The 72,089-nt window shown below is 42.4% G+C and overlaps 1 protein-coding gene across 5 annotated transcripts; it reads left to right on the top strand.

Annotated features, from left to right (window-relative positions):
* Positions 1-717: 717 nt before the first annotated feature.
* GPAM (glycerol-3-phosphate acyltransferase, mitochondrial) lies at positions 718-52,119 on the top strand. 5 transcript variants are annotated; one of them, XM_037804817.1, is made up of 21 exons: positions 718-908; positions 21,121-21,251; positions 22,434-22,556; positions 24,417-24,490; positions 26,679-26,792; positions 28,545-28,691; positions 29,035-29,131; positions 29,757-29,893; positions 32,819-32,918; positions 33,252-33,464; positions 35,035-35,148; positions 36,242-36,327; positions 37,021-37,136; positions 39,819-39,889; positions 40,680-40,944; positions 41,512-41,654; positions 43,916-43,993; positions 44,603-44,743; positions 46,102-46,291; positions 47,486-47,544; positions 48,256-52,119. In XM_037804817.1, exons 2-21 carry the CDS (start codon positions 21,150-21,152, stop codon positions 48,370-48,372), a joined length of 2,487 nt encoding a protein of 828 aa, XP_037660745.1. In that variant the 5' UTR covers positions 718-908; positions 21,121-21,149; the 3' UTR covers positions 48,373-52,119. The 5 variants fall into 5 exon arrangements, with proteins under 5 accessions (XP_037660745.1, XP_037660744.1, XP_037660748.1 ...); XM_037804816.1 differs by lacking the exon at positions 718-908 and adding an exon at positions 19,183-19,310; XM_037804820.1 differs by lacking the exon at positions 718-908 and adding an exon at positions 19,183-19,310 and having other exon boundaries at positions 44,606-44,743.
* Positions 52,120-72,089: the final 19,970 nt, after the last annotated feature.

Below are 72,089 nucleotides of genomic sequence, written 5' to 3' on the forward strand. Positions count from 1 at the left end.
GCCTGCTTAGCTCCCAGAACCCACCAATCTACAATACATCTTGTGACCTAACAGAGCCTGGCTGGCTTTGGAAGGGGAGGGCAGCTGGAAGGATGAAGGAATAAAGAAACTAAAAATCACCACTAATTTAGGATCAATAAGAAATTGAGTGTAAAACATCTCCAACATGTGAAAGCAGGTCACTAGGATTTACCCAACCTCTTCAGGGCCACGGTCTTTGAGTTGTGCAGCTGATGAGAAATTTGCTCACTCCTTACCCCTCTACTCAGCTCAGCCCCACTCAAGTCTCCCTACTTCTAGCTGCCGTAGCAGCGAGAACTCTTGGCAATTTAGCAGCAGTCAGGCTGGGGGCCTGGCGTTCCCCACGACCACTCAGATACCCAGCTGTGGCTCTGGGCAGGTGCCTCGACTGAGAACCAGGCTACTGTGCTTGGAGCTTCACTCCCCGGTCATAAAATCCCCACCAGGCAAAGCCAAGAAGACACCGCCGGCAGCATCATTAAATTATAACAAGCCCTGAAACTCACTCCAGAAGCCTGGGTCTGTTTGTCCTTGTGGGTGGTGGGAAGGCAGCGTGCCATTGGCTGGTGCTGCTCAGCCTAGCGGGCCTTATCTCTTTCTGGTTATTATTTGATTAAAGAGCCTTCCTCCTCCTCTGGTGTTTCAAAATTTGTCCTAGTTTTGGTGTCCATGCTCCTGGCAGTTCGCTGCTGCCCAGGGACTTTTTCTGAGGTTCCTGCCAAACACCCAAAGTACCTCAGCTTTGGCCATACAGACAGGCTCCCAGTGGAGTTGGACCTGACCGCTGACTCACCAGCACACTTGGACCATCTTCTGCAGTCTCCATCAGCTTTGCCAATCAACTGATCGGAAATAAGTCCTCAAACACCACAGAGTCAAGGCTCCAGGTACTTAAAAATTTGTTTTGGCCTGATTTCTTGATATGTCATAACAGTAGGAATGGAGATTGGGTGGAGGGCTGGGAAAGCAAAGCAGGAGAAGCAGAGAGAGTGGAAGGAAGGATGTTAAAGAAAAGAGAGCTCAGAATCTGGGAATTCTGAGGAAAGTCAAAGCCAAGGCTCCAAGAGCATGAGTTGTTTGCAGTTGGAAAGAGGTACAAGCACATTTATGGTACAAACTCATGTCTGTCTTTTATTCCTCATCAAATCCTTCCTGAGGTCTAACTGCTCCTTTGACCTCCTTGTCATACTTGGCCTTGGCTCAGAACTCCAAAGTTCTGAAAGAGTTTTAGACACTTTAGGAGAAATCCAGTTGCTTTAGCTTGAAATGTCATCAAATCTGATTTGCAAATGGGGCATGGGGTTGAAAGGCCCTGCTTAGCAGTTTAATTCCTTGTTCCAATCCTTGTGATGTTGACTATGAAGAAAAGATGGGGGAGGGGCTGAGACCCACATTTATGAGGATTTGTTTCCCACTTTGGGTGATGTCTGTGTTTGATGTGTGACAACTGTTCTCATCCCCGTCATATTCCCAACTCAGTGGTGTTCTCTGAGCTTGGGTTGGACAGCCAGAGCTTTATGTCAAAGGACTTCCTCACTATGAATGAAACTTAGACTCCTTGTGGTACCAGTAGGGATTTAACCACCTGGAATGAAGATGAAAGACAGAGATAAAAGGACAGACTCCATCTTCTCTAATTGTTAGGCCTGGCTGGAGATGGCCGAGGAGGGGAGGATGTGATGCAAAAGCAAGGAAAACAATAATTTAATTTTGGCACTAAACAGACAAAGAAAGCTTTTGTGGCTATTTTAATTCCCAAGAGTTCCCTCCAGGTTGTCCCTATTTGTCAGCTGTGGTGGGTTGTTGCCAGGGCTTTGCCCCACAGGGATTCTCTGCAGCATGGAGGAGTCTTCCTGCTGATTAACTGTGGTTCCCGGGGTGCTTTCTCTGCTGGGCCCCACTGGTCTTCCTGAGGCTGTCCAGAGTAGTAGGTGTAAGAAGTTCATCAAGGTGAATACTGCTCCCCTCTCATAATTTTAAGGTAAATGCCCAGAGATGAAGGACACCCCCAATGCAGCAAGTTAGGTCTCCTGGTCCTGATTTTTCTCTGCTTTTGTGGGGGCATGTCCTTCCCTGACCCGTCATCTGGATGATCTGGGTCCTGCTTACCTCTCTGGTCTCCTTCCGCCCCTTCTCCATCTCTGTTCCACTATACAGACACTTTCAGTTCTTTGCATCCACCAGCAATGAGTTTATCATATTCTTTTCTGCTTCGAACATTCTCTACTCTACTCTGCCCCCAAGTCTGGCCGAGTCCTGTGGATTAGTTGGTCTCTCTGAGTAAATCCATTTCCTCTGGTCTTAAGTTAGGGTCCACTGGACTTCCTTTATTGGATCACTAATCATACCATACCTTGTTCCATGATCCATTGCCTCCACTAGACTGGAAGATCCACGAAGGCAGGGACCATGCCTGTCGTGCTCATAGGCAGGTCCCCGAAGCCTGGCAATGGCTGACACCCAGTAGACTGTTACTTGTAACAATGGGACACCTTCTACCTGCCCAATAGTGTTCTAAGTGCTTTACACTTATTAACTCATTAATCCTCACAACAAGCCCACGAGGTTGATGCCAACCCCTTTGACAGATGAGGAAACAGCAAGTTAAAGAACTTGCACACAGCAATACAGCACACGGTGGATTCCTGAGTGCCATGGTGCCACTCTGTTGCTGAAAGAATCAGTGAAGAACAAGTGAGTGATATTGGGCTAATTGTAGCAATGCTGCCAGCTCTCCTACCAGCTGATGGACCCATTCACTCCACTGAGCCTAATAAGCACCAGCTGCGTGCCAGGCAGTGAGCAGGGCTTTGAGGACCTAGTAGTGGCTGGGGCACAGTCGCTGACCTGAGGTGCTTTCATTTCAGAGCTCTTCTCCTCTGTAATTATCTCCACCCAACTCTTTCAACCTCACTTTGCAGCCAGATGTCACCAGTTGTGAGCTCTCACCAAAGAACTTAAAGGGGCTCCAATTCTGCAATTTGGGCTGGCCTTGAAAGAAGCACATAAGGAAAAGAACATTGTCTGCATGCTCATTGTATACCAGGCACTGTGCTATGTACTTTTCCCTGGCTTCTTTCATTTTCCTCATTTTGAGGTACAGCTTAGCATCATGCCTGTTTTTTAGATGGACAAACTAAATCTTAGAGAAGATAAATAACCTGTGCAAGCTGTTAAGTGCTAGAGCCAAGATTCAATGTCAGACCTATCTAACTTCAGAACCCTTGCTCTTTCTTTGCATCATGCCAGGGTCTTGCACCAGACCCTTAGCTTTGGGCTTACCGTATCCTGGGGATTGGTCCCCCCTCAGTTCCTGGCTGCCTGCCTACCCAATTCCGGAGAGGGGATTCCCTCACGGCTATGTGGTTATCAGCCTCATTGATCCTACCTGGATCCCAGATCCCTAACACCTGCCTGACTGCTGGTGCTTGTGGGCCCCACACCTGTGCCTGGTTTGGCAAGACCTGGGGTCTATCTGGAGACCCCTGCCCTGAACTGCCTTCAGTCCCAGAGTGGCACTCCTATTCTCCTCCTCCTTCAGGGAATGGCCTTGGGTCCTTGAACATTACAGCTGGAAAAGTCTACACCAAGGCTCCTAGCTTAAGGGACTCTCCTAAATCTGTTAATCTTCTGTTAGAAAAATGGGACAGCTTGGGGAAATGTGTCCCTCAGATCTACAGCTGAATCGTGCTTTCTCCACTTGTTATTGATTGTCTAACCCCAGTTTCCTCCTCTGTAAAATGGGTATAATACACTCTCATGGGATTACTTTGAGACTAGAGATTCAGCATTCAAAAGATATCTGGGCCTACTATGTGTAAGGCACTGGGATGAGGGGCTATAGTGAAGACTGAGATGAGGAAGGGTCCCTCCCCTCATGGAAGTTATGGTTGAATGGGAGAGAGAGCCATTAAAAAATACCACCCATATAAATAGGCAATTCCAATCTGTGATGAGAAATAGAACAAAGGACCTAATTTTGATGGGGAGGAGAGCTAGCCAAGAAAGACCTCTTTGATGAACACCTGCCTCAACCAGAATGCAGTATGTGCTCAGTAAACGCAATGCTGCCAAGTCCCTGCATCTCTGTGGGGCTCAGCTTCTGTGAGTATAAAATGAGGTGGTTGGATGACATGATTCCTCAGTCTGAGCCACCCATCTCTGGCATTTTATGATTCTGTGGCTTGGCAGCAAAGGGCACAGCAAGACAGAGCCAATTGAACAGGGGCCTCCGGACTCCCTGCCCAGTGCCGTTCTTTCCCCGTCACCTCCACTGACAGAAAGAGGCTGGGTCAGAATTCAAGGAAAGCAGGGGGAAGACTTGGCTCATTGATGGCCTATTCTGTCTCCCAGAATCCCGGTTCTTTCTCTCAGCACCTCCTCCCTTCTTCCCCCAACTGGAGCCCAGCAACCTCACTTCCCTAGGGCTGCTCCTACAGGAAGAAAACCCTTAACCCGTTCCCAGGGAGCGGGACAGAACAGGTTCCCTGTGTCTGTCCTCTCCAAGCACCTACCTGGACAGCCTGGGTGATTGACCCCCCTGGGGCGGTCCTCCTCGAGGACAAATTTCCAAGCCCTGCTGGGCAGGGAGGGGAGCAGCAAGCTGAGGATTTGGGGGTGGGGCTATGTGAGGAAGGGGCTCTGGGCCCCATCACTGTTCCTTGGCTGCCCATGAGTGCTCCCAAGGCCGCCTCCTTCCCCACCCACTCAGCCTCCCCCAGGAGCACCATGTCCCTTTTCCCTGGATACAGTCTCTGTTGCGAGTGCTCAGGCCGGGGCATTAGTTCCTGCTCTCATCAAGAGCTGGTTAGCATTTTTCCCAGACAAAGCCAGGAGCCCCGGGAGGTGGTGGGAAGGCTGACCCTGCCGTGAGTGATGAAAGGACATGATCTGCCGCAGGCCCCTGAAAGCGTGGAGATATCCGTGTCTTTTATTCCCTCCCACCTTCCCTATTCCCGTGACCCACAGAGGACTCTGGGTCCCTCTCTACCCCATCTTCCCCACCTTGGGCCTCACTCCTGCCTTCGGCTGTCTGTCAGTCATCCCTGCTTTTTGCTGGCCACCCGCTTAGCAGGACCTCCCAGAGGCATCAGTGTTTTAGCCAATGATGCCTGAAGGAGCAACGATGGCGGGAGGACAGGTAGAGGCAGGGGACTGCAACTCACATGAATTCCAGATTTGAAAACTCCCTGATTGGTGGGGGAGTCATAGAGAAATGGATGTTGAAAAAGGAAGGGAGATGCTGTGCAATAAAAAATACACTAGACACAGAGCCTTTGGATGGCAAGCTGTGCCCCAAGGTAAATTCCCCGCAACGGATCATAAGAGGAAAATGGCAGCAGGTTTGCAATGGAAAGCCAGACTTCACCATTTGGTTCCCAGAACCCAGAGGCTTGCTAATCCCACCAAGGCAGAGCCCAGTTCTCCAACGAAAGCAGCCTTTCAGAGGTATGACGGGATCCCGGGTGGTCCTGCTGAGCTAGCACTAATGAAAACACTCCATCATCACCCCTGAGCTCTCAGGCTGTGAGCAAGCGAGAGTCCGCCTCACACCCCACCCCTCGCCTTGCCTCTTGCCCTTGCTTATTGAGCCTCGGATTTGGCAAGCAGCAGGCACCCTGAGGGACTGAGGCTGGCTTTCTGTATTTGGCTTCAGCATCCTGCCAGAAATCAGGCTGGTCAAAAAGCCACCCAAAAGGAATCTTAAAAGATAGCAACATCTATGTCCCGTGGGCTGGGCTTGTTCTGCCGTCTGCAAGTGTATTTGCTGGAAGGGGTGGTTGCCACAAGCTTAACCCTGGGGGCTGCCAGTACTGTGCGGATGATGGCATTTTTTTTTTTTTTTAAATTCAATTCCACAAAGTGACTACGAAGAACAAGGGCCTGGGAAAATAAAAAAAATCTTGGGACTGAGCGCTCTTCTAGGAGTTGGCCATAGGAAAGCCAGGGGCAGTAAGGGGCAGCAGCAGGTAGGAAGCTGGCTTCTCCCCACCCCCAGCCCTGCTCCCCAGTCAGATATCCTCAGGGACCACAGAAGAGGCACTGAGCAGTCCCCTGGCACCTCACTGGGTAGCAGCAGCCCTGACCTCCAGCAAACTCCCCATGGGGCACGTTTTAATTATCTGGTGGGATGATGCTCAAGGGGTGCCTGCAAGGGTGGGTGGGGTGGGGTATGCAGCAGAGCCTGGGGGCCCCCTTCCACTCGATAAGCACCAGGCAGAATGGCGTGCATGATTAGATCACAGCAAATGTGCCCTAGAATCCTCAGATTGCATGGGACCGTGGAGCAGCACTGGCTATCCCGGGGGCTTTGCCGTCTCTCCTTTGAATGCCCCCTTGCTACACCACCATCCCTGCCACACAGCTAATTAGCTCTGTGACCCTGGGCACAAGGCACAGTCACTGCTCTCAAGGAACTCACAGCCTGGTGGAAGAGCCAGATAATTAAACAGGCAATTTAGTGTTGGCATGACAGCATGGAAAGGACAACCATAGAGGAGGGCAGAGTAGTCACAGGGCAATCCTGCCCCCCAGTTCCACCCTCTCGTCTGACCCCTCCTTGCCCTTGCCCAGGAATACCTTCTCTGTTCAAACTGTATCCACCTAGTTCTTCTCCAGGGAGCTCCAGTAATTTCTTAGCACTCATGGCTCCCACATTCCAGTCTACGGAGGGTGCTGGTCTAGGATGGCTTTTTCCAGTCTAGGGTAACATAGAAGAACTGAGGACAAAGAAGCGAGCCTTTAATACAGTCAAATGTATTCAACTGGAGGAACTGCCCTCTTTATTCTGAGAGTATATCTTTCCTGCTTGTTTGGATGTTAAAATATTCTTTCCTTTATCAAGTGATGGTGTTTGGAGAATGCCAATTTATTTTCGTTTGGTTTCAGTATTGTGATGAGGCACAATAAACAAGTTAGCATTCCTTTGTTATTTTAGCTCAAAGTCTGGGGAACATTGTCCAACAAGTTACATCTCGGAGGTTAACACCCATGCCCCAGACCCACGCAGGAGACCTTGGGGTACCTTTCTTCGTTTCTGATTTCATAGCAGAGTGGCAGAGCTGTTATATTAAAATTCCTCTCATTTCCCCAGGACACTTGGCTGGCTGTGGCAGCCAAATCCTTAAAACAGAAACTACTGTTTTCTTGGCATCCCAGACTTCTGTATGTTGAATGCCTCTAGTATCCACTTTCTGGGCCAAACTCATGAAAATCTAAAGGGGAATTATCCATCTCCAAAAGCAGTTGCAATGGAAATAAAAGCCATTAGTATCCACTGTAATCAGGATGTTTAATTTTTCATTGATATTTCAAGAGAAGTGTTGATCTTCAGAGCTGTGTTAGCCAGATCTAAAGCATTCACTTCGATGCAGCTTAGAGAAGCTGCAAAAGATGCCAGTGTCCTGACTTGGGGTAATTTCAGGTCTACCCGCCCAGCTTAGGGGATCCTCCTGGTTAAAAGATCTGCTCTGGTTAAATGGAGTCCCAAGTTGCATATTTTCAATATGCCATTTTCAATATGGTCCAGGGCATTGGAAGTCCCCCAAGCAGCTTGATGGATAGGAGAAAATGTCCATCAGGTAAGTCAACTCCCAAAAATACAAGTGGTAATGTCAAAGTTCTTGAACTGTAGAGGAATGTTTTTGAATTAAAAGGTCATTTAAATTAAGTGAGTCCAGCTAGGCTTAGAGATTTAGTTGTAAGGATGGTTTTGTTTTACTTGTTTTTGCAATTTCAACTTTCCTCTGGGTGGGCAATTGTGAAGGACACTTCTGTGTTTGGATTGAGTGCTCCTTGAGGTCAAGAATATACATTCTGCCTGGTATCGGCGGAGACCCTCTTCTCCCTCTGTCTAGCTCTCCCTGGGCACCCAACTCAGCCCCTGGCACATAATGAGAGGACAAAAAATGATTGTTGGTGACAACAATAAGGCAGATGACTAATACATTTTGGAGATAATTAGTTTCTGGCAGTTTCTATCCATTTATTAATGTTTTCAGCTTGCTTATTTGGTTAATAGAATAAAACTCTTTCTTTGATTTGGTAATTGCTTAGTTTGCAACCCTAAGCAAATGAAGGAGTGGGAGGATGAGGCTGTGGGCAGCAAAGCATCCTGAGTCTTGGTCTCCTAGTTCCACAGATCTGGGACTTCCCCTGGCTGCTTATTTAGGGTCTGATCCAATCCAAAGAAGAATAGTCTTGGTCCACTTGAGCTTACATAATTGTGCTTGGTTTGTTTGGGCTATTATGCCAACACAGTCTCTTCCAGTGAACCTCATCCTCTCGTAGCAGACCCCTGGCTGCTTATTTAGGGTCTGATCCAATCCAAAGAAGAATAGTCTTAGTCCACTTGAGCTTACATAATTGTGCTTGGTTTGTTTGGGCTATTATGCCAACACAGTCTCTTCCAGTGAACCTCATCCTCTCGTAGCAGACAGCCTTCTGGCTGGTCAGCAGCTTGAGGCAGTAGCGAGAAGACTGTAGGCTTCATGGGATGTTTCTCATCATGGCTTTGCTATCAACCATCTCTGTGGCCCTGGACAAGTCTCCTTATCCCTCTGGGTCTTGGTTTCTTCATCTGTACAGTGAGATGTTGGGTGAGATGTTTCTCAGTCTCAGCACTATTGGCCGTATGGGCTGGATACTTCTTTGTAATGGGGGCTATCCTGTGTACCATAGGAGGTTTAGCAGCATCCTGGCCTCTACTCAGTACATACCAGTAGTACCCCGTTCCCCAGCTGGAAGAATCAAATACATCTCCAGACATTGCGAAATGTCAAAAGGAATCGTGAATAAGGGAACTCCTACTTGTCCATTAGCAGCCCTGCTCCTCTTGGGGCAATGATCGGATCATGGGTTTAATCACCTCCCCTGGATTCTAAGTGTCCCAAGGACAAAGGCCATGCTTTGGACATCCTGGCAGCTGCTGCACCATTTCCCACGTGGAAAACACCCTGGTGTTTGTTAGCCTGACATGGCCAGAGGCGTCGTGGTGTAGGGATAAGGAGTTCAGGGCTCTGAATTCTCCCAGGTCAGACTCTAACCAGGGGCTACAGAGCACACGAAGACCGTGTAGTTCTTGAAAAAAATGGACCCTGGTTCAAACTCCAGCTCTGCCACTTATGCCCACTGTGAACTTGGGAAACTTATGTCACTCCTCTTGCTTAACTTCAGCTGTCATATCTGAAAAGCCAGGGATCAAAAAGATCCCTGTCTCACAGAGATGTGGTGAGAATTAAATAATAGAATGCACAGAAAGCACATACAAAAAACCAGGTGCTCAATAGTTCATTTTTATTAATAATATGCATCATCTTAAATAGTATTATAAACAATGAATATTAAACAGACACCAAAAAGATGGAAGTTTGGGTGGATGAGAAGGCATGAGATTGACTTATTCTGTTACTGACGGGGAGCCCAAGCTCAGAGAAGGGAAGACTGCTCAGGACCTTGTTGCTGGGAAATGGCCGAGCTGGGACAGGTCTCACATCTCTAGGTTCCAGTCAGATGCTGGTGTCACCACACTGGGGCTGCTTTCATGCTCGAACATTTAAAGCCCGGGTTTACAAAACTGCATAAAAATTGAGGAAAATAAACCTATTGGTTTAAGAACAGTGAGGTGTTTGCAGACGGAATCTGTCTCGGAGGATGTTTCCAAACGGACGCTTTCTTGAGGGTAAAAGAGAAATGGATATTTTGTTTAATGTGTTCCTAATTATCTAGGGCTGCCCTAGGGAAGGGAAGGGAGTGTAGTCTTCCATCTTAGTTAGATGAAGCAGGAAGAGGAGATTTGAATGTTTTACTGCCCCTTACTCACTCTTTCATTCACTCACTCACTCACTCACTCATTCTCTCTCTCTCTCCCATATACACTCTCTTTCTCTGTCTCACACACACACACTGTCTCATGCACATACGCATTCTCCCTCACACACACGCACCTTCACACAGTCACACACACATGCTGTGTCACACACACATTCTCTCACCACACATTCTTTCTTGCACACACATACACACACACTATCACATACAACTCACACTCACACATTCTCTCTCATACACATACACATTCCGTCTCTGTCTCTCTCTTTCTCTCTCTCTCCCTCTCTCTCTCTCTCTCCAGCCATGTGCCTGGCACAGAAAATGCTCAGCTATTATGATGGCCATTAATTCATTTATCCAACAAATACGTACTTAGTGCTTTTTCTGTGTTAGACCTGGGGGTCTACAGTTGTGATCAAGACGTAGAGGGTCCCTGCTCTTATGGAGTGCACATTCTAATGGGAGAAGTTAGACAATAATCAGGACAATAATCAGTCTCCCCGCCCCCCCCCCCGAATGTAAATTCCATGGCACTCGCAGAGGACAGTGCCAAGAGGAGGCCGTGTCCCCCAAGCTTCAGCCACTCTGCTGCTATTACTTATGCACAGCTGAGCACTAAAGAAATCATCTCCTTTGTCCCTTGTTCTCCCACCTTCTCAGAATTCAGTCCTTGCCTCCCTGCCCAGACCCAAGGGACTGGCAAATTGCTATTTTGCTTTATTCAGTCTCAAGAGCCACTTTGAATTACTAAACAAGTGAGCCCGAATAATGTCCACCTTCTCAAAGGGGCTGCAAGAGATTTCTCTGGGCTGACTCAGACCTGTGATTTATATCTTATCTTTGACTCTGGCCAATAACTCATAAGTCTGCTTGAAAAGGAAAGACTGAAGTTTTCAGGGTCGGTGGTTGAAAGAGGAAGTTTTAACAAGTCAGAGTGACTCAGTCTGCTTTTTCCTTCAACATTGACTATTTCGGACCTATTTGGGATGCGGGCCTGTTAGGGTGTCCGCATGTAAAATCAGATGTAATTACAATATGAATGGAGCCTTAGTTAAAAGGGAATCACTCATTTGAATTAAATCCTGCTGTGGTCTTAAGTAATGGTTATAATTCAGTCAAGAAGTTGAAAAAGTTGAATCAGTATTCATAATTCCTACCAGAACTCTACCTCCTATTTTGCCTTTTTTAACTTAAGAGTTTATCCACTTGCTGCCTTTCTTATGGGTTCACCATGCATGGAACACACATTTTAATGCTTTCCTTCTACTCTACTTCCCTCCTTTTTTTTACCCTCTTCTAGCCTAGCCTAGATGACTCAGAAATGGGTTCTGCAAGCTGTGGCCCCTGGGCCAAATCTAATCCACACCTGTTTTATGGATAAAGTGTTATTGGCACACAGCTGCACATCCATTTGTTTAGGGATTGTCTGTGGCTGCTTTTACAGTACCACAGCAGGGTGGAGTAGTTGCAATAGAGACTATATGGCCACAAAGCCTAAACTATTGACTCTCAGTCCCTTTTAACAAGTTTACCAACTCCTGACTTAGGACATGAGCATTGGAGCCAAACATGCCTGGGTTCAAATATTGTCTTGGTTATTTGCTAGCTGTGACATTGGGAAGACTGCTTAAGCTCTCCATGAAACCTAATCTCTACCATGGGGTAATAGGTAATACCTGCCTTGGAGGGTTGTTGTGAGAACTCATTGAGAAAGCTTTTGTAAGAACCAACAGCCATGTGCTGGCACAGAATAATGCTCAGCTATTATGATGGCCATTAATTCATTTAACCAACAAATACATACTTAGTGCTTTTTCTGTGTTAGACCTGGTGGGCTATGGTTGTGATCAAGACATAGAGGGTCCCTGCTCTCATGGAGTGCACATTCTAATGGGAGAAGTTAGACAATAATCAAGAGAATATATCAGCAGATTATTTTCAGATAATGACAAGTGCTATAAATAAAATGAAATAGGGCAATATAGTAGAAGATGACAAGGCAGGGCACGGAAAGTTACCAACTGAGCCAAGACTTAAAAATAAGAGTGAGTCAGCCATGCAAACATCTGGAGGAGGAATGTTTCTGGAATAGGGGATGATAAATATAGAGGCCCTGGGTCAGGGATGACCTTGGGATGGTCCTAGAGAGAGGGGATGGAGAGAGAGGAGAATGGTAGGGGATGGAAGGCAGGGGCACAAGCATGTAGGTGCTTGTAGGCTCTGGGAAGATGTTTGGTTTTTAGGAGCAGAAGTGTAATCTGTGACCCCGGATGGGGAAGCTATGGACCAGGTCCTTGGCCTCTGTCAATCATCTTTGCTGTATGGGCTACTGTCCTTCCTCTTTGGTCTCTAGCACTGGTGACTTTTGGAAACAGGAGATGAGTAGGGGCCTGAGTGAGCCCGTGTTGAAATGGGATTTCTTGGCAGGAGCAATCCTTTATGCTGCCTCAGCTGGACCCAGCAACCTCATTTGGGCTTTTCTCCTTACAGTGCCCCCAGCTCACCTGAAAGTTCTTCTGACTAAGGCCATTACCTCTTTGAGAGCATTCTTATCAGGAGAATTTCAGTGCTTCTCCAGGTGGAGCACTTAAGGTGAAAATCAGTTTACATAATCTTAAAACCCTCTAATAAATTTTCAGCAACATAAGACCACCAGATAATCATTTTGTCCCCAGAGTCACTCAGAATTCATAGCTCAGTTCCCAGAATTAGCATTTCTTTTATGCCTGGGCCATTGAACAGGCGTGAAGAGCCCCAGTGATAATATTTTGGCTGTTTGAGGTTTAAAAGGCTTTAGATAGGATTGGTTACTCACACTGCTTCCAGAGTTGCTAATAATAACAGGCATACAGTACTCTAGAGTTTCAGTGCACTGCCACATACTTGGCTTATTTAAAGGGAAAAGTATACCTTTGGCTTACCTGTGTTTATCCATTTTGGATGACCCCTCCTCCTTCTCCTCCTTCACCTCTTGTTCCTTCTTTTTCATTATGTTCATTACCACAAAGCCCTTTATTGGAAAGCACCTCCCTCACTAATAGTAGCCAATGCTTCCCTTACAATGTGCAAATATGCATTTCCGCCTCGACTTGCTTTAGACGTTGTTAAAAGAACAAGATCCAAATGTGGCTATCTTCCAAATCATGCTTTCAAACACTGATTCTTAATTTGGGGTCCATGAATGAACTTAAAGGGGGGTTAAGAACTCTTTGAAATTGAATGCAAACTTTTATATGTACATTTTTTCTGGGAAAGAGCCTTGGGTTTTATCAGATTCTCAAAGTATTCCCTGGCCCCAGTTAAGAACAACTGCTTTAAAGAAATTACTGACTCAATCAACAGGACAACTGAAACATGTTGGGGGTGGGGGAAGCCAATTAAGCCTGAAATTCTAAAATATCACATTTATAAATTATGTGTATCAAGAGGGATTGATATCTGGATCAAATGAAACCTTCCTTTCAGAGGATTAGACTTTTCCTAGGAACTCTGTGGTAACTGCCAGTAATAAATAGCGTGTACCATGTGCCAGGCACCATTCTTGTACCTTATAGATTTTAACTCTTGTGGTAGGTTGGATTATGTACCCCAGAAAGAAATATGTTCTTGATCGCAATCCATTCCTGTGGGTATAAACCCATTGTAAGCAGGAACTTTTGAAGATGTTATTTAGTTAAGGTGTGGCCAGCTGAAAAAGGATAGGTCTTAATCCAGATTACAGAAGAAATGCAGTAATATTAAGAGAAAACCACATGGAGGAGAAGGGAAGTCCATGGAACCTGAGAAAGGAGAGGACATCGCCATGTGACAGAAAAGCCAAGGACCCAAGGATCACCAGCAGCCAGCACCTGAATGCCACAGTCTTCAGCTAGAAAGCATCACCTTGCTGATACCTTGATTTCGGACTTCTCCTAACCTCAAAACCATGAGCCAATAAATTCCCCACTGGTTAAGACAACCCACTGCTTGGTATTTGTTTTTAGCAACCAGGGAACTAAGACAACTCTTAATATACACAATAATCTTGTAATGTAGTCACAATTATTAGCCCTGTTTTACAGATGAGGACACTGAGGCATGCAAAGATAAAACCATAGATCGAGTTTACCCTCAACATTCCAAGACCATTAACAATTCTGGATAATGTAATTTGTCTAACTGTAAATAATGGTTCAGAATAATTATCACTTTGTACATGTCTGAATGGCAGTCATGTTGTAATATTGAAACATACGCCTAATTAATAACAGGCTTCCTATATATGCCACCTCTGGTTTTGTAAATAAGGACGGTTTAGCATATCACATGCAGAGGAGAGCCTGCTGACTACTCTGCTTAATTAGAATTTGGCTAAGAGTCACTATGATTTATAAATGGGGTTACCGACCAAGTAGATAATTTTATTATTTTTACTACTCTGTACATAGTGTGGTAGTTTGAAGCTGTATGTATCCCAAAAAATTGTGTTCTTAAATTTAATCTACTCCTGTTACTGTGGACCCATTAGAAGTAGAACCTTTTGATGAGGCTACTTCAGTTAAGTTGTGAGCCACCTCATTTGGGATGGGTCTTAATTCTTTTATGGAGTCCCTTATAAATAGAATGGAGATACAGGGAGGAGGGGAGAGAGAGAGAGGGAGGGAGGGCGGGAGAGAAAGAAGAGAGAGAAAGCTACAGAAAGCTACAAAAGCAAGAAACTGAAAGCAATGAAACTCAGAAGAGGAGGGAAAGACCAGCAGATGCCATCACGTTCCTTGCCGTGGCAGAGGACCCAAAGATCACTGGCAGCCAGGTTTTGGGAAGAAAGCATCGCCTCGATGATGCCTTGATTGGACATTATTCTCAGCCTCAAAACTGTAAGCTAATAAATTCCCATTGTTAAGCGAACTCATTTCATGGCATCTGTTTTCAGCAGCCTAGCAAAGTAAAACGATAAGGCATGCCACAACTTTATAGAGCTTAAAATCAACTACACCTTATCACTTGGAGTTTAAAATTTCATTCATTCCAGGATTTGCTCAGTTGATGGGACTAGAGATATAACTCACTCTTTACCTAGATGATGTTTTTTCAACAGAGCACCTGACTGGAAATTTTAGATGGACTGTAATCTAAGAACATGATTTATAAATAATCTAGAGAAAAGTCAACAATACAGATATAAAGATTTGTTTAACCCCATGTGTAATCTATCATGGTACTAGGAATTCTTAATTTACATATGTGTTCCAGTGATTCATGGAGGCAAAGTAAGTATAATGACCCAGAACTGAAAGGCTTGGAAAACGTAACTTCAAAACACATTAATAAAGGGGGAAGGATATTTAACCATTTCGTAAGGAGAATTGAATGCATAACAGGAATGAGGCAAGGTTTAAGGCCCCCTAATTGACTGAAAGGTTGGCATCTATGACCCACCCAGCCAATAATATCACAAAATGGGGCTTATGGAAATGTATTCCCAAATAACTGACTTTCATATATGGATAAATTAATTAACAACATCTTGTATTTAGACATTTGACAAATAGATTTTGAGCATCTGCTTTGCACAAGACTCTGTCAAGTATTAGGGAAGCAGAGGGAGGGAACAGGAGAAGTCAAGAATGATATCTAAGAGACAGAGGAAGCAATATTAAATGACTTACTCTACAATAAGTATCTAATTATAAATGTGATAAGTCCTATGGGGATAAGCATACAACAAAGGGCCTGACTTCATTTGAAGAGCCAATAAAGGTGGTGAGATTAGCAAGGGCAAGTGGTACCAGGTTTTAGAGGCCATATTAAAGACTTTATACTTTATCCTAAAAACTGTTAGGAATAATTGAAAGGATTTTAATCAGTTAGAGTGGGGATGAGGCAGAGAGGTGGGGAGATGAGGGGATTTTGACATGATCATTGTTGCATTTTCAAATGTTTATTATGACTGATGTGTGGGGAATGTTTGGGAAGGGTGGTGGGTGGCAGGAGTAGACAGGAGGACACCATGCAGTAAGTTGTTATGCCTCCCAGGTAAGATGGTGGTGCCTTGGGTCGAGATAGTAGAGCTATAGAGGGATAAAAGTGGATGATGGGTTTAAAGATATTTGGAAAGTAAAATTGACAGAAGTTAGTATTAGAATAGCTGTGGAAAGGAATCAAGAATGGTACCTAGGTTCCTGGCCTGCCTAAGGAGAGAGCATGGAGGAAGAATGGGGGGAAAGCCTCAAATCAGCAAACACTGCCAAGAAAAACTGCAGGAGGTAGAAAAAAACCCAGGAGGGCATGGGGTTGTGAAAGTCAAGGAAAGACCTAGCACTTTATATGTGCCTTCCCAGCTAACAGAGGTTTTCTGGACGCCATTGGCCATCCTCCGGTGAAGGTATCTGATTGTTGATGACTTACCTTGGACACTTTATGGTCTTAAGACTGTAACTTCATAACCAAATAACCCCCCTTTTTAAAAGCCGGTCCACTTCTGGTATTTTGCATAACGGGCAGCATTAGCAAACTAGAACACTGGGTAACCCCTCTCTTCCTGGTCCCGGCTCTCCCTGGTGGCTCTGGCTCCTTATCTAATGCCAGCCACCTCTGTCATTTTCTTAACAGATGGTGTTTGGATTCATCATTTTACTTTTCACAATTTATAATTTTATTTGTTTGCTTTTCTCCTCATTATGGGTGATACTTTCTTGCTTTTTTTTTTTTTTTTACATGCCTGATAATTTTTGATTGGATGCCAAGCACTGTGAATTTGACCTTTTCAGTGCTGGATATTTTGCTTTGTTCTAGGACAACAGTTAAACTACTTGGAAATTGTATGATCCTTTTGGGGCTGGCTTTTATGCTTTGTTCATTAGGACCAGAGCAACATCTACTCTAGTGGGGCTAAGTTTCCCCCACTCCCGAGGCAAGAACTTCTGAATCTTCTGCCCAATGCCCTGTGTCCTCTGGGATTTTCCAGTCTCTTGTGATACGTTCAAGCATGATTTCTGTATGGTTACTGGGTACCTTTCATTCTGGCTGGTAGGAACAGGAACAACTCCCCGCCCTTTGCAAGCTTCAGTGATTGTTCTCTCTGCTCTTTGTGGGCGGTTTTCTCCCTTGCCTTGGGCAGTTTCCTCACACGCATGTGCTGATCAGTACTCACTAGCATGAGACCTTCTGCTTATCTCCAGAGCTCGTTTTCTGCACAACTCTTGCCTCTCTGGTACTCGCCGCTTATAGCCATAGCTCTCTTGATTTCTAGCTCCTTAACTCAAGGAGTCTGCTTAGATTATCTTCCTCTTGCAGTCTGGGCAGTAAACTGAGGCCATTATAGGGCTCACTTCATTTGTTTCCCCTCTCTCAGAGGCCAATGTCCTGTATTGCTGCCTGATACCCAATGTTGAAAGCCACTGTTTTCTATATTTTGCCTGTTTTTAAAGTTGTTTTAGGAAGGAGGATAAATTCAGTCCCTATTGCTCCATCTTGGCTGATGAGACTGGATTACTATAAAATTTTGTGTTCCTGTTGATAAAACAAATTGCCAAGGGTGTCACCTGTTACCAAAACAATTCTCATTAAGTAATCTGAAACACCTTGCATTGCAATCCACATACCCAACAGGTGCAGTGACCCTTGTGCAATGTGTGTTACAGAAGAGTTGCCCACATGGGAACTTTCTAAACAATCTAATTTTCCCATCTGGATTATTTCAGTTACTGAGAAGCTCTACTTAATTTCTCATAACTTCCTCTTTAGCAGTGACTTCACTAAGGCTCTCCTCTATTTTCTGCCCTCTTTTTTTTCTCCCCCTTTGTCAAAGACCAGTAATTTGTACATAATATTTCATGATGTTTTGGCATTAGAATTCACCTTATCCTATTCAACAAACAGTCCTTGAACACTTAGTTTTATGCTTGAAGCCATGGTGTGGGTGAAGTTGAATAAAGATAAGGACCTTGACCTCAAGAAGCTCAAGATCTTTTTCATATGAATAACCACTCCTACTGTTTTGGGTTGTTTTTTAAAAGAGACACACATCTGCATCTTGGTGTGGATTTATAAACAGAAGTAGAAAGCTCAAGGAATGACATTCTTGTTTTTCTTGTTGCTTCAACAAGTATTTATTGAGGGCTACTATAATCAAGATACTGTGGTGTTACCTAGGAATCTAAGGCAAGTCACTGACATCATGAGTTTGTAGTCTTATGAAAGACTGACACCAGTTGATAAATACCCAAGGTGCGGTTCTACAGTACATTCACAGAACGATGTGATTATTGAGGGCTGGAGAGATTAGGGAAGGCTTGGAGAATTTTTTAGGAAAGAAATACGGAATTTAGAGGAGACTAGCATGAGCAGAATTAGCAGTGTTAAGTATCCATTGCTTGTCTAGGGACAACGAGAGAGGTTGAAGTGAAGGGTTCCTGCTGGAAAACAGTAGGCTAGAAGTTGAGGCTTATCTATGGAGGCCCTGCATGACAGACTAAGGGATTTGGACTCTGGAAAGCTATAGATGGCTTTTGATTGGATAGACCACGTATGAAGATTTGCATTGGATAGGTTTAGGGTCAGAGTGTACAGAGGGGACAAGGACTGGTAGCTGAGGCTTGAGGACAGGAGCTATGCCTTAATCATCTTTGTGTTCCCAGAGAATAGTTCACGCTTAAAGCTTGTTGCTTGAGTGCATATAAAGGTTATCTTTTGCCTTCTAAATTGCCAATGAACTTGATAACCATTGGCTTTGTCAAAGGTCTGACAAATATTACGAAAGAACCACTCTGTGCCCCGTGTTATTTTGTTTTAAGGGCTAAAGGTAGGAAAATTTGGACTCATTCTTTCAAGCCTTATTTGATTACCTTTTGATTCCTCATTTTCCTCCTCAAGGGAAAGGGCACTCAGCTATCTTATGTAAATTTACACAATGTAGCCATTCACAACCCCCGACACCCAATTCCTAATAAATTCTGCATCGTTATTACAAATCTCATGAAAACACAGAACACACATATACACAGCCCCCACACACATTCCAACAAAGCCTGGCAGAGATACAAGCTCCCTGATGGGCACAGTTCGTAGTGTACCGTGCAGGTTTCGGTACACCTCGCCATCCCCCACTCACTCTCTCAGGTGACCCATGCCTAAGTCGTATTCGTTGAGACACTCAAACACCACCCTTAGCCACGCAGACACGCAGGTGTGCACACCCCACAGTTACACGCACACGCAGCTTGGAACGCCTGCAAGTCCCCAAGAGTCCCGCCCCCCGCCCCCTGGCAGCCCCAGAGCGAGCTCGCTGGCGGCCCATTCTACATCACTCCCGCGCGCCGATTGCGTCACCAGGGCGCGACATTCCTGCAAGCACCCGGCGGAGACTTGAACTGCGGGATCTGCAGCAGCTGACACGGGAGCCGCTGGTGTGCGAGCGTCAGGATTGGGCGCGAGCTGCGGGAGGCTGCTTTGTGCGGGAATCGCCGGGAGTGCTGGGACAGGTGCGTCGTCGCCCTTCTCTGCAGAACCTGGATCAACTCCTGCAAATCGCCGCGGCGGTCCGGGTCCTCTTACTCCTCTCCCCCGAGCTCTGGGGTTCCCCCTGAGAAATGGGCCGGGCTCGTGCCGGGGTGAGGATTAGGGATTGTTCTCTTCCCGGGAGGCCAGGGTTCCTTCTGAGAAGGAGGGAAGTCCTATGGACTCGGTACCCTAAGCTCCTGAAAGTGTCGGGGCTCCCCCACCCCGGGGTCCTTTGGGAACAATGGTTTTGAGGAAGAGGCAGCAGGGATGCTCTGAGAGCAGCCAGTGCTAGGGATAATCCAATGACAGCAGCCATCACTGATTGGACTGAGTGCCTGCTGTGTGTCAGATGCTGTGCTAGGCGTTTGAGATGTACTATCCAGTCCTCTCAGCGACTCAGGAGGTAGGATCTATCAAATATCGCCATTTTCCTGATGGGGAAACTGAGACAGAAATTAACCAACTTGTCCAAAGTCACACAGCCGTGTGGAGGATTTGAACTGGGGTTCCTTTTATTTCAGCACTTGACCTCCTGCCTCTATGCCTTTCAGAATCCACAGTTGGCTTCCCTAAATCTGGCTCATCTGGGATTATTTTTTTTTTTTTAACTCGACCTTGGGTGAATGCTGTGGGGAGGGAGGAGGAGCCAAGCCTGAACTTCCTAATGGAACAAGTCTCTTTCCCTCCACCCTCCTCCCTCCATCAACCCTGTCTGGTCTTCCTTTTCTCAAGCAGCAGCGGGCTCCCTCTGTTGTAGGGACATTCTGCACCCGAAACGAGTAGCTGAGTTCAGAAACTTTTATAATATAGAAGAACTTTCAAGGCAGATGCATTGCTTTGCTATTCTCTCCCCTCTTTCTATTATGTTGTTACTTATGTTAAGTTGTAAAAGACATATATTGCAGGCTGAGTATATCAGTTATTGCCTACAAACCCACATGGGATTGTAAAGAAATCAGAATATACTCTCCAAGGAACACAGTTAACCTGGGTGTGACCTTTCAGGGTTTTGAAGGAATAATTTAGGGCCAGCTGAATAATAGGCAAAAGCTAAAGCAATTTGAGAAAGGGGATTTTTTTTAGAAGGTCTTTATATTTTTGGTTAATTTAGAAGTACACTATTAATGAACATTTTCCTTTAAGATACGAAAAGGCCTTACTGAAAAGGAAGAAAACTTATAAATCAGATGTTTCAAAATAGTGTGCTTTTGTCCTAGAGCTTTGTAGATATATTAAAAATTCAAATATCATTTCTTTTAAGGAATCATGATGAAATTATTAGTTTAGTTTAGTATAAAAGGGAACCTTTAGAGGTGCCCTAATTGCCTTTACCCATTTTACATTGCAGAGTACGTACAACTCCAGATTCCTAGCACATAACTTTAAAAAATTACCTACTTGTGTGCATATATGTATTTAATTAAATAAGCACATGACTTTATACCTTCTCAGAGCTTTTCACTTACTAACACGAATGACATCATTCTTTGTCACATACCTGAAATAAGCTATGATTTATACTTGCAAATGACTTTCATAACTTTTGTTTGTTTAATATGTGTTAAGGAAGTCTAAGGAAACAAATGTTGATTTTACTTTTCCTAAGAGCATCATAAATGTTCATATAAACACATTGAAGTCAGTTTTTTGCACTTTGACTCAATATTGTTAGCAGTAGTAGTTCATTTGATACTGTTATGGAGCAAAATCATGTGAAAGTCAGAATTTTGAGTTCTGGGATTTATTGTCTGATTCTTCATTAACTTATATGAGTATATATATTTTTCATAGCACATGATTTGGGAGTTACACTCTGTGTCATGGATGAAACTGCACTGACCCTTGGCACAATAGATGTTTCTTATCTGCCAAATTCATCAGAATACAGTGTTGGTCGTTGTAAACATGCAAGTGAGGAATGGGTAAGTTTAAGATAAAGTGCTAAAATCATGCAATGTAAAGATGTTTATTTTATGTCCTTAGTACCAGTGGAAACACTGGGAGCAACATAATATCAAATAGGGCTAGTAGCTAACACAAACTGTCTTTCAAAGGCTATTGCAGCTGCTGGAATGTATCTTTATGAAGTTTATTAATATTTTAAAAATTCTTATGTGACTAGGGAAGAAAACATTGGATACAAAATTTAAGTAGAGTGGTTATGTTAAAAAGCCAAACACTTTTGCTTAGGAAAAAAACTCAGAATGTTACTAGTTAGTTGTTTTTGCGTGGTGTGATTATAAGATTTTTTTTTTCTTTCTTTTATCTATTGTCCGTAAGTTATTTTAAATAAGCATGAATTTTATAATGGAAGTATACTTTATTTTAAAAATTGAAAATAGGAAATGAATTATAGTATGAATCCAGTCCAAAGGGCATGCATTTTCTGGCATTGTTTCCCCTATTTCAGCATATATAAGGCATATTTTAAATGCTATCTCAAATACTACCTGCTTTATGTAATGTTTGAGAATGTAGTAATCAGTAGAGTTTGAGCAACTGATGAGCTCAAAGTTAAGAGAAAAACATGTTTAAGACAGAAAAGCAGAGTTTGGCTATAACTGGACAGTTCAGTTATAATCTGAACTCTAGCCTTTAAACTGTCTTGATAAGATAAAGGAATGCTGTCAGAGATTACTTTGGTTTTCATTTAAAGTAAAAATATTTTAAGCTGTAGTATAAGGCCTTTGTAGTTTTGTTGTGGGAGCATGTGATTTAAGAGGGAGTAAGGTTAATTTTTTGCTTTGGCCTCTAGGATTCCGAATTTATTCATTCTGCTCCTATGAGAAGTCTGTTTGACCTTTTACAATTTAGTTTTTAAAGCTTTGAATGCTGCTTTGAGTGTGCAGCAGTCATTATCAGCTGTGACTATTCATAGGTGCTCAGTTTTTGCTTATGTGCTGAACTCTGTTCCAAGTATTGATCATGGAGGGGGTGCCTAAGTGAAAATCACTATGTGAGAGAAACATGCTTATACTATCAAAAGAAAAATATGTCGTAAATTTCTCTTCTACCTGAAAAATCTTAATTTTAGAGATCAAATAGATGAGTATCTCTCTTGCCATTTAGAGACTATTTTTTCTTTTTTCTTTGATATTTATTAGGGTGAGTGTGGTTTCAGACCTTCTGTCTTTAGATCTGCAACTTTAAAATGGAAAGAAAGCCTAATGAACCGGAAAAGACCATTTGTGGGAAGATGTTGTTATTCCTGCACTCCCCAGAGCTGGGTAAGAATGTTGGCACTCATTGATCTATAAATAGAGTGAAATATGTGGCATATATTTCAGACTATGTAAATTTGTTATTAGGTAGTCTTACTGGACTTAATTCATTTTTATAATTTATGCCTGCATTTATATTCCAAATATTCCCAGTAAAGATGTTGGCTTAATTTTCTCTCCATTCATTTGTTCAGTAAATCTTCATATCATAGTTGATTTTAGGCAATCTTCTGGTTGTTTTGTAGCTCTAAAATGTCTTTAGAGGCTTTCAGTTATCTCTTCCAAAGAGTTGGCAGAAACCTTTCATTTAACTTCTAGATGTTGAATAGTTTTAGCATTTAATGTTAAAATCCCAGCAAGATGAGGGAGAGTAATGGGACAGAAAAAAACATTTTTTTAAGGCTTTTCTCTGCTCTCCTTTTTAAGTTTTTGCTTCTGGGAGATAACTGTTGACTTCGTGACAGTGAAAGATGGTCATTAAAATGTTAGGATGAAGCTATAACAAAGAGTGAGTGTGGGTTTATTATTTGTATGTTGGTGAAAAAACACAAGCCACTGCAAAAATGTCCACTTTACTGTGTAGTATTTGAGAAGAGTCTATTAGATAAGAGGTAAGCTTCTGATGACAGTTGGTGAGAGGAATGAGTTAGGACAGAAAGGTAGAAGCTAATGTGTCTGTGTTCCAAGGGAATAGATTTGCCTTTTTAAAGGTATACCTGGATACTAGGCTCTCTCTGGGATGGGCTGGTCAGCAGGACATAGAAATTCTGCCATTTAAGTGCCTGTCGTTTTTAGAGGTTGCCTATAACTTGGGTGAATTGCTAGTTGTGTGAATTTTCTCCTTGGGGTTCATTTGGCAGGAAGCAGAATTCTGAGGTTTCTATAAAGAGATTGATAACATGGGAGAGATTTTTGTGGAACTCATGCAGTTTATGTTAAATCTTTATGTCTGTGCAAGAATGTCTCAATATAAATATTGTTCCTATTAAATCAAAGTGTCTTGTTGCAAGAATTTGGTAGGATTGAAGAATCATAGAAATTTCTAGTCCAGGAGTAAGGCCAACTCAGATTAAGAGGTCAGTGGAAATAAAGATTGAAATAGAATTCTGGTCATGCGACTCTTCTTTTTAGATCTGGCGTCTCATCTAATTCTAATTTAGAATGTTTATAAGACCAAAACAATACATTAAATGTAATGTTTTTCTTAAGCCAGAAGGGAATATAAGAAATTATTTGGTGGTGGTAATGGTTTACAGTAGGAGTAGGTGGGTAGTATAATAGACAAGTGGTTCTTGCCTAAATACATAGTATCTGATGGGGCTGATTACAAGGTTCTCTGTAAAGAGGGTGAACGTGAGATATACAATTTCTTATCAAGTAGCAGTCACCTTAGGGGAATAGAAAGAGCAAGATCTGGATCGAATCTGAAACCTCTGCCATCCTCAATTTTCTTGTCTGTAAAATGGGGGTAATATTTTTATGTCATGATTATTGGGAGATTTAGAAGTCTACCAACTGCATGATAATTAGCACAGTACCTAGTATTTTGGGAACACTAAAATCTCCGGTATTCTTGTCAAATACTTAAGCTATTTGTAGCTTCAGTTATTTCAGGATGGGGGGTGGGGCAGGAAGGGAAAAGGCACTATCTCCTTTGCAAGGTTTTAAGGAGTAATTTTGAGTTTGTGACCTTTGAAGGCTGAAAAGTACTTTTCAAAAACCATAAATTTTCTTCTTCACTTTGAATTTTGAAGCAATATTGAACTTTATGCCCGAATTTTAAAAGTCATCAAGAACTAGTAACATGAGCCCTTCACCACCAATCCTGTTGTATATTAATGTAGGCATTTATTTTATTTTATGTAGGATAAATTTTTCAACCCGAGTATCCCGTCTTTGGGTTTGCGGAATGTTATTTATATCAACGAAACTCACACAAGGTAAAATATAATTTTTTAAAACTTATATTAAATCTCAAAAGAGAAACTTCTTAATAATTCACACACTTTAGGATGAATCTCTTTATGTCTTAAGATTTTATCGAATATGAGCAGCTGACAAAAGAGGAAGCAGTAACAGCCACCATTGGGATCTATTACTATTATAACTGTAATTATATAATAAATATTTTCATGATAGTGTAGACATCACTTACAGCTTTGTTTAATTTACTCTTGCATTGATTTTGCATCTAAAGTGTGCCAAAATGTGATTAAGATTTTTCTGAAGAAAGGTGTGAATTTGACTGTCTTATCATCTGTTATGACTATATTTATACTTTAAAAAAGTAGGACTGATTTAAATCTGCCTAATTTATAGGGTATTAGCAAATGGTTTCCTCTATTGAGCAATTGTTCTTTAATTTATTACTCGCTTAAGACTTTTCTTAGAATTCTTACTTCCTCATTCCAGGCATAGGTGCATGGCCTACTAGGCACCAGAGTGAGAAAAAAGGGGCTTTGTTCTGGGTGAATTGAGGCTAGGGATACTGAAGGAGGGTAGGAAGGTTGTGGGAATGTCCTCAGGGTGAGAGAGAAGCAATGGCCAAAAATGCTGTCAGTCCTAATAATTCTAAGAGTAGATGCCTGGAGGAGGTAAGCAGTGGGTTGAAATGAGGAAAATTACTTGAAATTATATGAAAAATTGATCCAAGAAGTGAAATCCTTCAATTTGAAGCCTTTCTGATATTACTTCTTATATTTTGATGATATGAAATCATATTATCCTTTGTGTATGTTAGTTAACTTGTTTTTGTTTTAATAGAACTAAAATCAGGGGACATACTTTTTACCTTTCCCAGGCTACCCCTCTCTCCCTCTCTTACTTACCTTTTTAAATTTAAAGGAGGGAGAAGACACTGTAGGCCATTGATTTTTCTTTTTTTCCCTTTCATTTCTTTGGTTGACATGATTAAGATCCTAAGAAAAGTGGTCTCATAGAGTCTCTTCTTTATGTAAGTAGACGTTTGCATATAAAGCCAAAGGGTTCATTTGTTGCTCTCAGTTGAGGCAGTTAAGAAAAATGGCTCATGATACACTGACTAAGCAATATGAAATGACTCTTCAATGTAGTAAGCTGCCTCTGTCACTGAGCTGGCTCTTTAGCCCTTCTGCGTGTTACATGAGGCAAAACCTAAACATTTTTACAAACACACTTACACTCACATAGTCACAAGCAGTGCTTTCAGTCTTCACTTGCAAAGAGATTTCATAGAGAGCTTGGACTTTGTACATTCCAGTATAATTCTGAACATAGTCATGGAAGGGAGAGATTATAATTGAAAACTGAACATATTGGACCAAGTTTTTGGGGGCTTAAGACAAAGGACAGGAGGAAGAAAAAGAGAATAGCAAGAAGGAGAGATGAAGGAGCTTGTGATTTATAAACAGTTCTTCCTTAAATCACTTTTCCTCAATCAAGGATCTTTTGGATCTTTTCAAAATCAGTGAATTCATATTTGAAGTCATTTATTGTCTATATGAGTGTCATCCTGGAGGAAATGATAATGAAGCATTATGTAATCATTACAAATGGTTTCAAATCATTACATAATGAAGGTTTAGCGCATTCTGAGATCTTCTCCCCTCCTAATAGCCCCATCCAAGTTTCCCAAAATGCCGCTTAGCCACTGTCAATGATGTAAATTTGTTCTATCCCTTAGGTATATGTTGAGTGGTGGTGTGTATGTGAGTGGAGAACTTATGGCTTTGTGAACCCAGAGCACAAACATTCAGACCAAAGACTAGTTATCTTCTGATCAGTATTGCCAGTTTGAGGGTCAGTGGCAACATTCAACATATTTGCCTTTTTAATGTTATTAATAAAGTCAGATGTCTTTATTATTTTGCTTTTATCTTAGGTTTACTGTTTGGCAAGGCAACACTATTCAAGTATTAGCACAAATTCCAAGTTTAAATTTTAGCTGAGAGTACATGAAGGAAATTGTGAATAAAACTTACTGCATAGCATCCTGAACTACTAAGAGAATTTGCTACATGAGAACCCTAAACCTCAGGAGTAGATGAAATTAGGATTTGTTTCTATAGGAGGGAAACCACAGTACAATTTAAGCAACTTCTTTTAGGTATTCCTAGAGTACTGTTCTGCTAAATCATTTTCATGTTGCAGGCACCGAGGATGGCTTGCAAGACGTCTTTCTTATGTGCTTTTTGTTCAAGAGCGAGATGTCCATAAGGGCATGTTTGCCACCAATGTGACTGAAAATGTACTAAACAGCAGTAGGTAAGGGTAGGGATGCTGTTGGGGGTGGGGGGGGGAGGGGGCAGGGAGTGGTAGGAGTGGGAGTGGGGAACTAATTCCCTTTATTAACCTTTAATTTCTCTAGTACTTTGTCTCCATAGGTATTTTCATTTCCAAGTATTAAATTATAACCTCCGAAGGAAACTAAGGAAACGGAGAACAGAGGGTTTCAGTGAACAGTGTCATGTAGAAATAGCAGTCTTATTTTAGGGATTAGTAATTGAATGAGTTTCTAGTATATGAGAGGCAAATTGGAGTTCAGAGATACATATTATTTCCAGAGTTTTCTGTAATTTGGATGTTTGGGACTTTGCACTTCCTATTTTATAGCCAAAAGAGAAGTGAGTTTTATATTTTTGTCAAACAGTTGAGTACCTATGCACAAATTCTTATACTAGAAAGTCATTGTTAGAAATCTAAAGAGAATAAGCCTGCCCTTGCTCTCAGAGCAGCTTACTTACAAATGGGAGAGATGGATTGAACGCACATGGAGAGGGGAAATGAGTCGTTCTGAAGTCTAGGTGCTAGAATATGCCTAAACTGGGGGAAGTTTGTTCTCTGTTCCACCTCATTGGTGTGGCCCACATTAGAGTTCTCCCTGGATTTGGGGAGGGGAGAGCAAGGTGGATTGAAAGGCTGCTTGGAAATGCAGGCCCTGTGGAGTGGTTGATAGGACCTGGACAGAGCTGGCATGTAGTAGGTGCTCAGTAACTATCGAATGAATGAGCGAATAGTTGATGCTGGAGATGTAATAAGCATGTCAATTACTTGTGGAAATGTTTCCGGCCAGCTTGAAATAACTGCCATTCAAGGGATAGACTTGAATGGATCTTTACATTCTTGTATCCGTGTCCTGTGGAATTTGTCTTTTTGCATTAATTAATTATTGGGACGTGTTAAGTTTTACTGTATTTCACTAGTCTAAAATCAGTAGCAACTCACTAGCAACAGTGGGAGAAACACAAATATTTGATACTCCTTTGGATTATTATATATGCTGTTTTCTTGATAAAAAACCTTCCACTCCACCCAGACATTTTGGTTTAGTAACTGGAATGTTAGAAATGGTTTAAGGAGGTTTAACCTTATGCTTTCTTCTCAAGTCAAGTGGGAGTTTTACAAAATCGGATTAAACCTTCCCTTTTACTTCAAAGCTTATAGTTCTGTGCTGTTTTGATCTGTAGCAGTGACCTTTTTAAATTGTTGCTTTGATTTGGAGAACATTTGTGAATAATTATACCCTAATTTGATCCCTCCTAGAGCATTTGAGATGTAGTTCTACTAATGGACCCACAATATAAATGAAAAGGAAATAAGGTTTTCAAAAGAAAAATCACCTATTACTTTGGTAGCCGGCTTTGGACACATCTGAATTATATGCCTAAAGGGATAAAGAATCTTTCTTTTTCTCACTTCTGCTAGAATCAAACTTTGTGTCTCTCACAGCATCCCTAGGTCCCTTGCACGTAGTTGTCACCTAGTGAATTCAGATGAAATTAAATTCTTTAGTGTGCCTTCCAATTTCCTTAGAGATTCATTGATTTAGGAATATAATATTCTTGATATTTAATAGACACCCAGAAGAAGCATTTCTAAATCAAAGCTCTCTCTCATCTCTCATATTAAAGAGAAGGTATATTTTGCTTTGTGGTGTATAGTTGCAGTTTAGAAAATACTAAACTCAAATGTATCATAGAACCAGTTACATACTTTATCTTTCCATTTTCAAATCAGAGTACAAGAGGCAATTGTAGAAGTGGCTGCTGAATTAAATCCTGATGGTTCTGCTCAGCAGCAATCAAAAGCCATCAATAAAGTGAAAAAGAAAGCCAAAAGGATCCTTCAAGAGATGGTTGCCACCATCTCACCAGCAATGATCAGGTATTAAAAGGCGAGACAAAAAAATTTCAAGAAGAGCCATCCTGTTTTGAGCAAATAAGACTGAACCCTTGGACTTTACTTTCCTAGCACAATGCTCTTTGCACAAAAGATGTATATATTAACACTTTCTGATGTTGAAAGCAATTCCCCTTTTTATTCTTATTCCCATGCGAAGTAGCCTGTGAAAGGCTTTAGAGGGCCTTAATCTCTGCTAACTGATGGCAGGCATCTTCTTACTGCTAATGACTGTTCTCAGAAACTAGTTGTAAGTCAAGTTTCAAGGATATTTTGCATTAAAAATTTTTTTTTTTTTTTTTTTTTTTTTTTTTTTGCTTTCTTTCAGATTGACTGGATGGGTACTGCTAAAACTGTTCAACAGCTTTTTTTGGAACATTCAAATTCACAAGGGTCAACTTGAGATGGTTAAAGCTGCAACTGAGGCAAGAATTTCTGTGAATCTGTCATTCTGTTTTCCCCACATTTGGAGAGTGATTTTAGGGTCCTTTTGGAAATGCTTCCTTGTGTACTGTTGTGCGTTTCAACCCATTTGGAAAGTTTCGCCCTTTTGAGACAACTGTAGTAGCTGTGTATTTGGGGAGGAGAAGTGGCATAAAGGGAACCTACCAGCACTATGCAGGATCCCTTTTGTAAGTTACCTTGTAACAACCTTGAAAACCAGGTAGAACATTCCTTGTTTTGTAGGTAAGGAAATAGAGGCTCAGATACATAGAAATTGTTCCAAGTCACAGATAATCAGTGACTTGTCCAGAATTTTAAAAGAAACCAAGCCTGACTCTAAAACCTAAGCTTTTTGTACATGATTAGGGCTCCTGTTCAGAAGATGTATAGAGTCAACGTGAACTCTTGATTATTCTTCACCTTCCCCAATGCTTGTTTTTTAATGGTTGTTTTTTCTTTAGCTACAAAAGTAATAAATTTAAAGAAGTGCATATTACTGGGAAGTGTTTTTAAAGAATGAGTCTCTGATTAGCCAATATTTGAGTGATTCTAACAAAATGTCAAGTTGCAAAGTGTGATTAAACTTTACATTTTTCCCTCTACTAGATGAATTTGCCACTTATATTTCTGCCAGTTCATAGATCCCATATTGACTATCTACTGCTCACTTTCGTTCTTTTCTGCCACAACATCAAAGCACCATACATTGCTTCAGGCAATAATCTCAATATCCCCATCTTCAGGTAAGATCAGTTTATTTTGAAATTTAAGGTATGAAAAGATCGTGTTTTGAATTTTTGTTTTTTTTTCATTATGACTTTTGATACATGTTATTATAGAGATGGTATCAGCCTATTTATTGTGGGAAAGTTAGAAAGTACAAAAAGTGCTAAGAATTGTCATTACTTAAACATTTTATATGGGATACTTGGTAAACTCTGACTACATAAACTTTTTAGGCAATATTTATCAAATGGTTAAAGACAATTAGAAAAGCAAGATAGAAAATTACTGTACCTGGTTCAAGAGTGGGGAGATGGGGTCAGAGGATAAGGTGGGGGCAGGGCAGTGGCAGTGGTGATGGTATAAAGGTAAGTAAGAATAAACATACCTGTTACCTGTTTCTCATCATTTAGTAGAGCTAGAGAAATGTAATAATGGCAATGTAATGTGAAAAGTATTTTTTAGAGGTTTTCGGGAGAACACAGTACAATCATTCAGAACAAATAGGATGTGCAAAGGCAGGGAGATCCAAGAGCATGGCAGAGATTCAGTAAGGCTGGAATGTAGGATGCATTAGGAAGGGTCACAGGCAGGAGGTGGCACTGGCATGGGGAGTGTGAGCTAAATCAAAACAATTTCTAGGCCAAGAGTTTGGATTCTGTCCTGTTCTTGGGAAGTGACATGTTCAGATATGCATTTTGAAAGGTCATTCTGTATAGAGGGGGTTAGATCATTCTGACTTTATTATAATAGTTCAGGCAAAAGATAATGAAGGCTGTTCTAGTTTGCTAATGCTGCCGGAATGCAAAACACCAGAAATGGATCTGCTTTTATAAAGGGGGTTTATTTGGTTACACAGTTACAGTCTTAAGGCCACTAAGTGTCCAAGGTAACGCATTGAGGATGGCCAATAGTGTCCAGAAAACCTCTGTTAGCTGGGAAGGCACGTGGCTGGCGTCTGCTCCAAGTTCTGGTTTCAAAATGGCTTTCTCCCAGGACGTTCCTCTCTAGGCCGCAGCTCCTCTTCAAAATGTCGCTCTCAGTTGCTCTTGGGGTGTTTGTCCTCTTTTAGCTTCTCTGGAGCAAGAGTCTGCTTTCAACAGCCATCTTCAAACTGTCTCTCATCTGCAGCTACTCTCTCAGCTTTCTGTGGATTCTTCAAAGTGTCCCTCTTGGCTGTAGCAAGCTTGCTCCTTGTGTCTGAGCTTATATAGTGCTCTAGTAAAGTAATCAAGGCCCATGCTGAATGGGCAGGGCCACACCTCCATGGAAATTATCCAATCAGAGTTATCACCCACAGTTGGGTGGGGTGCATCTCCATGGAAACAACCTAATCCAAACGTTCCAGCTTAATCCCCACTAATATGTCTGTCTCCACAAGATTGCATCAAAGAACATGGCTTTTTCTGGGGGACATACTATATACAAACCAGTACAAAGGCTTACATTAAACATGTTGAAGTGGTCATGAAAAGGTAGGCATAGATTTGAAAATTATTTAGTAAGTTGAATATGTAAGACTAAGTGCTAGTCCAGATGTGGGACTCAAAGGAGAGGGGAGGAGTGAGGAAGACCCCAGGTGTTTACCTCCTAGGCAGCTGGGTGGATAGCAGGGCTGATCACCAACAAGGAGTTGGTGAGGAGTAGATTTAACTGATTTGGGAAATGGAAATTTCAAACTTCAAAGCACAAAGCATCTCTAAGATCAGTTCTGTGAGGGGAGAGTGATTAGGAGGAGGATGGATTTGGAGGGAGATCAGCAAGGGCAGTGGGCTGGTGGGTTGTGCAGGTAGGATTTACAGGCTGTGAAGTCTGGTCCTCACTCAGCCTTGTGGTCCAAGGAGCTCTTCCTCATCCCTTGGCTCAGAGTTCTGTAGGCTTCCAGAGCTCTGCAGTCCACCAGACTCATGAGACTGACTGAAGGGAAGCTGTGAATTCATGCAGTCAACCAGTATTTATCAGGTGGGCTGTAGATGTAGTGAACAAGGCACATTGTTCAAATAGCCTCCAAATAGCTGATCTTCTAATGAGGCGTATAGTTTACAGCTACCTGTAATACAGAGTGTTATGACCCTTCAGATGAGACATTCTTTTCCCAGAACTAGATCATCTGTGATTGCTCTCCAGGGTACCTCTTCCCAGTATTAAGGAAACCTGGAAGGTGAATTAGTCATTAGAAAGTTGCTAGTAGGCATAGGCTTTGACATCTTATTGTAGCCTCCTTATACTGACTATAGAAGACACCAAATTTTATATTTATACATTTATATGTATATATATCTATTTACATTTATTTATGAGTACTTACATGTATTTTTTTCACTCTGAGGAGTTTGGAAAGGTTGACTTAAGTATTGGAAACATCATATAAAAATTCATCAATGCTGTAGAAAGAGACATGGTGTTATGAAAATAATTGTTTTATTCTTATGTACATGTAAATGAAACAGTTTTTTTTTTTCATTTTGGGAAAGATGGTTATGTTTGTTTTCAGTTTGATAGGATTATCCTTATCTCACAAGGACACATTCTAACCAAAGGAGATTTTGTAACATCACATTCATTTTGTAGTAACTGTGCCATGGGACAAATTTCAGGATGTGTAAGGGTCAGTTTTTTGAAATCCTGAATAGGGTTTTAAAGTTCAGCAGTGTTTCATAATCCTCTTAAAATCTATATTGTCACCTTTGTAAGGTGTCATGTTATGCAAGGCCTCTTGAGTTTGGAAGAGATATAATAGAGCTTCATTATGTGCAGTGATAGTCTAAAGGCCAATGAATAATATAAATGACTGAAACATGTCAGTAATATGGAAAATGGGAAAATGTACACATTTTGACTAACAGCCCAAATAATACATGTGGTTTATATCCAAGTAATTTGGAATTGGAGTATTCTTTTTATATTTTTCTTTATGAATAATTCATGATTTTTTGAACTTATAGTACCCTAATCCCTAAGCTTGGGGGCTTTTTCATACGACGGAGGCTAGATGAAACACCAGATGGACGGAAAGATATTCTCTATAGAGCTATACTCCATGGGGTATGTATTATCTCTGATTATCCTTCCAGCCATTATTTAAATTGTCACTGTAAAGAGACTTGACTGAGTTGAGATGGGGGAAAAAAACCCAAAAAACGAAAACTGTTTTCTGAATAATTTGAGTAAGTATTTCTTGGATGTGGGTTTGATGACTGTTTTTAATTATTACCAAAAGATAGCATTGGAGGAACTGCTTTACAGTTACTTGTGTAAGTAAAATATCTGTTAGTGATGAAATTGTAGTTTGTTTGTTTTTTTAGAATTTCATGTTGCTGAGCTCATTCTAAGATTAGTGGTTAAGAATTCATGTTTTACTTTCTCCTCATATCCCAGCATATAGTTGAACTACTTCGGCAGCAACAATTCTTGGAGATTTTCCTGGAAGGCACACGCTCTAGGAGTGGGAAAACTTCCTGTGCCCGGGCAGGACTTTTGTCGGTTGTGGTAGATACTCTATGCACCAATACCATCCCGGACATCTTGGTAATACCTGTTGGAATCTCCTATGATCGTATTATTGAAGGTCACTACAATGGTGAGCAACTGGTAAGAGGACTGACCACACAAAAGTCTTTGCTTTTCAGGTCTTTTGATTTTAGATTAGGGCTTTTAGAATTAACTCTCTAAGTTTAAAGCACTGTAGGAAATGTGGTAGGGTGGGTGTGGTGAGTAGCTTTCTCCTCATATGTCATCCTGACTGGTAGCACTAATATGGTCCTTTCCTGAGCTTGGAGGGAGCAACATGATTAGATTTAGCAGTGTCAGCGTTGGTCTTGGGACAGGGAAATGGAAGAACACGTGCCTCTCAGTCCCCATTGCTACTTTGGCGGTTATTTATGGGTTGTACTCCCCCAGGGCTTACTGTTTACGTGCAGATTTTTAGGTAACCCTGAAGGAGTGGTGGGGTTGGCAAAGCAAGCACAAATTAATTTGCGAAGTGGCAGTTATGAAATTTTTTGTAAGTATTTTGCACAAATATTAATCATGTAGCTTGAATTTTCACAAAGTGAACACACCCATGTGACCAGCACCCTATTAACACTGTTATCAGGACCCCAGAAGCTCCCCTTGTTCCCCTCACTGGCCCCTCAAGGGGAAACACTTACCCTGACTTCTAACAGAATAAATTAGTTTTGCCCATTTTTCAACTTTTTTGAAGGGAATTATGTAGTATGTGCTCTTTTTATGTTTGGCTTCCTTTGCTGAAGAAGAGGTTTGTGAGATTCATCACTATTGTTACATATGTTGTAGTTTTTTCATTCCCAGAGCTGTGCAGTTTTCTAATATATGGGTATAGCACAATTTATCAATTCTATTATTGAAAAAAAATTTGGTGACTTCCAGTTTTGGGCTATGATTATTGTTGTGCATGTCTCTTAGTGACCATATGCATGCATTTTGTTGGGTGTATACCTAGGAGTGGAGTTGATGGGTCATAAAGTGTGTATATATACGTGTATATGTATGTATATATATACGGACATCTGTATATATGTATGTGTTCAGCTTTCGTAGATAGTGCTAAATAGTTTTCCAAACTGGTGATACTAACATACCACTCCTACCAACAGTGTGAGGCTTACAGAGGAATTTAGTTTTGTTCTCTTTTAGTTTGGAAGTCTTGGGAAAAGTATTGTTTCAGTCTTACTGCCCAAAACATGTCAAACAGTCAAGGACACTTGGCAGTTGGAGACTTTAAAAATTAGGTGATAAACATGGGTTATTATCTGTCTTTCTTTTGTGAGACTTGGCACTCTTGACTTGTGTTGTTTGTGTTGTGTCTCCTCCACATGTATCCCACTCATCCTGACTGTCTCAAGTTCATTTTAAATCCTTGTGACCTCTATATGGTCTGCCAGGGTTTACTAAATGAATAATCAGCTCACAGGCCACTATAGGCTGGATTTGCCATTCACTTGCCACTCAGGTTTGGATTCTGGTGATCATCAGACCTAGATGACTGGCCTCTTGGACATCTTATTTTTCTCTGAGAACTACAGAATAGTTTTTCGGTCTTTTTTGCAATTTGTCCTTCACAAGTTTGCAGTTGTATTTTTGTTAATTATGTAAAAATTATTATTTCTCACCATGTTATTCTTTCAAAATTGGAATTAAGGGCAAACCTAAGAAGAACGAGAACCTTTGGAGTGTAGCAAGAGGTGTTATTAGAATGTTACGAAAAACCTATGGATGTGTCAGAGTGGATTTTGCACAACCATTTTCCTTAAAGGTGAGTGTATGCTGAAATGACACTAGGTTAAAGCATTGACCTGGAGCCAGGAGTCTGGTCCTGTCTCGAACCAACCTCTCTGTGTCACTTGAGGCTCCTGGGAAATTTTTCAAAACATCTCCCCTAACAGCTCTATCAACAGTCCAGGATGATGCTCTGTCCCATTGGGTGGAATCTGGGATTCATATATCCTGAGGGATGGTACTGATTGATCCTCATGGAGAAGCCTGAGACTGGCAGGTTCCTGAGGTCCTTGTGGCTTTAAATTTCTAAGAGTTTTGATTTGGAAAAGGAGAGAGAAGGATGGCTAAGGAAGCAGGGAACCCAGATCCTGCCTCTCCTTCTGTTCCACCTCTTGTTTTTACTTTAAAAGAATCTAATTGCTGTGCTAGATGTTTTCTGGCTTTAAGTGCTTTCAACTTTTAGGAACCTCAACATTTTTTCACCATCTTTTTTTTTTTCTTTTTTAACCAAAACAAAAAAACTATTGCACAGCTTCACAGCTTCTCTGGCTTATTGTGATTTGCTTTTTGTTTGAGATTCTTTCGGATTTGTGTGACCCCCAGGCTGCCAGATTCCCTTTAAAAAGTGTGATTGCATTGATTATCACTGTTAATATTAGAAATGTCAAATAATTTCATGATGAGGTAAGAAAAGTTCATTTTTTTCCTTTAATTTTTGAATAATTTTGCTTCCACATCATCTTGTTATTTGTGCCTATAAGTTTACATAACTATAATTTGTGAAGTTTTGTGTTAGCTGAGGGGAATACAAATCAAATAATTGATGGTTCTGCACTTGAAGAGCGTATACTTTTCTCAATGGGATGATTGTACAAAAACAATTTAAGTGGTAGTGACCCAGGGCTGAGTGTCAGTTGAGTACAGAATTAGCCTTCCTTAAGCTCCAAATTGCAATCTGTGTATCATCCTTGACTTCTGAAGTTAGCTTTAGGATACAGAAGTTGTTTCTCACGCTCCATATCATGGCCCATTTTGTAACCAACTCCATTTTTAATTTTTGAAGATCATATTATATTTCATATGTTGATATGAAAGTGAGAATAAATAGTCTTTTTTTTCCCTCCCCCCAGGAATATTTAGAAAGCCAAAGTCAGAAACCTGTGACTGCTCCACTTTCTCTGGAGCAGACACTGTTACCAGCTATACTTCCATCAAGGTGAGGATTGTGGAAAATTTTGAATATCTAACTGAACTATCAAAATATCTATTGTTTCTTACATTGCATAGAAAAACACGTAACTTTATTAAGAATGTGCATGTTCTTGCTTTCACTTCCTCATTTCCTGTCTTGGTCTGATAAAGGATATTGAAATTACCCGCTTTCATATTAGTTTGGAGGTTTTTGATTATTTGCATTATGTTTTTGATTGTGTGACTCAAGTAGGGGTTCTTATTTGGTTTTGAATGTTTGAAATGAATTGTTTTTTTTGGGTAGCAACCTACGCACATTGTACATAAATGAAACATACAAAAGAATCTTGCTGTTTAAATTTTCTAGACTTCAAATGGACTATTCCTTTAATATGTGGAAGTGTGGAATTTTTGGAAATGTTTTAAAATGAGGTAAATTGCTTTATGTGCTCTTTTTGCCAATGGATTTTGGAAACCATGTACCAAAATACTATTTAGTCATAACTAAATGATGTATTTCAAATGTTAGTTAGAAATACAGGAGAATATATTATGGAGGGAAATAAATATAGAAATTACGTATTTGTGGTTTAAATTTAGGACTCGTAGTCATTTACAGATTAGTCCCATATAGTTTACTTTATAAAAGAGTGGAATTTGTAGAAGCTTGATTTTTTTTTTTTTTATTTTGTTTTTAAACTTTGATAAAACTTTTCAGACCCAATGACGCTTCTGATGAAGGTACAGACACTTCCATGAATGAGTCCAGAAACACAACAGATGAATCCTTCCGAAGAAGGCTGATTGCAAATCTTGCAGAGCACATTCTGTTCAGTAAGTAGAGTAGCTAACTCTTTGATCCTGCCAATCAGATTTGGCATGGTAAAGTGCAAACCATACAGGTTTTGGAATCTGCTGAGATTGCGTTCCAGATCTACCATCACCTATTACCTGGGTGGTGATAGATAAGTTACTAGAAAAAAAGTTAAAACTTTGAGGATTTGAGATCATGTCAGTCAAACACACTGCCTTGTGCCTGACTTAGCAGATGCTCATGCGGTTGTGCTTCTGCTTTTTAAAATACAGTATTGTCAGAATGATTTATTGCTTTTTTTGCCCATGGATTTCTTTTTTTTTTTTTTTAATTAAGTTGTACTGCAGTATCTTGGTTGATAGTTACGTTTCTCATTCCCCTCTAACCTCATGCTTATTTTTCTTTAGCAAATATTGAGTGGCTGTAATGTATAAAGTTTTGTTTTAACTGTGGGGAATACAAATTGAATAATTAATGGTTCTGCACTCACAGAGTATATGCTTTTCTCAATGGGTTAGTTGTACACAAGCAGTTCAAGTGAGAGTGACCCAGAGCTGAGTGTCAGTTAAGTACAGAATTAGCTTTTCTTAAGTTCCGAATTGCAGCACCGTGTGATGTTGTGGAGAGGTTGCTTTAAAATCCCATAGTTGCACTGGGTTCCCTTGTACACAGCCCAGGCCAGATCTCCTTCTCACCATTGCCTGTGCCACTTCCCTGTTCAGACCCTCAGCCCTTCCTGCCTGACTGCTGTGAAGGTTTCCTTACCTTAGTGCACTCCTTCCACTCCAGCTGCTGCTCTCCCTACTTTACGCTGGGCCGGAGTGTTCTTTCTTAAGCACATCTGATTGTGTCTCTTCCCTGCTTAGATTCTGGATTTTAAAAATAATGCATCCTTATTGTTGAAAAGTTGGAAAGCAAAGATAAATTAGATAGCAAAAAACCCACTACCCAAATAACCGGTGGTGTTGCAGTCTAGTGTCTAAAAATAATTTTTACAGATTTGAATTGTGCGATTTTCCATTTATAACATAAGCATTTATCCATATTTTTAAAAATGCTTTATAAATAATTCTTTTTAATGGCTATAAATATGGGACATGGTACTTTTTTAATATATTAACACTAGAGACAACTTCAACTGTGAGTGAAGTATTCATGAATTCATTGTCAACTGTCAGAGAACCCATAAATGGTATCTTTATCTTAATTACCCCATAGAAATTCTCATTTGTGATTTATATAGTTATAATTTTCTAAAAATTAAAAGTATTGGGTTATAGTCACTCTCAAACGTAATTCTGCCCCTTTCTCTCTACCACCTACCAGCTTCTGGACCAGGTTGAAGAGAGGGAATGCAAATATCTTGAGCACCCATTACTATGGATACTGTGCCAGCCCAATGATTTCATTCTCACACTGCCCAGTGAGCTTGGTGGTATTTTCATTTACCAATGAGGAAACTGAGACTTGGGAATTTAAGTAATTTGCCCCAAGTAATGGAACTAGTTAGTGCAGAAGTTAGGATTTGAGCCAAGATTTTTCTGACTTCAAAGCCGCTTTCTTTTTCTGCTGCCCCTTCATTCTGAAGAGGTGGTGGATAACTGGTGGGTAGAGCAGAGTTATGGTTATACCAGACTACAGGCAGGAACAAGTAAAAATGCATGAAAATGGAATACCCTACATAATTCTTAGAACAGGCTCATGCTTTGGGTCTTGGTATTCAACAAAGGTGTCTCTTGATCATTCAGTAATGAAATTTCATTGGCCAGATTGGAGGTGCCCATTTCTTGGACCGAATTCTGTTACATGATGAACTGTGATCTCTAATGAGATTGTGTTGTACCAGAGCATGGTTTAATGTTATAACTTCCTTTGGGCAAATCACAGTCCTGGAAAATGTGTTAGAGGACTTTTACAGTTTTGATGTTCCTGTTTAAGATTTAGGTTCAAGTTTTAAATACTCCTGTTTCGGATTTAGGTTTAGTCTAAGCCCACTCGGCAGATAACCTCACTGCCCTCCCCATACATGGGACATGACTACTGGGGATGAGCCTGGATCTGGTATCATGAGATTGAGAAAGTCTTCTGGACCAAAAAGGGAAAAAGAAATGAAACAAAATAAAGTTTCAGTGACTGAGAGATTTAAAATGGAGTCGAGAGGTCATTTTGGAGGGTGTTCTTATGCATTATATAGATATCCCTTTTTATTTTTTAGTGTATTTGGAATAGCTAGAAGGAAATACCAGAAACTATTGAACTGCAACCCAGTAGCCTTGATTTTTGAAGACAATTGTATAACTATGTAGCTTACACGGTGTGACCATGTGATTATGAAAAATTTGTGGCTCACACTCCCTTTATCCAGTTTATGGACAGATGAGTAAAAAAAAAGGGGATGAAAACTAAATGAAAATGGGAGGTGTTTTGGGTGTTCTTAACTTGTATTTTTATTCTTATCTTTTTTTGAAGTAATGAAAATGTTCAAAAATTGATTTTGGTGATGAATGCACAACTATATGATGACACTGTGAAAAATTGATTGTACACTGGATGATTGTAGGGTATGTGAATATATCTCAATACAACTGAATTGGAAAAAAAAGATTTAGGTTTAGGTTTTAAATACTCCCGTTTAAAATTTAGGTTTAAGTTTTGGCTATATAAACCAAATGTACAATTAAAGCTCTGCTTTTGCTTTCCAGCCGCTAGCAAATCCTGTGCCATTATGTCAACACACATCGTGGCCTGCTTGCTTCTCTACAGACACAGGCAGGTATGTCTGCAGAGTCACCTAGAGTTAAATAGAAGTGTAAAAGTGTTTGTTAGCTATTCAAATACTAATTCACTGAAAGATTTGACCCAGTCCTGGCTAGTGCTGTGAGATAAACAGTAATATAAGTTCACAGGAGCCTAAAAACCTGATGGAAGAGAAATCTTCCTGGGAAAAAAATAGCAGAGACTTCTTAATATGTAATAATAAGGCATTCCTTGGGTAATGTAGTTGACAAAATAAGATATATTTCATTGACCTGTGGTAAGCACCCTGATAGCTAACAGTTTACATGTTATTTGATTTTTATTTTAGGACCCAGCTCCCCTCCCTCCCACAACACACTTGTCTAAGCTCTATGGTGGGAGAGACCATGTTTATTTTGTTCACAGTCATGTTTTCAACACCAAGCATAGTACTTGGGGCATAGGTAGACACCAAATAAATGTTTGTCAAATAAATATTTAAAATGAGGGAAATTCCTGCCAAAAATTAAGCATTTCCTATTTTCAGATGGCTTCCCCTTCCCTTTGTGATCTTGTGTGCTCATATCACATGTACTGTGGCTGGGGTTTTATGTGGCGTGAGGAAACTTTCCCTGAGATTCCTGGTGATCCGGCTTAAGCAGTTTTCTAGCTTGCTCTGCAGTGGCATTATGGCCCTGTTTCTGTGTGTGCCAGCAGAGAGCTGTACGAAATCCAGGGCAAGATAAAATGCCCTTGGAATGGCGGCTGCTCGGCCTTTTGGATGTAGGCTTTCTGCTCTTATGAGGTCATTTCTCTGTTTTCTCTAGGGGGTTGATCTCTCCACGTTGGTGGAAGACTTCTTTGTGATGAAGGAAGAAGTCCTGGCTCGGGATTTTGACCTGGGGTTCTCAGGCAGTTCTGAAGATGTAGTCATGCATGCCATACAGCTGCTAGGAAATTGCGTCACGATCACCCACACTAGTCGGAATGATGAGTTTTTTATTACACCAAGCACAACTGTTCCCTCTGTCTTTGAACTCAACTTCTACAGCAATGGGGTGCTCCACGTCTTTGTCATGGAGGCCATCATGGGTATGTCAGGCCCTGAAATATTTTCATGGAAAATAAAAGGGCTGAACTTACGTAGTGGTTTGGATGATAGCCCCTTGTTTGAGGGAATGTGTTGCTATGTTTTTAGTTTTTTAAGAAAAATGTAATCTTCTGCCATATCACTGTTTGTAGTCTGTTTTTACTTTTATTATTCAGCAATTAGTTACAGAATTACCATGTGCATAATATTTACTGATTAGTAAGGAGGAGAGGTCAAATGTCTTGCTACTAAGTTTAGTCTAATAACTCAGGCAAGAAATACACATAACAATGTAAAGGCTGGAGGGGCTCGTTTGTAATTAGGAGATGACAGAGAAGAAGGAGACAGAGGGAACAGAAGCCATTAGGGAAGGAGTTTGATGGAGTTGGGATTATACAGAATCCTATGAAATGAATCTGAAGGGATTTATTTAAATTTCTCCAGAGAATGCAGGTCATTGTTTTTGATGTATTGAAAATCTATTAAGGTAGTCAGTTATCAGAGCCAGTTGAAGTTTTTCTTGGACATATAAGAGCTCCCAGGCTTCACTGTTGCTTTCCTGTCGTTAGCCTGCAGCCTTTATGCGGTTCTGAACAAGAGGGGCTCGGGGGGGCCTGCTGGTGCCCCCCACAACTTGATTAGCCAGGAGCAGCTGGTGCAGAAGGCTGCCAGCTTGTGCTATCTGCTCTCTAATGAAGGCACCATCTCTCTCGTAAGTGAATACTGCTCAGTGTTATCTCTCTTTGTATTTTCAGCCTGTTCTTTTCTTAAGCATTTTCATGAAAACACATACCACCTTTGCTTTTCTCTTCAGAGAATTTTTGGCCCATGATTGAAGCTTTACATTCCACTCCTGGGCCACCAAACTGATTCATCATTTACTATCGTAGTTTGCTATCTGGGTCACTGCTCCAGTGAACCCTTCATGCAGCTAGGAGGTGTTATGTTATAGGACAGATTGCTCAATGTTATCAGTCAGTCACATCCAAATTTATTGAGCACTTATTGTGCATAAGATGCTGGGTCACAGATTAGTAAACTATTAACACGCCCACTCCTGAATGATAGAACCACAGAAGGTAAGAAATAGTTTTAAAAATTTCTTCATCTGCTTAGCCCCTTCTCGTTTTACAAATGAGGAAACTAAGGCCCAGCACCAGAATGTTAATTTTTACCTGCTAGTGTAATATAAATCCCAATTTTCATTTTAATTAGCCTTTTATGAATGTTGTACCACACTGTAGCCCCTTTTCATTTAATAAGCATTCTTTTTATATCCACACACTTCTAGACATTTATAATGAGGCATATGTTTTAAGCAACGGAGAGAGAGATCCTCCCCTCCCCCAAATCATCAACAGATAGAATTCAGATTTTACTGGAATTACAATATTTTCTTCCACTTACATGATTGTGTCATAGAACATTTCTGAGTACATGTATTATGAACACAGCCCTCATCTACATTGTTCCTTGTATGTGGTGTGCTCGTGGCCCTTATGGGGAATGTGTTTTGCATAGACCTTGGGTAGCAGAATGGGAGGGGGTGGGGGCAGGTAAGGCTCCCAAGATTGATCTTGTCCTTTCCCTGGGTCTTTTTGATATTCGAATGTTGTGTTTCCTCATCCACCACCTTCTTGTATAGTATTTATTGTAAATGGCTTTTTTTTAAAATGCAATTGTATTGAGATATAATCACACACCATGTAATCCATCCAAAGTATATAATCAGTGGTTCACACTATCATTATAGAGTTGTACATTTATCACCACAGTTTTAGAACATTTTCATTAACCTAAAAAAAAGTAAAAATAAAAATAAAAAAGAACATCTGAAATATCCCATACTCCTTAACCCCCCCTATTATTTATGTATTTTTTGTCTTTATTTTATTACTCATCTGCCCATACACTGGATAAAGGGAGTCTCAGTCACAGGGTTTTCACAATCACATGGTCACACGATACAAGCTGTATAATTATACCATCATCATCAAGAATCAAGTCTACTGGATTACAGTTCAGCAGATTCAGGTATTTCCTTCTAGGTATTCTAATACACTAGAAGTTAAAAAGGAATATATATATAATGTATAAGAATAACCTCCAGATTGACCTCTTGACTCTATTTGAGATCTCTCAGCCACTGAAACAATTTTGTTTCATTTTTCCTCCTTTTGGTCAAGAAGGCATTCTCAATCCCACAATGCCAGGGCCAGGCTCATCCCTGGGAGTCATGTCCCACGTTGCCAGGGTGACTCACACCCCTGGGAGTCATGTCCCACATAGTGGGGAAGATAGTGAGTTTATTTGCAGAGTTGGCTTAGAGAGAGAGGCTATATCTGAGCAACAAAAGAGGTTTTCTAGGGGTGACTGTAGGCATGACTATAAGTAAGCCTAGCTTCTTCTTTGCAGGAATAAATTTCATAAGGGCAAGCTCCAGGATCAAAGGCTTGACTTATTAAATTGGGAGTCCATAATGTGTACAAGACTATCAGGAATTCCCCAGGTGGAGAATGTTAATATTTCCACATTTTTCCTCGGTCCCTCAAGGGTACTTTGCAAATACATTTTTATTTTCTGCCCAAAATACTCTGAGATGTATCAGGGTATGTAAATGGCTTTTGCAAGGACTTTGACTTACAAAGCAAAAGAAACTGGTGGTGGGGAGCCTGACAAGCAGTCCCTCACAGGACTTGCTACATTTGGCAGAAAAAATTGGGTTCAGGAGCACCTTTTGCAGGTGGTTCTGCATTGGGTACTCTGCCACTAGAGGTTAAGGGTCCCTTTACGTGCTTTGACCGCGACCATGTATTGATCAAGAGGGAGGTCATCGGAAATTATAGAACTTGCCTAGTGAGGTAAGTGACACAACGGAAATATTTGGCAGCTACTTTGTGCAGCCTTTTCTGTCATTAAAAAAATTTATAGAGAGAGCAGTGACATTTATGTTTAAATGCCTTTTCTTTTCAGCCCTGCCAGACATTTTACCAAGTTTGCCATGAAACAGTAGGAAGGTTTATCCAATATGGCATTCTTACAGTGGCAGAGGTAAGACGAAGAGTTTCCTTTGTTTGGTTTCTTGTTTCATTTCCCTACCTTTTCTACCTTTTATTTTAACCAGTACTTATCATTGATACATAGACATGTTTAGATGAAGAAAAGAAAAAATATGATAGGAAGAGTAAATGTCTTTGGGGATTGTTTAATATTTTGGTTCCTTTTATGTAACTGTTGTTGTCTGAAACATACCTTGATTTGATTCCTTGGCGTCCAGAAGTTTGCATTCTAAAATGAGGTGCTGAACATGTCATTGTGCTTGCAGCTTGCACATACCCATTTTTTTTTCTTGTGGGATTTTGTTTTAACTTTGGTAGATTTAGTATAGAGGGTATGGCCTGGGAAAGTAGATAGCAATTTAGAAGAGGTGAGGTTATTTTTATGTGATCTCTCTGGTAACTCAACCTCCCCCAGACCCCCACTCTTTCTTTCCTTCTGTCCTCCCCTACTCCCTCCCAAATGATTTTGAGTTTGGAAAGGAAAGTTGATTAATGTTGTGAAAGGCTAAGCAGAGAAGAATCTAGAAGGGAAGGCGAGAGGACTGCTTTGTGTGGTGCTCCTGTGCATCTTCATTTACTGTTGGTCATCTCCTTGGCATAGCAGGATGATCAGGAAGACATTAGTCCTGGTCTTGCAGAGCAGCAGTGGGACAAGAAACTTCCAGAACCTTTATCTTGGAGAAGTGATGAAGAAGATGAAGACAGTGATTTTGGTGAAGAACAGAGAGATTGCTACCTGAAGGTACTTGGTTGAAGAATTCTGGTGGGCACTAAAGTGATGAGATGAGGTTTATGTTGCCACTAGTTTACGAGGTTTGTATAAACTGAGGCTGTGGTGACTTACTCATATCTAAGGCACCCATGAACCAGCTGTGATACTTTCTTCCTGGTAAATATACTCAAACTGTTCGAATTCATTAAATACCTTAAATTGTTCAGTTTGGGCATAGGTATATGGAGAAGGAAACAAGAGCCAGGAAATTCAGGAAGATGAACATCATAGGTAATACCTTTCATGACCCTCTCACGGAATACTCAAGTACATACCTGTTTACCCCCATGTACCCACTCCTAAGAAGACAGTACTTCAGCTCAGTCGTCAGCAAAGCAAAGCAGTTTGCCACGTGTTTCTCAGGAAGAGAAACTAATAGTCAGCTATCATTGGCTGGTTACTGCTTCTACCTGCTGGATTTTGAGTCTCTCTCAGTCCTCCCATCCCTCCCAAAATTTCACACAATTGAACTCTTTGCCTTCAAGTAAAACAAATCCTGTCATAGAAGAAAATTCCATTTTTCAAAGATTGATTGTCTCTGATATAGAAAAATCAATTATGTCTAATTTTAGTAATATGACCATCATCTGAATACCCTAAGTGGATTACACACACACACACACACACACACACACACACACACACACACACACCAGTAGTCAGGAGATGTAGCTTCTAGAGATTCCAAATGACATTTATTATAAGTTTCTCTTTTTCCATTTTGGGTATTCTTGGTTTCAAGATGGGTCAATGATCTTGCTTCCACACACCATAGGGTCTCAACTGCATGTTTTGGGCGGGGAAGGGGGAGAAGTAAGTGTCTCCCCTGCCAACAATTCCCCTATCACTGCTGCCATTTGTTCCCCATGGTGCTGGGCTGTGAGCTGAAGGCCATGTGGGGGAGGCAGGAAGTGGGGCCAGAGGAAGGCAGAGAGAGTCTTGAAGACCTGGCATGACATTTTTGCACACTTGAGTGACTGTTGAACCCAGGCTTCAAACCCTGGAGGTCCAGCCTCGTGGCCAGCTATTTTCAGTGATGACAATATATCATAATTACGCCATTTAATTATGCCAATTTTTCAATAAACAGTGATTGCAAGCCTCAAATGACATAAAAGTAAGTGATTACAATAAGGAACACCTTTTTTAAATCAGTACTTGTTTCCAGCAGAAATTCTCTGCACAGAGAATAGTAGGCTGCTTTTATGTGAGGTAGCATGAGTGACCATCTTCTCAGGTTCCCGGTTCTCCTGGAAGAGCTGTCTGTCAGCTTGCTTTGTTCTTAGATCACTTTCCCATGACTTCATTTCCTGTATTTGCACTCTCAGGTGAGCCAATCCAGGGAGCACCAGCAGTTCATCACCTTCCTACAGAGACTCCTTGGGCCTCTGCTGGAGGCCTATAGCTCTGCTGCCATCTTTGTTCACAACTTCAGTGGCCCCGTTCCAGAGCATGAATATCTGCAAAAGTTGCACAAATACCTAATAACCAGAACTGAAAGGAATGTTGCAGTATATGGTATGTTAGGTCACTTTTTTGGGCTTTTCAAAAAATTTGCTAATTACCAAAATCCACTTATTATAAAAATATTATTAGAAAAATACAAACTTATTCTGATCTCTAACATCATAGATTTATTATTAGAAAAATACAAACTTATTCTGATCTCTGTCATCATAGATTATCATCTCTTTTTGTTCGTTATACAGATTGAATCGTACAGTTAAATATACTCTAATTTTTTCCTTAACATTATTTGTGAGATTCATACATGTTGCATGCATTAATTCTTGTTGCTGAGTAGTTTCACCTGTATAAATGTTAACCATATTTTTTCATTCTACTGTTGATAGATTTTTGGGTTGTTTGTAATATAGTGTGATTATGAATAGTGCTGCTATGAATATGCTTGGATGTATCTTTGAGCATAGGCCCTCATTTCTTTTGGGTTTATATCTATGAATAGAATTGTCAGATCATAGGGCATGTGTATATTCAACTTTAGTAAATATTGCTAAACAGTTTTCTAAGGAGTTGTACCAATTTATACTCCTGCAGCTGTGGACAAGAGTTCCAGTTTCTCCACTTCCTGACCAGCACTTGGTGTGGTCTGTTATATCACCTTTTGATAACAGGTGTGATTGGGGTGGGAATAGCACTTTTTACAGTGCTGTTTTGGAACATCACTGAAACTACTCTTAATCAACAATGTTTAGAGCCAGAGGGATCTAGAGCTAATCTAATCTAATCACCCCACTTTACATAGCTAGTTGATGGGAAAGCCTGGATTTAGAACTCCTTGTTTGCTTAACTCTAGGCTTGTGTTCTTTCTGGCACCACAGATATAGGAATCGTCTATATGTCATTGTGCAAATTAAAGGAATTTTAACACACCCTCTTGTTTAGGCCTCACAAAACCCTTCAAGATGTCGTTTTACGTATTTCCCCTCCCTCCTCCTTCCCTTACCTTCTTTCTGTCTCTCTTTCTCTCTCTCCTCTTCTCCCTCTCTCTCTCCCCTCTCACTCTCTTTTGCTTAGTAGATGACAAAATAGGTTTAAGAAAGCAAATCATTCAAGACATCACAGGTCACCCCAGTCTGCCGACTTTCTCTCACCGTCTTCACAGCCTCCCACTCTTTCTTACTGAGGCTATTGAGATTCTTGTGTTTTCCTGGCTAAAATATGTGACATGGTTTTATTCTTTCTCTGCAGCTGAGAGTGCCACATACTGTCTTGTGAGGAATGCTGTGAAATTGTTTAAGGATATTGGGGTAGGTGTCCCGCACATACGGTCCAACAGCTTGTGCTAACCTCTGTTCTCTTTCTATTTAGATCTAGTCTCCTACTCTAGCCACCTTTGTGGTGGGGTGGACCCTGAGAGAAGCAGTGTCTGCTCGTCCATCATGAAGGCTTTGCTGGGGATTGGAGGGAAGGGGGGGAGTTGAAGATGAGGCCCTTCAGTATATATTTATTTGAATGCCACAGAATTTTGCTGGTTCACATTCATTCCAAAACTGGTTTTATATAACAAGGGCCAGCATGTTCCAAGATGCTGCCACAGTTTTAGCAGGGATGTTCATCAATGCATCTGATTTCAGTTACTTTCTTGTATTTAACAGTATTGCAAGGTGTATCCTCAGGTGTCTCTTACCTTTATCACACATCATGAGCAATGTGAGTTCCATGGAGCTACTAGTTGCCTTCATAAGGGACTATTTGTGACTTGATTCTGACATCAATTTAAAAGTATAGTACACTGAGGAACTCGTCCCAAGGGAACACCACACCTGCACCCACGACCTCCAAACCCCATGCTCACTTACACCCATATATACAGGTACTTAAGGCCAGGGTATGGTTTCATGTGCCTTTGCTGCTTTTGGGGGTTAAAGGTTACAGGCTGTCCAGGGCTCCAGTCAGGGTTGGTGACAGAAATGTCCTGTTTTTTGTTGTGTTTAATTTAATCTGCACTTTCTCTTTAGGTATTCAAAGAGACCAGACAAAAGAAAGTATGTGTTTTAGAACTAAGCAGCACCTTTCTACCTCAGTGCAACCGGCAAAAACTCCTAGAATATATTCTGAGTTTTGTGGTGCTGTAGGGAACTCCTGGCACTTCCAGCAAGTGAAGGGCATGGGGACGAGTCCCTCGCAGGCCGCCTCTGACTAGAGCGTGGAAGGAGCCGTCATGTGGTCAGGCGGGACCTGATCTCACCTGACCTGGAAGACAAGTGCCTTCTCCCTTCCGTGGACCTGTGATCGTCGCAACTCTGAGATGACACAGCAGCTTACAGATAACACCCTGGGGGCCACCAGCCTCCATTTGCAAATCATAATCAGTAGATTACAAATGAACTGCAATAAATTATTTTGGCGTTTATTAAAGATTCACATTCTAAATACTCCTTTTAAGGACTAATTACTGTGATGGACACAAAAATGTACTTGTATGCTAGAACCAAAATTTGTGTAGTGTACTAAATGCTGTCAGGTAATTCCTTGGTATATTTACTGATTAATGGTTATTGCTTCCTTTAAAAGTAATAGAGTCATCAGTTCACTGTTAATTTTATTTTTTCTTACAGCTTTGTCATTGTAGCCCTATGTTAAATGGGAGCACCTTTCATCGCAAAGTGCTTTGCAAATGAATGGTCTGATAAACACCATACCCAGGTATCACTGTGCCGTCCTTTGCAGTCAGATCTAGAAAGTGTTTTAAGGGCTACCCAAAACAGACATTAGTTTGCAGAAATAAAGATAATGTGACCAAATAGCCAACACCAGGAAGTGAATTTGGCTGGCAAAATTCAAGGTTAATTTGGCCAGAAAACTGGCTTTGAAAATGTTTGCCTTCATAAAAATGTGCCATTGAGTTTTAAATGACCAGCAAGTATTTTGAAGCTCCTGTTTTATGTCTGTGCCCTTCTACCCCGCAGGTGGTACCTGCCTCTCACAGTGGGCAGCTGTTTTCTGGAAATCCCTCAGCCACACAGCAACTGCCCTCAATTCACTTGGTCTGGTAGACTCTGTTAGCAGAAGGTGCTCTGGCTGTAGGCTCCTGGCTCTACTGCACACAGTGAGTGTACCACATGGGTGAATGGTACCCGCTCGATCATGCAGTGCACAACCTGTCCAGTGTACCTGGTGACCCTACTCACTAGTAAATGGTCAAAGACATTTATGGATTTTTAGGTTTGAGAAAAAACCATGGTCAGTTTAAAATTTATGTGAGTTACATGCCTAAACCTGAATGCCACAAAGAGGCAAACAATTATGAAAAAATTGTTCATAATGCATAGGTGCCTTTTTGTGAGCAGGGAACATATTTCTTAGCTAATTGTGGTAATTTTGGTGATTTCTTAAAGATCATATAATGTTAAAAGATTTTCTTAACAGCTTACTGTCTCTTATTTCCACAATATTATGGAATTAGGAATTTTCCATGATGAATGTTGTATATCTTCCTTGAATTGAATATACTGAGAATTAAGTTTCTACTTTTATAAGCTTGGATTTTAAACACTAATAGCATCTCATGAATAATACATGTATATGTATTTGGGAGAGAGAAGGATACTGATTGGTATTTAAAAGTGTATGAAATTTCTCGTTCAAAACTCATAGCAATAATAGTGTACTCCGATGATCTTCTCACACTCAAATTCCACATTTAAAATATATTTTTTCTTTATCTTTGTAGGAACTTGCTCCATTAAGTCATTATCAGTGTTGTAGCAGCCCTGGTATGGAGGGAGATATTCACCTGTTAGCATTTTGGTTAATGGTTAATGCTTCCTTTAAACATCTGTTCACTGTTTTGTCTGTTCACTCTTTTATTAACTAGGGTAGAGGACACTTCTCTTGGCTGATGCTCAGCATTTGGAGATATATATAGGGAGACTTATTTATTCACATGACTGTTCCTTATCTGGAGAATCAAACATTTCACTATTCCATCCTCTAAATGAGAGATCAAGGATTATTCAAACTGTCTGTTAGTCCACTGGAAAGTCCAGACTGAGGCTGACTTCCCAGTGGAGAGTGTTGTCGTGTCACTTCTGTGAATAGCTGCTGCTATGCCAGCTTGAGCGGAGAAACAGTGGCTTCTCTGACGTTATTTTCCTTTTTAGTTGGTTTGTTTTCTAGAAATCTAATCAGATGCTTTGGGGAATGCAATGTCTGTTTCTCTAGCCCTATTGCCTCTTAACGCACTGTGAGAATAAATATGCATGCTTTTTGTAATTAACCTGGTGCTTTGGAAACCTTTTTAAGGAAGAAAAATCTCAACCAAAGTTATGCTCATCTAGACAAGCTGACCCTTGAGTTAATTTTAGCCCAGCTCATTCTTCAGTGCCTCCTTACTGAAAAAACATGTATCATCACAGGAAGGCTTCCAGGTAGCACTCTTTTGCTAACAAATATATTCTCCTCGTTTTTCAAAAGCAGATGGCTTCCCTGTAAGATTAAACAAACTAGGTGCTTGTAAATAATTAATTGCAGTTTACTCTATGGCATTTCTGTAAAGCCGAAATGCTTGCCCCCAGGGGAAGACTTGAATAAAGCTGAAAAAAAAAAAAACCAAAAAAAACCCACAAACAACAAAACCAATAATAAGCAATATAAAAACTGCACTCTGTTTTTTTAAAGGGAATTCCTAAGTGATTCAGAAGAGGAGAAGGAATTTCCTCTAGCTTAAAAATTCAAGAAAAACCAAGGTGAAGAACCAGCAGAAGTGTGTAGAACTAGTAACAGAGGAGGCCTTGTGAGTCTTCTCTCTCTGATCTGTGGAGTCTCACAAGGTCACGAGGGTGAGTGGAGAGGATATACTTGGCGAGTGCAATAAAGTGCAGAGTGTAGAATTTCCAGGCACCTCAGGGCGAAAACGCATTCCCCACAGTGCTCCATGTCCTACGAGTGCCCTGTGAGATGTCCACGGGTATTTTGTAGAAAAGGCATTGCTGGTAGAGTAAGTCTGCACGGGAATTCTTTCTCCTGGAAACTCAGTGCACGCTAGGGCATTAGGGACTCCAGGTCCTGCAGTAAGGAGCCTACTTATCCCAGCATCTCCCAAACCATCTTGACCCCAGGACCCTGCCCCCCAGTGGGACGCCTGTAAATCCCTCACTAGAACCCCAGGGAAAATATTTTGGGAAGCACTGCATTAGGTAGTTCTTTATGGAGGACGAAACAATGACCAACAGACGGTACCGAGGCAGAACTTGTATGCATTTTGTATATTTCCTCCCCTGCAGATAATAAGCACAGATGACTGATAATATAGGGGTGGGCAGAGCTCTTTCCTTCGATGGAAAGATCCGCCACCAATGATGCTGCATTTTTCAACAAAAGTGGCAGAATTAATTAACACGAGGATTAATCGGGATGAATAATTAAGGTTTTAATTCAGATCTAGAAGAAACCCTTGCACAAGTGAATGCAGATGTTTATCTACAGATGGATAGGAACTATCATTGAGGTTTCTAAGACTTAATTTAGAAAATTTAGGCTTTAAAATCTGTTTTTTTTAAAACACTGTTTAGGAACTGAAGACTTGGCATCTGGCATTTTAGTTTAATACAAACTAATGATTGCATTTGAGTCTTTTGACCTTATTTCCAAATATCCAAAGCTCTGAAATGCCTTGATGGAAGGTGTTAAACTATTTGACTGTTGTACAAAGAAATGTTGGATTGTTGTAAAAAGAATTACTATAAAGTGCTGTAAATTAACACTGTGTGATTTTGTGAACGGAACTTATTTGGAAATGTTGATTGATTTTTATGCCTGTTAATGTACTGTAAGAAGCACAGAGGTGTAGTTTTATTTTAATAAATCAAAAAATGAAAATATTCTTGATGTCTTGGATTATATTTAAAAATTCCACACATAATCCATTTTAAAATTGCTCTTGTTTTACTTTACATAAAACTTTATTAAAATGGTTAGAAGAAATAATCTTATATAAATTCATGAACCTATAGCACATTATTTTATTCTTGACTCATCTCAAATTTTATTAAGCATTTGATGATGTCGATACCTACATATTAGATACTGCCATCCTTTTTTAAGTAAATATTCACATAACAGAGCTATTCCTTGGGTTTCTGAAAAGATTATTTTAAACTTGGTGCTTCTCTCTCATCTTTTATATATTTGAGTATGCACTAAAGTGTTAGTTCATCATATTTGCCAAAAATATTAGTTCACTTCTTTGATAAATAAGAAACATTTATTTTTCAAAGTGCAGATATATACTGTGAAACCTTCAAGAATCCTCAAAGGCAGCCTTCTCTCTAGAGTGTGCCATCAGGCAACGATGGCAAACGCACACCTGTACAATGAAGTCCATGCACTTTGGGTATATGACATGGCTGCAACTTGACATCCAAAACCGTCAACCATTCTCCACCCAGCCCCTGGCTTCACTCTTAAGTCAACCCCTCTATCCAAACTTTAAATTTTAACCTTTCTTATTTCCTCCGGGATGTTGTTGCCTTGATTATGCCTCCACTTTTTGGTGCATTTGTTCTTTCCTTTGCATTAGCAACTCTCTTGCTGCTGCCAAACATTACCTTTCCTTTTCCATAGCAGAATTCTAACTTTTATAACCATTCAATCTCCTTAAGTGGATGTTAATTTTGAAGCCTAGTCTCTTGATGGTTGATCTATACCCATTAATTTTAGTCTTGTTTGTTACCTTTTTAACCCCTTGCAGTCTTTCTTCTACCCACACAGCTAATAAAACTTACAAGGCTTTATTAGACAAATGCCTTGGCAAATACAAAGGCATTTTCTTAATCATCATCCACTGTATCTGTGGTGTTGACTCCACCGTGTGGCTTCTCTTACTGGAACCCTGCTCGCTCTTTTAGTTTCCAGGGCCTTACTGCCTTCTCTTTTGTCTGTCTTCATGACTCCACTGTTCTTCAACCTTTCCTTTGCCCTCTACCCCTATATCAAATGGTCCTGGGGTTGTTGCTGCATCCTTTGATTTTTATAAAAATTTAATTATGTCTGGTTTTTTTTTTTTTTTATGTGAAACACCAACTTTTTACATATTGGTCCTATAAACTATGTGGATCAAGTAAAATGACCCTCTGGGCCATTTCTGACTTGTGAGTTGCCAGTTCATGTCTTCAGACATAGAAAAAGGATATGAAATGTCCAGTTCAAGGTACCCCTTCCAGGAGCCAGAAGGCAATCCACAGGTGGAAGAAGGTTAACCTTGCTCTTCTGTGATAAACAGGGATCAAGACTTGAGGCAAGTCTTGGATGAGGACCCTGAGTGATGTTTAACCAGGCAGAGGGCGTCGAAGTCAACCTTTGGTGCCTGGTTCATTGCCCTGCCAATTTCAAGGAAAGAGTGTCAAAACAAGCCAGTGTTGACCATTGTGGGGTTGGTACCAGTGTGTAAGCTACCTATGAAGTAAGTGATTAGAATGAGGGAGTGAACAAACCCAATTTCCAACCTCTGGGAATGCATCTTGCTACCTTCATCTTGCAGGTGAGTTCAAATTTAGAAAGAAAAGGGCATATACTCTCAAACACTTGCTAAAAGTTCCTAACTTAGCCAAGATATAGAGCTTAATAGAAGTGAGAGGGTTACAGAAGGCAAGTTGTGTACCTTATCTCTTGTTCCTTTGTTCCTTTTTGGTGGACTGATCATACACTCATATCCTTACTTGCCTACAATGATCCCTTCATAATTACTAAAAGTGCCGCTTTGACTCTCAGAAGCGTCTTGGTGTAGACGACAGATTATATGGTTACTGAATCCATGTGTAATGCAGCTGCCAGTGGCAGCCTGATAGAGTTCTGCTGGAGTTGAGAAAGAAGCTACTTCTTTTTTCAATACACCCAGGTTTTCAACACCTGAGAACTTTAAAAATCATTGAGATTACTTGTAAGGAAATGTTTATTAACTATAAAAATCTGGCTCTGCTGCTTCTTCAACCAATCTTAGCATCTGTAGGGAGACAGCAGTGAAACTAGATGTTCCTCAGTACTCTCTCAGCTTTTCAGAATCCCCAGAGCCCATATCCTTCACTATCTTTGGAGGACTTGAGGCCAAATTCACATGCTTCATTATTTCTCCCTCGCTGAAATGACAGCTAAACATCCCAACTTCTGGTTCATGATTCTAGGTGTGCGTGGTGGAGAGGAGGATCACCTCTGGAACAGCATGGTGCTGGGGATGAGGATTCCAAAGAGGGACTGACTACACTTGCTCTATCTAGACCAATAGTTCACAAACATGGGCCTGACCAGCAGCATCAGGATCACCTGGGGACCTGCTGGAAATACAGATTCCCCGAGCCCCACCTCAGAGCCCAGCGAGCCATTTAAACCAGCCCCCTGGTGATCCCGATGCAGTTTGAGAACCACTGCTCTAGACATACTGCCTTTGTAAAAATTAGAGTGCCACAGTTCTACACAGTGTACAGAGGAAAAAGCAAAAGATGGTAATAAAGCCCTTTCAAAGTGGCTTTGTCTCAAGGAGGTATTAGAGCCATCAAGTTAACTTGACCAAGCTGAGCCTTAAGGTAACATTGGAGATGATTCCATGTAGGGAAATGGAAGCCTCAAGACTTGTCATTGATTAGACAGCCGTGTACTTGGTAGAATCACTTCTGCATTGTCATATGACTTATACCACAGAGCTCGGCATCTGTTTGCTTCTTGGCCCTTGATCTGTGAAAAGGAAGGTTTGCCCAACCAAAGGAAGGAAGGCTTAGTTCTCTGTGTTTATATAGCCCTGCAAATTGGCTTTTAAATTTTTAATGAGAGGAATATAGTAGAAAGCGCATCAGTTTTGGGGACTGGTAATCCTAGTTGTGAGTTCTGGCTCTACTGTGCAAAAGCAGAAAAGACCCTGGGCTATATCACAATGTTTTTCTGAAGAGGAAATTAGGTATAATGAATGTGGAAGTGATTTGTAAGCTTGAAAGTGTTATGTAACCTGTGTGGTATTTGATTTTCTTTATTTTTCTATTTAGGACAGAAAATTAAGCTCTGGAAGTAAAATTAGGGGATACCTAGTGTCTAATCCCTGAGTTTCACTGGAGAGGAAATTGTGCATGCTTGTACAATAAGTTGATGATGGAATCTAGACTAGAAGCAACATCTTTTGACTCTCAGTCCAGTGAACACCAGCCAAACAGAACATAAACATGTAAGCAAAATGACCAAACTCATATTCAGTGAAGCAGAGATAATCCAGGTGTTGGATGTGGAACTTGGCAAATTACATAATGATGTGAAACTGGAAGGAAGTTAACTGGCTCTTGCAAAATGGGCAATGAGCAAGAAATATTAATATCTAGAAGTTATTTGTACTTATTTATTTAGGTGCTATGCTAAGCACTTTCATACATTATCTCAATCCTCTAGGGTAGGTTACTATCCCCATCTTAGAAGCGAAGAATCTGAGGCTCAGTGCTGTAGTAGTTTGCCAAAGCCTTCTTCAAGGCGGGGTTCAAATTTGCTCTTGATTATTATGGCACACTTTCTCCAGGGATTTGCAAACTCTGCCTTTATTCTGGAACAATTGACAGAAGCACATCATCAGGACAAGGTGAAAAGAATATAAGTAAAGGGCTTTGCAGAGGCCCCACTTGGACTGTGCTCTTTGCACAAATAGGGTTGAGTAAGAGGAGAGTCTGGTTGAGAATGGCTAGAATCTGCGACCATTTATTTCATATTTGTTATGGCGTGGAGCCGAGATTCATCAGTGATAAGCGTATGATAATATTTTTATTATTGTATGTGCCAGGCACTGGCTTGATCATTTGATGGTGTTCCTAAACAACCCTAATAGGAAACTGAATTTAAGCAACTTATTCAAGGTCATGCTCGCAAGCCGTGGGGCTGGTTTTCAAACTCCTTCTTAAACAGTGGACTCTATGATGCTTCACTGGAGGCATCAGCATCCCTGGAAGGTGGAACAAACAATATTGAAACAGAATCTGGAGATGACATTTATTTGAGCAGTGCTTTGGGCACAAGGAAGGCTTTAGCCTCGCTTTGGACTTGCTTTGACGTCTCTCACCGGGTTCACTGGGTTGGAAAGCTCTCTCCTCTCTTGTGGCTGAGGGAAGAGGTGTCATTTCCACCCTGGCTCCCCACACTGCACAGGTGGCAGCTCTGGACCCTCTGTCTGGGGTCAGGAGACATCGCTTCCCCTTAGAGGCAGTGAGCCAACAAACCACTTCCAAATTCAGCCAACCTGGGAGAGGCCTGGCATTAATGGGGCCACAGCTATAGAACACTTTAAGCATCTAATCTAGAAGCCCTTTTAAATAGGAAGTATGTTCCCAGCTCCAGATCGGGAATTGTTATAGAATCTGGTTTGTAGGAGCCTTCCAGCTTCATTAACCTTCCCTTGTGGAACTTCCCTCTCACTGTGTGCACAGAGCAGAGCAAATTAATTTGGAAAGTTTGTCTAAAATGGGCAATGGAACACAGCCATTGTCTCCGGTCAGGGTGAAACTTAATTTTTACTGGCAATAAGCTTGCATTTAGGTCATTCTCTATGAAAATTCATTGTGCTTCTCTAATCTATTGAACCAGGAGAGTCAGCTTAGATGGCATGTCTGTGGTTGCTGTTTTAATTTTACTAACAATAATATCTCGTCAGCACCTAGAATATAATTTCAAAGAAATGAAGTGAAATGTTTAGGTTGATGGAGTAGTCCTTGGGAAGGGCATTCAGGTCTCATGGTACCCTGGGGGGCTGTACAGTGGTGGAATCTGTATGCGGAGTTGCACTCTCAAAACCCACCATTGATGCTCACAAGACAGACGATGCCAGGCACCAAACGAATTCCTGAAAAGCTGTAAGGAAATCAACTTTAAAAACTGAAAAATAATTTTAAAGGATTAAATGCTTTGCTATTTAAAGAAACCCCCCTGGCAAGGTCTTTAGTAATTTGGACTTCATCAAACCAAAAAATTAGAGTTAACAACTGGTTATATGACTTGGAGAAAATACTTCATGTCTTCCACTTTTAAACTAGGTCCAATAATAATGACACATGCCTATCACCGGGGTGTTGGGAAAGCAGCTAAGCCAATGCGAGGGACTTTGGAAGTGTTGTATATTCTCCAAGCGTAAAGATGCGTTGTGTTGGGTCTTCTCGGGGCAGAGTTCTGTGGCAGATTTGGTGGGGGCTGCCCAGATGCCCTTAGCCACTTGACGTCAACTGCCATTGTTCCCGCACCCCATGTCTTCCTGGATCCCCTGCTCAGGAGGGTTCTCTGACTCAGGAAGCATGTCAGCCCACAGGACATGCCCAGAAGTGCTGGGGAGATAACACCCCAGGGTGACCCTTGACCAGGAAGGGGTGGGAACTGGGGGATAATGACCCAGCTCCTTCGCCCCTCCAGAGAACAAGGTGGAGGTGTGCTCTCCTCACTCTCTCAGAGGGTCCCCAGTGGGGTGTGGCCCCGGTGCCCATAGTGACCGGCTCATCAATACGCTCTTCATTGCTTTCCCTTTCTTGTCTCCCCTATGGGAACTCAGAAGAAGGCAGTCCGCAAGTCCATCAGATAGATGCTGAGCCAAAAAAACTATGTCAAATGGTAGTGTTTCCCAAGGTTGTTAAATTGGATTTACCAATGCATTGCCATACTACATTGCTTAAACAGTGAGAGAAAGAGAGAGAGAGGTGGAAACCTGGCATTTCCAAGTCCCAGTTTGAGATCCATGTCAAAAGATGGTGATGAGGAAGGATCTGTAAAGTTGCCCTGGCTCCTTTGCTTGTCGCTAGCGAGAACAATTGACGTGTGGTTAGAGGTGTTACTGTTATCAATAATCAACATTGACAGAGTCTGTAGGGTTAGGCAGGGGAGAGGATACAAAGCATAAAGCACGGTCATTACCCCAGCGGCTTATTGTCTCCTAGGAGACACAGGACTTGTCTGTGAGTAACGATTTCTGGTTGGTTTAAATGGAGCTCTGGGAAAGCAGGGTGGTGACTGGGGGTGGGGGTGGGGGAGAGCCTCTCCATAGAGTCAGGTTTTAATTGGGCCTTGAAGGAAGGGCAAGAACCAGAGAGTGGAAACAGGAATTTCCTAAACATCTCACCTGATAATTAAATTTAACTAATCTCTTCTCACCTGATAATTAAATTTAATCTTGTAAGTGCTCATATATGAGGTCACATAAACTGGTGACCTGTAGGCTTAATTCAACCCACAGACCTGTCTGGTTTGGCTGACATAGGAATTTCAACGAAATGAATCAACATTTAAAATATCAGAAGGTTTTCTTTAAAATTCTAGCATTTGTTAAAATGATTTGGGGATCTGGGAACACTAGGTCCGTGTTCCCACATTGCAACAATGTGTTGATAATGAATGGAGGGGGAGCATTCTGATGGGCATGGGCTTGTCTTCTGGCCACAGTTCCCCCTTCCCTACTGCCCCCTGGCACCAAGGTGGAAGGTCAGGGTCACTGAGTCATTGGGCATACACAATTGCACAGTTTTATTTTACTTTTTCAAAATATACCACTATGTCCATAAATGCATGTCTTTATTCAAAATGGAATAAAGAAAATCATGTGAGTATGCAGATGGGCAATTTGATTTTATTCAGGACAGAAGTAAGGTAATACTTACTGAGCCCTAACTAAATGCCAGTCACTGAGCTAATGGCTTTGCAGGCACAACTAGCCACTCCCCATTTTATGGGGGAGGGAGCTGAGGAGCAAAAGCCTTTGGAAACTCCTGAAGGTGTTATGGGCAGCATGGCCAGACTGGAGCTCAGATCGCCGTTCTTCCCACTGAACTGGCAGGGTTTCCTTGAGCTTGATTGACCCTCTTCCTGGGTATTTGGATGTCATGATTTTGATGGTGTAAGTTCCCCGCCTTTGGGGACGGGATAGGGAGAGGAGCCAGGGGGAGGGAGAAGGAGGTTGATGTCTTTGGCAGTGGTACTTTCTTATTACCAAAAACAACCTAAGGCCTGCTACCCAGAACTCCTTTCTGCCTCACGAGTTAGAACCACTCAATTCGGGACAAAGAGGCCACAGCTGTTGCAGGTGGGGATGAGAATACTGCTGATTGAAGGGGATGGGCCTCCTGATGGTTAAAAGGAGGCTGTGATCTGGAAGGCCAGGGGCAAATCCATTTTCACAGCTTTCTTGGGGTGCAGAGTCCTGACCTACCAACCAATTAGTTTTGAACAAGTTGGGTCATGTCTAAAATGGCTTCCTGCTCAGCATCTTTGTGACGTGACTGCTGCTGAGGCCTTAGAGCTTTGGATTCAGGGCCCTGCTCTGGCTAAAGCTGCCTGGGTTCAAATCCCAGATTCACACTTACCATTCATGGGCCCTTGCACCTCTGTTTCTTGATTACCTGCCTCCCCCTAATAGGAGAGAAAATAAGTAATGTTCACGAAGCATTTAGCACCAACCCTGGCACATAGTAAAAACTTTATATATGTTAGCTGTGCTGAGGGTTCTTAGCACAGATTTGCAGGTGACTCAGCAAACTTTGGATGGGACCCTTGCTTTGCCTGCTCCCTCGCTCCCCCAGCCAGTGTTGACCGAGTGTTCTGACCAATGCTATGCAAATCGCTGTGTAAAGAGTGGCATCTGTGTCCAGCACTCGAATTTTATGGTGAAGCGCCTCCTTGGCCTTCTTGGGGATCATGGATTTTCCAGAAGCTAGCTTCCTTAAATCAGACCTCAACTGTATCAGAATGCAGGGTGCAGCCACGCCGCGCATTCCAGCTCTGCCCACTAGGTGGCGCTGGAACCTCATCAATAGTTAACGATTAGAGGCAGGAGGGGGGGGAAAGAAGCATGTCTGCCTTAGCCTTCGGGACTAGGGTGTGCCACTCCTGGGAAGGGCCTTGGGACGCTCTTTAGTAATGCGGCTTCTCCTTGACAGCCAGAAATGAGACATAGGGATGGGTCCCCCAAGTGGAGGAAAGGGAAGGAGAGAGGCAGAAATAGGGAGGGGCCCAAGGGACAGCCCAGGGTCTCCTGTCTCCCTCTTGTTTTCATTTCCTACTGGCTGCCCCGCTGGGAAAGGGAAGCCAGGCTGGTGGCCAGGCCCTGCTACTTCTGTCCCCTGCCAAAGCAGGCTTAAATATTTGTGCTGCGGGAGACATGGGTGCAGCCGGGGCTGGAGTGGGGCTTCCCTCAGTGTGCACCTCCGTGCTGTCCCGGGAGCACTTGGGGAACACCTGCCCTGACCACAGAGTGAGGGGTGAGTATGAGTCGTTGCTTCTCTCCTTTGCTGTCAATTGCACTGCACCCCTGGGAACCCAGAAACCACTTGGATTCTCTCTCTACGCCCTCTGGATGCTTCTTAACCTTTGAAGAGTGGGCTGCTAGAGATTTCAGGCGTGCTATGGCCCAGCTTCCCTTGCACTCGGGGGACAGTGGGAAACCCCCCTGCAGCGCCTCCCAGAAATCCCTCCTTGATGCCTGGATCACCCTGTCAAAACTTCACTCCCAGCAAAGATTTGCCAGCTGTAAGATCAACTTCCTCCTGATAAAGCTACCACATTTAGTCTTATTATTCATTTACAGTGTAAATTTTATGCCTTAATAAAAAGGGGACCTAGAGAGCAAGCTGGGGAAGGGGGACAGGGAGAATGTGAGACTTTGTGTCTGGGATCTGTGGGAAGATGGGCGGGTGGGGGAGCGCAGGCAGATGACACAAGGAGAGGAAAAGGGAGGGAGTGGACATTGGAAGGCGAGTGTCCCGCACTTCACAGTTTTGCCCTGGGCTGGTATCTCTCTGGGAACTTTAACCCTCACCCCAGGGCAAAGGGAAGGGGGTCCTAAAGCGAGAGGCTGCACGTGGGGCCTGAAGACCAACAGCCCTTCCAGCCACTAGGGGACGCCAGAGCCTTTCTGTGAGGCCTGGAGCTGCAGGTGCCGGCTTAATAGGCAGATCGTAGTGTGTGCTTTGGGGTGTCTCAGGGACCTCAAAAATACCACCGTAGTGCCTGGAAACTACTGCCTCGCACACCCTGCACCCTATCCTCCCCTCTGCTGCTCAAATGTGGTTGCTCTTTCTTTGGCCATCTCAACAGACCAACTCTGATGTCCTGGTTGCCAACGTGAGCCTCAGGGGTTGGGACTCCTGGTTGGGGCTCCGGGGGCTTTGGGCTGTTGAGATGGATGTCAGGGGGGCTCTCTGAGCTGGCCCTAGTGTGTGTAGTCGGGTCAGCCTCCCCAGGCACCTGCAGGTCCCCATGATTCCTCCCTACACGGTGAGTTTCCTGGGGTGGAGAACTTAGCTAGCATTGGCATACTTGCTCCTGTCCCTCTTACCCTTCAGGCCCTAGCTGGATCCTGAACTCAGTGTTTGCTTGTCAAATCCAGTAGAACTGAGTGCCCACGGGGAGCCCACCGCTAGGTGATCTGCTGGACAGGGTGCTGGGAGGCACCATAGGAAACAGGGTGGGTGAAAAGATGGTGTGGACCCCTGGGCTCAGCTGGTCCTGCAGAACATAGTTGCCAGGCTAGGGGAGGGTAAGGGGGAGGAGGAGGAGGAGGGCTGGTAGCTGGTCTTGGAGGCACAGGGGAGGGTTAGACAGGCAGAGAGGAGCCAATGTCCAGAGAAGTGTTTGGCCCAGCAGCTACCAGGGCCTGCCACTGTTCTAGAACCAGGAAACCAACCCACAAAGCTGCCCTGCTCCTTGTCTCCAAAGCTTCTCTCCTCCAGGCTGTTCTGGGCCAAGGAATCTAGGGATGTTTTCCTTTCTCCACACTGGCCCTTAGGCAGGGTGCCACCTGCGAAGCTCTCTGGAGGAGCTGACCACCAGATGCTCTCCCTGCAAAGAGCCACAACCCTCCGTGGAGACTGTTCTGCCAGAGACACAGGGCTGCAGCAGCCTGAGTCCCTGTGCGGATTTTCAGCCTTCATATCGTAGGTTATAGGCATGCTAGGACCCGTTTGCGAATACTACGATGGCCAGGCTGCATTTCTTCTCCCTGTGGATAAAGCTTCTGTTCTGCCAGCCAGAGGACATTGCTTATTTTCTGGTCTCCAGCGGCTATTTCTCCTGTCTGAGGAGTGAAAATAATCCCTCCATAGGGTTAGTCATGTAACAGCCTTGTCTGAAATGTGAATATATTTGTTTAAAATTCCGTTTTGGGTGCTTTCCATTACAATTAGAGCCTTTGTGATGAAAACCGTCCAGAGCACAGGGATGTGGTACAGCCTGCATGAACGCAAGGGAACTTGATGAAGGGCAGACAAAACGGGTAGGCTGATGCAGCAGCCATACCTCTGGAGCTCGGGGCTGCTGGGGACCACCTTTCGGGTTGCTTTGGACTAGGGTACATCGGCAGTTCCCATCAATGCAGGTGTCAATCCCAAACGACAAAGATGGATAGAGGGGGTCGTGTCACAGAGGTGGGTCTAACCAGGGGCAGTGGGCAATGCTGGATTTTCATCCTTTTTATCACCGTATGATACAGACTTAGAGGTGGGGAGAGGTTCAGAGAGGTTGAGATTCTTGCCCGGGGGGCCACACAGCAGAGCTGTGGCATATTTCTGCACTGTAACCTTCCGAGCTCTTTCTGCAAAATGGGACACCAAAGGGCTGGGGTCCAGTGTTCAGACATTCAGTTGGTCAAATGATATTTGCTGAGTGCTTACGGCATGCTAGGTGCCAAGGACACAAATGGGGAGTCCAATGGGGGATGCAGAGAAGTCAATAGGCATTCACAACACAAGGGTGATGGGTGCTCTAATGTGTTAAGTCCAGGCAGGGTGTTGGGATGACTCAGAGGAGGGGCCCATCTCCCTAAATGAGGTATTGTTTTAGTTTTCTAGCTGCTAAAACAAATACCATATAGTGAGTTGGCTTAAACAATGGGAATTTATGGGTTCATAGTTTTGAGGGCAGGAGAAGTCCAGAATCAAGGTGTGAACAAAGTGATGTTTCTTCCAAAGACTATGACATTCTAGGGCTGGCTGCCAGCCATCCTTGGTCCTTGGCTTTTCTGTCACGTGGTAATGCACACGGGGGCCTCTCCTGGGTTCTCTGTTCATCTGACTTTCAATCTGCCTGTAAAGGACGCCAGTAATGAAGTAACATCTTGAAGAGATTGTATTTACAATGGGTCCACACTCACCAGAAAGTGGACCAAGTCCAAGAACATCTCCAAACTGGGATACACAATCCAAGCCACCACAAGCAAGCCTTCTTAGAGGAAGAGAAAAATAGATGATTCTTGTTGGAGAATAATCCACTAATTTGATGCCTTACTGAGGATTCCTCAGGAGAAACAGAGAGTAAGCACTAATAGGAAAACAGATGAACAAATAAATAATGGAAATTAAGAACAGTGATTGAGCTGTTCTTATTCGACTCCAGTCTCTGCGCAGCTGGAATCCTGACCCACGTTAAGATGGAGGCTCGGGGAAGGCCCCAGCCAGAAACTGTGGAGCGGAGACTCTGCTGGGCAGAGGTCTTATTTATTTACTTTTCCTTCTCATTGTGGAAAATTTCAAACCCATACAAAAAGGGAGAGTAGAGTGTAACAAAGCACCGCACTCCCATCATCCAGCAGGAACAATTGCCAGCTTCATTTCATCTATACCCTCTCTGCTATCTCCACCACTGGATTATTTCAGAGCAAATTCCAGACTTCATATCATTTCTTCCATAAATATTTCAGCAGGCAGCTCTAAAGGATAATGACTTAAAAAAAAATAATCACAATGCCATTTGGTAATGGATGGTGGGAATGGTAGCATAACATTGTGAACATAATTAACATAATAAATAGCATTGAATTATATATTTGAATGTGGTTAGAAGGGAAATTTTAGGGTATAAATATGGTGCTTGAATAAAATTTTTCAAGAAAACACATAGAAGGAGGCTAGAGCAATTGATTTGCAATTACCTGGATGGAGATTTTCAAATATTTTAAAGAAGAGAGCACCTCACTGGGAAAATTCATTCATTTGTTGTTTATCTAGCAAACTCTTACCCTATGCATGCTCTGTGCCAGGAGATTTAAGGGATACAGAGATAAATGTTACAGTTCTTGCCTTAAAGGAACTTATGATATTTAAGGGGTAATTATAGAAGTTGATTGTAGAAAATATTTGATGGGAGGTACAAAGAAAGTATGTGGGAATGTCAGAGAAGGTAGGACAGTGTTTCGGCAGGGAAATTGGAGCGGTCTTCATGGAGAGGGAGCATTTGATTTGGGCCTTGAAGGAAGGCTAGGATTTAGGTGGTCAGATAAAGGGGCAAAGGAAATTAATGTCTCGTGGAGTATCTCTTGGACCAGAGAGGGATGTGAACTGACGGATAAATGCTTCCTTCTTTCTCACTCTAGACAGATAGCTCTGAAACACACGTCATATGGCTTCTCAGGTAGTCCAGGAGATCAAGCAATTCAGAAAATAGCTGGACTAAAGATTTGGAAATGGGAGAATACCAGGACTTTTCAGCTGTTTTGAATGTCAGTGAATCATAGTCAGGAGCAAGGGAATTGAGCATGGAGAAGAACCCACCATGGTTGATGTTTAGTTTCAGCAAAGCAAACACACAAATTCTACCATATGAGAGTAGTGGAACACAGACCTTGGTTCAAATCTTGATTCTGCTTCCTTCCATCAAGTTATCTAAACTTTATAAGCCTCAGTTTTCATATTCATAAAGTAAGGATAGTAATACTTAGTTGAAAGGTTGGGACGAGGATTAAATGAGATGAAATATGTGGACAGGGCACTTGAGGTGGGAGAGGGGATGGCTGGCCAACCACATGCCAACTGTCCCAATTTTCCAGGGCATTGGTGACTAATAAAATCATTTGGCATACTCATCTTCTATCCCAACATCTTTCCCTCTTGCTTGCCTCTATTATTGAGATTGGCAAGCTAAAATACTCAACTTTGCAGAGTCCCTTGCAGCTAGGGTTCCAGAAGTTAAGTTTCAGTAATCGTGTATATTTGATTCGGAACTGAATCATTGGAGAGAGGACTGTGAGACTTTGCCAGGAAATGAGTTAGGTAGGGAGAGAGAGGGGAGGACCGGACATCTGTTTTGCTGGCGGAATGACTTGGTCTGGGAGCTAGCCACTGTGGCGGTGGCCTTCTCAGTCAGCTACTTCCTGGTCGTGGCAGATGCAGCACAATTCTGGATCTGACAGCTGTGGCACTGACGCCCTGTTGGAGAATGTGGCTTTCAGATTCTGCTTCTTCCTGGTTGTGGAAGAGGCAACAGCTCCCCTGATGGCCCAATTTTATGGAAACTTCCAGAGTTCAGCCTAGAGGCTGTTTCGTCAGCCCTCCCCATGGTTCAAGGAACTATCTGTATCTCTGAAGAAACAGTGTTCTGTTTAAACCAGCTAGAGTGGACTCTGCTGACAGTGATGAAGTGCCCTGACTGACATACCAGTGACTCAGTTTGGGCCAATGTCCTTTAAAAGGGAGTTTGCTGGTGCTATCTCTTCTGCTTCTTCCTTCCTGCTTGAACACAGACCGAAGGCTGGAGGAACGGCACCCATTCCCAAGGAGGGCAGGCAGCAGGGGGAAGGAGCCTGGTCTTTGAGGGCACTGCTGGGTCCCTATACCAGCTCTTACCACCTGCCCTGCAAGAGGGAGGTCCTAACACCTGTTCACAGTTATCGTAAGGTCCAACTAAGATAAACTACATGAAGCAGTTAGCATAAACTGGGCACAGAGGAGGCATTCAGTATTGGTAGCTATTATCATTATTACTTGTCACTTTTGCTATTTATGACCTTGATGCCTGTCAGGCCCCCTTGTTGAGTGGGAGGCTGGGTTGAAGGCAGAGAGGGTGTGGAGCTCCGTAATTCCTTGGAAACTTGAAGGTCAACAAACAACTGCTGATGAAATATGACTGATCTCTGTGTGTGGCATGTTAAACATTTACCATGGGGTTTCTAGTTCCTCATCTTTTTAAACCATTTAATTCCACTTGCTCTTTGTGTTAACTGGGACACATGGTTTAAGTTGATTTAACAAAAATGAGTGTTGTGAAGGGTGAGAAAAGCACACCTTAGACTGCTTGTTTTATTCAACTGGGGAGTCAATGAGTGTGGACAAGCATTTGTTCACCATGGACTTGAGTTCTAGCTTTGCCCTTGACTAATTTTGTTTTCTTTCTTTTTTCTTTTTTAACCACAAAAAGCAATCCTTATAGCACATTCAAAAAAAAAAAAAAAAAAATACCCAGTATATTAAGTAAAAGTGAAAGTCTATACCCATCTATCTAACCTACCCTGCAGAAGTTACTCTGGTATAAGTCCACGTTGAAGCAAATGTTGCTTTATTTTCAAAATGTAGTAACTGTTTGATTGTTAATTAACAAGCTGGTTTCCTGAACTCTTAAAACAAACACACCCAATGACAATGCCATTATCACACGTAAAAATGTCAGCAGCAATTCCAGTCAGTGTTCAGGGCTCTTTTGCCCCCCACCCCCACCCTCCAAGTCTGGATCCAAACAACTACCCACTGCAAGCAGGTGATAAATCTCTGAAGTCTCTTTTGATCGATGAGTTCTCTCTCCCTCTTTTTTTTCCTTGCAATGCATTTGTTTAAGAAATGTAGTCAGTTATTCTGTAGTTTCCCACCTCTGGCTTTTGCTGTTTACAACCCCTGGTGTCTTGTGCATGTTCCTCTGTCCCCTATATTTCTCATAAACTAAAACTCAAATCTGGAGGCTTGATCCGATTCAGGTTTGATTTTTCACAGAGCCAGAGTTGTTAAAGCAAGCAGTCTAAAGGCAACCTGCTGACCCAGGTGTGCACATATGCACATGTGTATGTGTGTGTGCACGTGCGTGTTTGCACATACGTGCATGTGTGCATGTATGCAAATAAGCATGCCTGCAGGCTATTATTACTAGCCTATGGCTATTCTTTGCTCCCCTCAGCTACTCCCCAGAAGCACTGCTCTCAAGGTAACAAACCACCTCAAGGTTACCTGTCAAAGAGCAGGCAAAGAGCAAATGGCAAGTGTTCTCCTTTTCTCAAAGCCTTCCACTCGGAATGCTGCCACAAAGAAGCCTTCCTCAGCAGGGGAAGAATCCATTTGATGTGTGCACACCTGCTTCCTCCTGCTGCCTCCTTCTGTTGCCCATATTTTGACTTGAGGTCTTTCCTGTTAGGACATTAAGAGGTCTGAGGATCCAGTGTTCTCCCCTCCTCCCATTATTCAGCACCTATTTATCTTGACTTGCCATGTGCTAGCTCTTGCTCCAGGTAAGAAGCTTGATTTAAACATCTACTTCTATACCAGAGCTCTGTGATCTAATGGGGGAGACTGACATTTCAACTGCCTCATCTACAATTCACCCACCTGCCCAGCAAGAGGTCCCCCCCCACCGATACCCCGCAAAGGGAGAGGAGGGCTGGGGGAGGGTCTGGGAATGCAGGTGCGTGCTACCGGCCTCCGTAACTGAAAGCTCGCGGGGGTCCGCTGCCAAGTAGAGACAGAGGCCTTGTTCTCAACTTCTGAGTTGCCTGTGCTGGTGACAGATGTTTTCTCTTTGAGCCATCCATCAATCCACAGCTACTTACTGAGCACCTACCCTGTGTTGGGAAGCAGGGTCTCATCTCACACCCTCAAAGAATGTACGGGTTAGTGGGCAACCACCTCAGTTCTCCAAGCAGCCAGGAAACATTCTTGACCCCACTCCTGTATCCCTACATCCAGCCCTGGCCAATTGTGCCAACTCAACCTCCAGAAAAAATTTCAAATCCAATCTCTCCCTCCGTCGCCCTCAGCCCTGCCCCAGCCCTGCCCCAGCCTCTGCCATCCTCCATGCTCCTCTCTTTCTCACTCCCACCTTGCAGCCAGAATCATATTTTGGAAACATAAATCTGATTCTACCCATCCCTTGCCTAAACCCTTTAAATAAATGATACTCAAAATCCAAAATCATTTGCAAGACCCACCAGGTCTGACATAGTATGGTCCCCACCGAACTTTCCTGCTGCCCGTGGTCCCTGTTGTCCCACATCTCATATTCCACCATCCCTTGGGTCTCACTTTAAATGCCAATTCCCCTGAGAGGACTTCCCTGGACCCCCTTCTGCCCTCGCCCCTGCTCTAATCAAAACTAGGACACACACCCTGGTCATTCTCTCTCATATCATTCTGTTTTTAACTTCGTTCATAACACATTAATAAATTAAACTACGACGCCCGTTTCCCTAACCAGAGTGTGGGCTCCTGTGGGCACCTGCCTCTGTCTTGTTTATCCTCCAGCCACAGCTCTTAATACGTGCCCGGGTCATAGTACGCTTCAATAAATATTTGCAGAATGAATGAGCCCAATTGGAAGGGAAACTACTTCACGGGGCAGAAGGTCAAATGGAGGGTCAGAGGGGTATGGAGGAGTTGGGCCACGGGCCTGGGGGAGATCAGAAGTGACTTGATCCATAGCCCATGGGGGTCGGCATAGAGATGAAGGCCAGGCAGGGCCAGCTCTTCGCGTTTCCTTACATGCCCAGGGCCGCCCAGTCCTTCTCATCCATGCCAGACTCCTCTGCAGAAGGGACTGAACTTGGCTCCACTTGCCGACGAGGAGTGCCCTGAGTTTGAGCAGTAAAGCCCTCCCATTCTCCATGCTTGATTTATGCTTCCCAGACCAAGGGCAGTTTACCCTGATTTACATGCACCACAGAGACTGGTAAATTACATCACCCAACAGTGGAGATGTACCAAGGGGCAAGACTCGGGCTGTCAGGGCAAGAAGGGCCTTGGGCAAAAGCATCTGTTCCAGCTCCAAGTTTACAGATGGGCCCACCAAGGCCTTGCGAGGGCATGTGTCCTGCCCCGGGTCTAACACCGGGTTCTCCGTGTGCAGCACAGGACTGGAGTCCAGGCCCCTTACCCCTCCTCCAGGGCTTTCCCTGCCTCCCCTGGGGCCTTTACCTTACAAAACAGCACACAACAAGCAGAGAACCTCCTTGTTCACTCTGGCAGGCTGGCATTTAAATAACTCGATCTGGTCCAGCTTTTACTTAAAGATAATAAAGGTGACAGTTCTGTTGTATTTAAAAGTTAAGCTTGAAAAAACTTTCTCGCTTTTTCAACAACTTAGCACGTGCTGGAGAGATCAGTCCTGTGATCTCTTTTGTGGCCTGTGCTTCTGCCTTGGCTGCCCTCTGGATTCTGTGAAATCTGGGAACTTGAGACGGAGAAGGAGGAAGAGTGCCTGGGGCAGAGAGGAAGCTGTGCCCTGGTTCAAGAGGAATTAATTCCTCATTTTACGGCCCACACCATAAAAGTGGGACCTTAAAACCTGGCTTTGTGCCAGGGAGAGCTGGTGGTTAACAAAGGTTGATGGAAGCAATGTGTAACCAGGGATGGCCTGAGAACTCAAGGCTCAGATGATCTTTTTCTGTGACTTAACCCACCAGCTCTGTCACCCTTTCTCCCCTCCCGTATAGAAATGCAGACACTCAGAGTTAAGAGGACCTGGAGTCCCCATCCCCACCCACCTGCTGAAGCCAGGAAACCTGGCAATCGTCCTTGGGTCTTCCCTTTTCTCCCCCTCCAGACACAGTCCAGGTGCAAGGGCTGCTGGCTTTCTCTCTGCAACAATGTCTTGAAGGTCCGTCTTTCTCCATCACCACTGCCACCACCTCAGTGCAGACCCTCTGTCACCTAGCTGTCACTCATCTCCAGTATTTTAAAAAGAACCTTTAAAGGGGGCAATCCTGAGATATAAGTCATTCAAATCACATCAATTCCCTGCTTAAAGCTGTCAATGGCTTCCTGTTTCCCATGGAATAAAATTCCGGGTCCTTACACAGCCCACGGGTTGGGCCTGCATGTGTGGTCCCTGCGGATTCCTACAAGCCCATTCAGCACCTCACCAGGCTCTACCCACTCCTTTGCTTTCAGTTGCTCCACTGCTCCCAGTTTGTCCCTGCCCCAGGGCCTCTGCACATGCTGCTCTCTCTGCCCGGGACACTCCCTTCCTCCCCTGCTCTTCCTCCCCGTGCCAGTATCAGCTTAAATGCCACCCCCTCAGGATGTCCTCTCTGACTTCCTGTGTAAAGTGGGTCTCCCCTACCCCCCACCCCCACATTACACTGTAGCTCAGGGGTCAGCAAACTGCATGGGCCAGATCTGGCCAGCCTGTTTTTGTAAATAAAGTTTTATTGGAATACAGCCATGTCCATTCCTTTATGCATTATCTATGGCTGCTCTGGGCTTACAATGGCAGAGTTTATTGTAACAGAGACCACCTGGCCTGCAAAGCCTAAAATATTTACTATCTGGCCTTTTTGGAAAAAGTTTGCCAATCTCTGGACTAGCTTTTTGTTTGCTTTCTTCATGTCATTTTTCACATGTTGTAACTATGCTATATATTTTCATGTTTATCTTGTATGTGTGTGTGTGTGTGTGGCCTATCTATCCCATAAGATTGTAAATTCCCTGAGGGTTGGGGATTTTTATGCCAAATTCTCAACTGTGGCCTCCCTGCCAGGCATAAGCGTGGGCATATAGGAGGCACTTGATTAGTATCTGTTGGCCAAAAAAAAAAAAAAAAAGTTCACGACACTGTCCAACACTCTCCTGGGACTAACCAGGTAATTACTGGTTAGGTTAGTGCTTTTTTATTACCTTTGCTTAGACTACTTGCCCCAAACACACATCCATACACCCTGGCTGGGACAGATGAATGTTGGCTATAGATTCATATCACTTCCCGCTCGTGGCAGGTACATCTGGCTCTTTTCCTATTTTCTTCCCAACCATATTGGCCTCCTTGATATCCTTTGGTGCAGGAATGAATTGGTTAAAAATGATAAAAATGGAACAAAACTTTTCCTTCTGCAGGAGTGGACAGGGTAGAGTTTGGGTAACAGGCTTGTTTATGGAGGAAGGAGCCCTGGGGGAGCATTGTATTCTAGTCTTGATGCCATGAACTTGTTATATATGGTCTCAATTTCTTTTGGAAGTAGAAAGGTTATAAATTATAACTAATTAACTGTGAGGGCTTATCCTCTCTGGCCTTAGCTTCTTCATTGTTAAACAACATAGAATTACTATTTCACAATTTCCTGGGGGCTCTTGTTAAAATCAGGGTGCAGCTGTGAGCCCAGATTTTCTGACCCACAGCCTGGCTTCGGACTGACCAGCCTAGAGGGTCTCCAAGTTCTCTCCTGTATCTCACATTCCTGAGGCTAATTTCTGGTTCAAGTTTGCCATAAGCATTTGCCCCACGCATCTGAGCTCCAGTCTCGTAACCTTTAACAAGGTAATATTTTGAAATATTAACTGAGTTTTGTTGTGTTTGTTATTTCTTTTTCCCTCTAGGCTCTTTCTTCCATTCTTTGGTGAGAGGCCTGTGTTCTCTGTCTCAGGGAAGGAATGTAATTGCAGAAAGCAGAGGGAGAGGGACTTTATTCCTGGATTTTGAGTTTCAAAAGCCTAGTGCCTTTGGGGAACAGAAACACTCAAATCAGAGAAAAATTATTTGGACGGGAAAGTGACATGTGAGAGCAAAACCCTCCTCCCATCTCCACCTCTGACCAGAAAGAGACTCTCAGGAATGTGGGCAGATTGCTGAGTTTGGGATGGGGGTGCAGGGAAAGTATAGGCAGAGAAGAACCCCAAGTGAGGGCAGAGGAGACTTGTGTCTTTTTTCCAGGGAGGCAGCAAGACCTCAGAGAGGAAATGGCTTCCTAATGAGTCTTGATAAAAGATACCCTGGACAGCCTCAGTTTATTCTGAATCTCTAATGGGACAGCAGCAGCAGATTATTCTAGAGGGCTCATGAGACCTGAAGGGGTCTCAGGGGCAGGAACGGGAGTGGCACGGCAGTGACTCTATGGATGCAT

This window comes from Choloepus didactylus, chromosome 15 (assembly GCF_015220235.1).
Source record: "Choloepus didactylus isolate mChoDid1 chromosome 15, mChoDid1.pri, whole genome shotgun sequence".
Taxonomy (NCBI): domain Eukaryota; kingdom Metazoa; phylum Chordata; class Mammalia; order Pilosa; family Megalonychidae; genus Choloepus; species Choloepus didactylus.

Bases quoted from the DNA above. Each gene is read 5' to 3' on its own strand.
- GPAM (XM_037804817.1), top strand. From the start codon at position 21,150: ATGGATGAAACTGCACTGACCCTTGGCACAATAGATGTTTCTTATCTG. The intron at 33,465-35,034 runs GTAAGAGGACTG...ATTGGAATTAAG, and splicing joins ACTACAATGGTGAGCAACTG to GGCAAACCTAAGAAGAACGA. The intron at 35,149-36,241 runs GTGAGTGTATGC...CCCTCCCCCCAG, and splicing joins CACAACCATTTTCCTTAAAG to GAATATTTAGAAAGCCAAAG.